Genomic DNA, 69,172 nt, shown 5'->3' with positions numbered 1-69,172 from the left:
ATGTGTCTGTGTGTGGTGTGGGGATCTGTGTGTGGTGTGTGTCTGTGTGTGGTGTGGGGGTCTGCGGTGTGATGGTGTGTGTGTGGTGTGGAGATCTGTGTGTGGTGTGGGAATCTGTGTGTGGTGTGTGTGTCTGAGTGTGGTGTGGGAGTCTGCGGTGTGATGGTGTGTGTGTGGTGTGGTGTCTGTGTGTGGTGTGGGGATCTGTGTGTGGTGTGGAGGTCTGCAGTGTGATGGTGTATGTGTGGTGTGGGTCTGTGTGTGGTGTGTGTCTGTATATGGTGTGGTGTCTGTGTGTGGTGTGGGGATCTGTGTTTGGTATGGGGGTCTGCGGTGTGATGATGTGTGTGTGGTGTGGGGATCTGTGTGTGGTATGTGTCTGTGTGTGGTGTGGGGGTCTGTGGTGTGATGGTGTGTGTGTGATGTGGGTCTGTGTGTGGTGTGGGTCAGTGTGTGGTGTGTGTCTCTGTATATGGTGTGGTGTCTGTGTGTGGTGTGTTTCTGTGTGTGGTATGGGGTCTGTGTGTGGTGTGTGTGTCTGTATATGGTGTGGTGTCTGTGTGTGGTGTGGGGATCTGTGTGTGGTATGGGGGTCTGCGGTGTGATGGTGTGTGTGTGGTGTGTGTCTGTGTGTAGTGTAGTGTCCGTGTGTGGTGTGTGTGTCTGTGTGTGGTGTGGGGGTCTGCGGTGTGATGGTGTGTGTGTGGTGTGGAGATCTGTGTGTGGTGTGGGAATCTGTGTGGTGTGTGTGTGTCTAAGTGTGGTGTGGGAGTCTGTGGTGTGAATGTGTGTGTGGTGTAGGTCTGTGTGTGGTGTGAGGATCTGTGTGTGGTGTGGAGGTCTGCAGTGTGATGATGTGTGATGGTGTGTGATGGTGTGTGTGTCTGTGTGTATGTGTGGGTCCGTGTGTGATGTATGTGTCTGTGTGTGGTGTGGGGGTCTGCCGTGTGATGGTGTGTGTGTTTGTGGTGTGGGGGTCTGCGGTGTGATGGCGTGTGTGTGGTGTGGGTCTGTATGTGGTGTGTGTGTCTGTGTGTGGTATGGGGGTCTGCGGTGTGATGGTGTGTGTGTCTGTGTGTGTGTGTAGGTCTGTGTGTGGTGTGTGTGTCTGTGTGTGGTGTGTGCGCAGTGTGATGGTGTGTGTGTGCTGTGGGTCCGTGTGTGGTGTGGGGGTCTGCGGTGTGATGGTGTGTGGGTCCGTGTGTGGTGTGTGTGTCTGTGTGGAGTGTGCCCATGTCTGAGGGCCTGACCGGCGCTGGGAGTGGCGCGGTGTCTGGTGCAGAGTCTGACTCCACAGGAGCCCGGGAGCCCCAGGAGCGGATGAAGGGCCTGGGTCCCCGTGCGGTTACCTCGCGGGGTGCGGCGCAGGGAGGGCGCCTCAGAGCCCACGGTGCTGGCGCTCTCAGCATCCACCCATCCCCTCCCTCCAGAAGCTGCCCAAAGCCCCGGGGGCCCGGGGAGCCCAGGCTCATTTCCTCTCTCTGCCCAGGCCCGCACGGCCCATGTGCCAACCAGAGAACGGTGGCTCTCGCAGCAGGATCCCCCCTCCCGTGGCCTGGACTCCCTGCCTGGGGTTCGAGTCCAGCTCCGTCCCCTGCGGGCACTGTGTGAGCCGCTTTTCCCTCTGAGGCTCAGCCGCAGCACCCAGGCGGGGTGACCAGGCGCTTGAGCTCCAGGAAAGGCGTGCACGGAGGGGTCACACAGCACGTGTCACACCATTGCTCTTGTCCTCACTCTCTCCTCCGGTCCAGGACCCTTTGGCTGGTTGGGGGCAGGCTGTTCCCACCTGACGGGTCCGGGTCCCAAGCAGGGAAGGAACTGGGGGCCAAACGGTGACCCCGGGCATGGCCAACGCAAGTGTGGGTAGTGGGCCTCCCGGATCCCCCACCCCCACCCCACCCACCAACCTCAGGGCTTACTGCCCACGCAGCTACCAGCCTGGGCCAGCACAACCAGTCTTCCATCCCAAGCCTGGCCCATCCCTCCTGGCACTGACAGTGCCCCAGGGAGGCAACCTGGAGTCAGGCCCACTTGAGCCCACTTGCAGGCGTTCCTTCTCTCTGCCTCTTCCACTCCCCAACTCCACGCGCTTCTCGGCTGCATCTCCCACCTTAGAGGGTGGCCCCCGCTCATCCTCCTTCTCCGCTCCTCTCCCTCATATTCTTTCCTCCTCACCCTCCGCTTCTGATCTTTCTCCCCACTGAGGGGGAGTCTCATTGCTGGAGTTCCTGGCCATCCTTAACCCCTCCCACTACTGCAAACCCAGATGGACCCAGGACAGAGGGCTGCGGGGCTCCACAGCCCTCAGAGCACCCATGCTGGACGTGGGTCCCCTTTTAGAAGCAGGAGCCCTTGTGGAGATACTCCAGGTGCCAAGAAAGGCAACCAGGTAAGAGTCACATGGTGAGTGACTGGCAGGTTCTGTTGTCCTGGCCAGACCCTCTGGGGGCAGAGTCTGGGGACAGCAGTGTCTGCCTGGGAGCCCAGGACTCCCCAGGGGATAGGGCTCTCAGCGTCCATGGGAGGATTTCAATGGAACAATGGGTTAAATACCCACCCAGGCTGGTGCAGGCTGGGTGAGGGGGACAGGGTGGCCAGGGCAGTGTCCCTCCCGGTTGAGTCAAAGGGGACTGGGCCCGGGTAGCTTGGGAGGGGCCTCTGCTCAGCCTCTACCTCATTCCTAGCTCAGGGCTGAGACACAAATCTGGGACACAGATAGGTCAGGGGGATGGCTGTAGGCAGGGGACATGCTGGATGGGAAAGCCAGGGTCCCTCCATCCCCTAGAGGTTTATGGGCAGGTGCCCCAGCCATGGGGACAATGTGGGCTACAAGTCATCCATAGCTGCCCTTCCTGTTCCAGGCCCCTTCTCAGCCAGGACCATGCTGAGCGTCAGAGGGTTAAAGGGTGGGGGTCTTGAGCCTCAGGTCCCCCACCTGGTGCACGGCAGTTTGCAGGGGGCAGGGTAGGGAGACGCCTTAGAGGCCTCAGATAGGAGACAGGAAGCCCAGAATCCCTTCTCTGATGGCTGGACCTCCAAGGCTTCTGGGCCCCAGAAAGGAGCCTCTGACTCCTTCATCCACAGCCCTTGGCTGCTTGCCTATTGCTCCAGGGCCCAGCCGTCTTCCCCTGCCCAGGGGGGCCCCCTCCCAGAGCCAGCCACCCGCCTGCCCTGAGCCCGCTGCTGACCACAGCCCTGAGTGTGGAGTGAAGGGAAGAGGCTGGGCCGTGGAGACTGAGGGCCTCCCACTCCCGCCCCTCACAGCCAGGGTTGGAGCCAGGGGTCACCCCCTCATCCACCCCAGAGACCAGGGCAAGGATTGGTGGAAAGGCTGAGAGGTTCAGGGGTCACAGTGCATCGCTGGGTCGGAGGTCAAAGATTTGCTGACAACAGCCTTGGAGGTATTGATCCAGTGGGGGAGGTGACAGAACTCTGTGCCCTGCCAAGAGCTGTGGGCACGGGCTGGTGGTCAGCAAGCTGGATGCAGCAGAGCCCACCCCAGAACAGGCTCCTGGGGACGAAGGGCAGGGGGCTACACAGCCCCTCTCATGGCGCCAAGTCCCTTGACAGGCAGGGGAGCAGGGGTCATATCACAAGGGATCTCGGTTATCATGCCTGAGCTGATGGTCCAACATGCCTGGGCCTGTCGCCAGGGGGACAGCAGGGACCTGGCGGCTATGTGATTCAGCACCCAGAGCTCTCACAGGTATGAGGCGACAGGCCTGGGCGATCTGGAAACTGAGGAGTCAAAAAACCCGACATCATCTTCAAGAGAACAGCAGGCCAAGGGCCGGGCTGGCTTCCTGGGGGAGGGTACACAGCTGCAGTGACCCTCAAAGGCTTCCCCCAGTCTTACCTGCTCACCCCAGAGCCAGCTTCTAGCGGATGCAGGCATCATTCCAGCTCCCTCGCACCCCAGAAAGATGTAGTGAATCCTTCTCCCCACTCCCATCCCCAACTTGTGCCCAGAGCCCACCCGGAGATGGCCAGACAGTCTGACTGCCCCTTACTCATCTCGCACACACCCACCCACCCAGCCTTGGCCCAGAAGGAGGGAGCCCCCATGACCGAGAGGGTGAAGGGACATCTCGCCCAAATGAACTCACCCCAAACAGACTGGACCCAAAGGTGTTTCCTTTTCTTTTGGATTATATGAATGTGTACATATCTTTGTATGGAGGGGATTTTATTTATTTACTTACTCACTTAGCTATTTATTTATTTTGGCCGCACCATGTGGGATGTGGGATCTTAGTTCCCCAACCAGGAATCAAATCCATGCCCCCTGCAGTGGGAGCACGGAGTCTTAACCACTGGACCACCAGGACATCCCCCCAAAGGTGTTTCTGCATCTATCCTTGAGGGTGCCTGGGGAGAGAAAGGAGGGGAGTATGCGTGCCTGCCTGTGTGTGTGCCTGTGTGTGTGCGCGTGTGTATCTGCATGTGCGTACATCCATGTGCTTGTAGCTATGTGTGCACGTGTTTTTCCTGTGTGTGTGTATGTGCACGGGGCATGTGTGTGAACATGCCGTTGTGTGCATGTGTGAAGTGTGTGATCATGTGCACTTGGGTGCATTGTGTGTGTGTGTGTGTGTGCGCGTGTACTCACATGTGTTTGGCCCAGGCCCCAGGCTGGGCTGGCCCCCTTCCAGGCACTGCCTGGAGAGACACTCCAGCTGTCCCTTGGAATGGCTTGATCAGAGCTTAGCCAGAAACCCTTACGAGTCCCTGTGGCCCTGGCTCTGGCAGCTGGCCCAGAGCTGAGGGCTTCTGATCAGCCCTGGCCAAGCTGGCAGCATGGCCAGAGGGCAGCTCTGTCCACTGGGAAGCCATGTGGTGGCCCCTGACTCAGAGCATGCCTAGGTTCGAGGTCACTGGCACGGAGACAGGAAGAGACACGTGGCCCCCTGGGGTCTGGAGCTCCTTGATGCAAATGGGGCCCCCTAGCAGTGGCCCCTGCTGGGAACATCAGGTATTGCAGACTGACTCTACAAGCCATCGTCAGGCAAAGGGCCCCCTTCGCTGCAACAGATCCCTCTCTGCAAGGAGCAGTGGGTTGATACACATGGTTTTCAAACTGTGCTCTAAGGAAGCCTGGGGTTCCTCAGGTCTCTCCAGGGGCTCCCAAAAGTCAATGCTCCCAGCTTCTCACCTTCCTTCTCAAAAGAGCATTGGTTTTAAGTATTGAGCTTTTGAAGCTATTTCTCCCAAAATACTTTAAATCTCCAGGCTGATTTTGACCTTTCAGTTCTGGGAGTCTATTTATGAGTGTGTCTCAGTCAGATCTGTGTTTAGAACAATTCATTGGGCTTTAACCCCATCATCTTCTGCCCGCTATACAATGTCACTTTAGATTGGGTTCTGACTTAAATATCTCTTGGAAAGCGGAAGAAGCAATAAAGAGAGGGGAGTTCATTTCAGAGCTGGGCAGTTTTGGGGGTCCCCTGGGGCCCAACCCTTTGGCAAGGGCCGAGTTCATGCCCTCCAACAAAAGGGTATGTACGTGAGGGGCTCCGAGGGACGGGCTGCCTCACCGCTCTGGCCTTGACACGGGGAGACCCTGATAACAGGGCATCTCCACCCAACAGCTACGGGCTCCTCCCACCACTCCAGAGGGGCAGAACAGTTACTGCTGGTCTCCCGCTGCCACATGGCTTCTGGCATCCTCCCGCATGTCCCCAGCTCCTGTACGTCGTAACACATGGGGCACACCACGTCGCCTGCATTCCACACCTTGCTGTGTTTGCCTGAAGCCATAAAATGTGATTTGCTAGATATAAAACATGGTTCACAGGGAGGTAAAGCAGGGCCAGAGGTGCGGTGGGTGGCGGCTAGCCACCCTAGCCCCAGCCTGGCCCACCACTTCTAGCTTAGACTGGCCCCAGAAGCTCCCCATGGGGGCCACTTCCCTATAATTTCCTAGGGGGTGTGGCCACAACAGACCAATCAGAGCACGACAAGGTCTGGGGACAACTGGGGCAGATACACCTTGTTCAGGTCTTTGGCTTTGTTCCAGGGGGATGTGCGCTAAGGCCCAGGATTGGTCCTGCCATGGCAAGACCAGGTTGGGATGGGTGGGGGACAGCCTTGACCCACTCATCCCTGTGCATTCACTCATTCATTCAGCAGTGGAGAGACTCCAGACAGGAACTTTCTTGCCCTTCCCTCTGCCCCACTCCCTCTGACTTTGCTCCCAGCCAAGAAGACACTATCCAGGAGCCTGGAGACAGACCAGCCCTGTCCTGCCCTGGGGAGCCCTCAACCAGCGGGGAAAGGCCCTCGAGGGTTTTAACTGCTTCTCAGCCTACAAAGATATGACGACTGGGTCCTGTTGGATCCACCACAAGCTGTGGCCTCCACTCCTCACCAGCCATTACCGGCCCCAGATAGAACAAGCCCTTCAGCCACATCCCAGCATGAAGGCTCCACTGCCTGGCCCCCGAGGGCCTCTCCATATTGCATGTCCTTGGGGAGAAGAAGGCAGCATAGCCCGAGGCCCCATGTAGTCTGTTCTCTCCCACCCTCCACCCTTTATCACTTCACCCATCCACACGGGCCTAGGTGTTCCACTGTAACAGGTCCAGCTTGTTCCTGCCTCAGGACCTTCGCACATACTGTTTCAGGTGCCCCGAATGCTCTTCCCTCTAGTGTTCACACGACTGATCCTCTTCATTAGCTGTTCACAGAAGCCCTCCCTGGACCCTCCTTGCCCATGACCCTCCCAGTTCTTCCATGAATGACTTCCCCCATGACAGGGTCCCCACCACAAATTCTCGGGTTCATTTACTGCTGCCTTTAGCATTCTGAGCCTGCAGGCTCCATGGGGTAGGGTCCAGTCGTCTATGGCTGAGTCCCCGGCGCCGGACACACAGTGGGTCCTGCTCACTCTTGCTGAGCAGTGCACAAGTGAGTGCCTGTCTAAGGGCTGGGAACTAGGCCCACAGGCAGCAGAGTAGGGCTGTGGGAATCTAAGTGCCAAGCTGGACAGGGGCGGGCAGGTGCAAGTGGGACTCTACCCTCCTCCTTCACCTGGCAGGTAGGCCTGCCTGCGGGCAAAGTGCTCGCCTGGAAGTGCCAGCAGGAAGGCGCTCCCTCCCCCGCAGCAAGGCATCTGGGCCAGGGAGGGGCCGGGTGGCCAGGAGTTACCTGCTGCCCCACCACTTGCTAGCTCTGTCCTCAGCCTGGATCTATATGGGCAGGAGGTGGGGACGGGCTGAATTCCATGGAGAATGTCTCCTCTTGGACAAGGCAATGTCACCCCCATGGGCTAAACACAGCTAGTGGGTGCTCAGATGTCTTAACAGATCGGAAAGCACCCCTTTATCAAGGAAAGGGGGGCAAGCTGGGGGGGCGGATGAGGGGACTTCTTCTGTCCCATGGGCTCCTGGTGACACCTAGTGGCCAGCGTTTCTGATGCACTGTTTCCCCCATTCCCTGAACTCTCTCCTGGGGGAGGTCCCTGGGAGCAGGGGCCCCCCCAGCCCTCGGCCTCACCCACTCACGTTCTCACGATCCCCGTCTCTGGGCCCACACCCACACGCTCACTGTCACACCCTCTCTCAAGGCTCTTCCCACCCACACGCAGTCACAGAGCCACCTGGGGGCCCCTAGGGTGTCCCTGGGCCCTGTAGGCAAAGAGTCTTCACCAGGGCCAGCTCCTACCCGCCAGCCTCCCCACCCCCACCCAGATGCACCATGACCAGCTAGTCGCCCCTGGGGAGGGTGGCCTCAAGGGTGAGGCTGCAGTGGCACGCTGGGCTCCCTGCCCACCTCCTCCCCCTGATAAAAACAAACCAGGCCAGGGGCCCCAGACCAAGGTCGAGAAGCAGCAGGAACCCAAGAGGTCACCATCCTGACCAGAAGCCCAGGAAGAACCAGCCCGTGAGCAAGGCCTGCACGAATGAGGGTGGTGACCCTTGAGGACACCGGGCAGGGGAAGGGGCCTGGGAGCCAGGCCAGGCCCCAGAGTGGGCACGTCCACACTGGCCAAGAACAACCTCAGCTGAGCTGGGGCCAGGCTGCCTGCGTCACTGAGAGGAGCCTGAGGAACTGGGAGAAAGGCCTGGGCGGCGGGGTGTCTGAGCCCTACCAACTGAGGCATGGGGCACGCAAGGCCAGTGGTACAGGGCGGGGCCTGATGGGGCCCCGGAACCCCGACTCCGTGGACTGGAGGGATCCATTTCAGGTATACTGCCAGCCCTCTCCTGCAACAGCCACCAGGAAAGGAGGGCAAAGGTCCCTTTCCCCATTTTTTTCCCCCAGTTGGGAGCACGAGGCCCAGTGGGAGCTGACCGAGACAGGAGTTGCTGGCGCCTCCCTTCCCAGACTACAGAGCACTGGGGCCTTCACCTCCTATAGGGCCTCGCTGATGGCTCAGATGGCAGAGAATCCGCCTGTAACACAGGAGATCTGGGTGTGTTCCCTGGGTCAGGAAGATCCCCTGGAGAAGGGAATGGCTACCCACTCCGGTATTCTGGCCTGGAGAATTCCATGGACAGAGGAGCCTGGTGGACCACAGTCCATAGGGTTGCAGAAAGTCAGGCACGACTGAGCCAGTAACACTTTCACCTCCCATATCCTCCCAGGATCTGGCATCCCTCAGCGCTGTGCACCCAGCTCAGCCAGCTTGGAGATGGCTTCATGCACCAGCGCACCCTCCCTGAGCCCCCTCTACCTGCATCACACAGAGGAGGTGTCCCAAAAGCCAGAGCACCCCTGGGATGGGATGCAGTCTCTGCCAAGGGCTGAGAGGTGGCCAGGTAGGGGTGCCCACAGCCCTTCTCTGCCCTGTCCACAGCCCTGGCCCACTTGCCAGGCATGAACCTTGCTCAGGGACAAGCAGACTTGGGGGCAGATGAGAAGTGAGGTGAAGGCCACCCCAGGAGGTGCCCCATGCCCCAGGGACACCTTAAGTGCTGGAAGTTCTGGTTCCTCAAGGGGTAGATGCCAGGAACTGAACTGGAGGCGGGACCCTTCCCTCTGCCTCCGCAGTGCTCGTCCTCAGCCCTAGCCCCACGTTGGGCCAGAGCAGACCTTCCCCAGTAGACACCTGTGGTTGGAGAGATTCCAGGGTCCTGTGAGAGAAGGGGCAGAAGCTCTGGTCAGGGAGACTCCATGTTCTTCCCCTACCCCACAGGCTGTAATCCACAACCCTCCCAGAGCTGCCCCTCAACAGGCACCTCCTCCAGTCTCTGGAGGGGCACTGGAGGCCTCAGCAGATGAAACGAGGCTTGAACTGACTCGCGGTCTCAGCCACGTCACCTTCTTAGGAGTCATACTCTGACAATGCTGGCCCTGGGGGCTGGGACGTGTGGAAGGAAACACTGGCCCAGGTGATGCTGGGGAGAGGCTCTGGTGGAGGGTTCCCTGGAGAAGACCCCTAGGCTGAGAAAGCTCCTCCAGACCAGGGGTGCTGATAGAATTTCAGGCTAAGGCAGAGGAAAGGGCCCTGAGAAGGACGAGACCCCGAGCTGCTGGGAGTGAGACGTAGGAGGGGCAGGTGGGCGAGGCTGGGGCAACAGGGGCCCTGGGGGCCATGGGTGAGAGGCCACCAGCTGGGTGAGAGGCCCTCGTAGTTCTTGTACTTCTCCCATGGGGTGTCTGAGAAATGGAGGGAAACTCTGGGTGTCGGGCAATGAGACTGCTACAGGCATTGTCGAGGAGCGGGGGTGGGGCTGGGGGCTGGGTGTGGGTGCCATCCTGCCCAGCGGCAAGTTGTCCTGTGCCCACACAGCGTCTGAATATCACACGGGACACTCTGGTGGGGGTAGGTTCTGCCCCTCAGGGAACGTTTGGCGCTATCTGGTCACACTTCTGATCATCACCTGGGGTGGGAGTGCTCCTGACCTCTAGTGGATGGAGGCCAGGGATGCTGCTAACATCCCACAATGCACCATAGCACATCAGTAGCACCAAGGCTGAGGAATTCCTGGCGAAGGTGAAGACTCTCTTGGTAAGGATGAGAAGTCTGGAAACTGCTTTTGTTTTACACGGTTTCCAAATATAGAACTTGCTAGGATGCAACAAGCATGACAGTCCTGGGAAAATGCTTCCTTGTTTCGTTTGGATGTTTATCAAGAGTTGTTTGTTCTGGTCCAGTGGTTAAGACTCTGACTTCCAATGCAGAGGGCTCAGGTTTGATCCCTGGTCAGGGAACTAAGATCCTACATGCCACCAGATATGGCCAAAAATTGAAAAATAAACCTTAAAAATTTTTAAATAAAACTGGGAGCTGCCGTGTAGCACAGGGAACTCTACTCAGTGTTCTGTACAGAAAGTGAAAGTGAAGTTGCTCAGTCAGGTCCCGACTCTTTGCAACCCCATGGACGGTAGCCTACCAGGCTCTGCCGTCCATGGGATTTTCCAGGCAAGAATACTGGAGTGGGCTGCCATTTCCTTCTCCAGGGGATCTTCCCACACCAGGGATCAAACCCGGGTCTCCTGCATTGAAGACAGACGCTTTACCGTCTGAGCCACCAGGGAAGCCCGTTCTGTATAGAGGGGGAAAGAATCTAAACGAGAGTGGATATATGTGTGCGTGTGGCTGATTTGCTTTGCTGCACACCTCAAACTAACACAACATTGTAAACCAACTATACGCCAATAAAAATTTTAAAATATATAAAATAAAAAAACAGAGTTGTTTGTCATTTTGGAAATTTGCCATCCCTAAGCTGTGGCTCCTGCAGCCATCTGAGCCTGGAAGGATGCTCTGAGCTCAGTCTGGTCTACAGCTACCACAGCCTCCATGATTCTACACAACTGGTAACTGAGTCCTCTGTAGGTCATACGCAAGCATCTTTTAAATCAAACACACATTGTGAAGTTACAATTTACATCCCTTTTATTTCTCTCTAGTTTTAAAGTTAGGGCATTATGTTGATTTTTATTTAATTTGACTGTAGGTTACATTACCTATGAATTATACTCTGGGGTGGCAAGAAGACATGATAACATTCTTTATAGAAAGGCGAATGAATCAACAGGCTGTGCTGAATGCCAGGACAGACCCCAGGGAGCAGCTCAGGACCAGGAGGCCCATGCCTCCCAGGGGTCACAGTTTCCACATCTGACTATCCCAGCTCCCCACTTATCAGCTATTTCCACTCCACTCCATGCCACAGCTTTTCCACCTTAAAAATGGGGAGACAACACAGCACCAGACCCACTCCCATCTCCCCACCAGCAGACCACGCCCTGAACCTAGCCTGTGCCTGGCCCCCTCCCCTCTTGGCACGACTCACCCTTAGCCAGGCTGACCCGGACCCCATGGGCAGCCTGGAGTCGGCTGAGGCCCTGGGAATCCTCACTTCACACATCTTCCTCCCTGTGAGGTGGGCCCGAGGGAACGTGGCATCCTCCTCTTGGGAAAAAGTTCCAACAGATGCTGGTCCTGAGGTCCTCCGGGATGGTGCTGAGTGGGCCCGAGGCCCCAGCCCCACTGGTGACTCATGTCAGGAACAGACTGGGTGGGGTCAGATTCAGGCCCTCCCCTAATGCAGATCTCAGTCCAGCCCACCCAGAGTGGATGGTGCTTTGTGCCCAAAGGGGTGGTCCCAGGAGGGTGACCCAGGGGCCAGGGGTGGGGAGATCTCTCTGACATTGAGACAGCTGCTCTCCAGACCCTTCTCTGTGGGCACCCAGGGTCCAGAAGGCCCATCTGCACAGGGCCCTGGAAAAGCAGATGGACCTGCGTTTCCAGAGTGGATTACCCCTCACAACCCAGGGGAGACAGACCCCTACCCTCTGGCACAGGGAGGAGGGGGATCCAGGAGGGGGCACCCAGAGAGCTGTCCTGTCCAGGGTCCCAAGTTTAGACTTCCTGTGAGGTCCCCCAGTGACATTCCACCAAGGCCCCTAAGCTGCCTGCACGACTGAGGACAGTCCCTGCCCATTAATAATAAAATCCTGCAGTGTCCCAGGGGCTGGTGAGTCTCAAATTCAGAAGTATCTGGTGATGCCAAAGTCTTGTTTTCACATGAAAAGCGTTAGTTTGTAACAAGTACACGCCTAGAGTGCCCCAATATTTAATAGTAACTGATTTTGACCTATCTCTGTGTTTTGAGGCACCAGGTCTCTGAGGGACCCGCCTAAGCGCCCAGGCCCACAGTGCCCGCTCCCCTCCAGTGGCGCCCACTCCTCCGCCCGCACCTTTCTCAGGCTCACTGCCTCCCTGCGTACTGGGCAGGTGGGGAAGCTGGGCCCATGGGGCCCACAGAGCCCCTGCCCACCAGGCTGTGGTCGGCTTGTCAGGGCAGCTCACTCCGCTGTGAGAAAGGCCAGGGCCCATCAGATAAGGCCCTGGGCCCTCCCCACACCACCGCCACTGCAGAGGCTCTATCGCCTCCTGTCCTTCCCCAGCCCTGCCCCGAGGCAGGTGTGCTGCGCGGAATGAATTTTACTACCAGATCTCTCGGGTTTCACTATGAGTTTCCTGACCCAGGCCAGCACCCACGGCCCCGGGGGCCTCCCCTCCATGTCTAGGGCCAGGACAGGCAGCAGAAGAAGGAAGTAGGCACAGCCCTTGGGAAGGACTTCCCTGGCTCCCAGCTGACTCCAAGAGAGGCTAGGTCCTTTCCCAAGAAGCCTGGCCAGCCTGTCCCAACCCCTTAGGACAGGATTCACCAGGGCCTGATTTCCTTGTGTCTGAGAGGGAGGCAGGCTACAGAGTCCACCCCAAGGTCAGAAGGCTGCCCTCTGGTGGCATCTTTTGGAATGGCAGGTGTCCTTGAGAGACGGCCAGGGCAAAGGTGTCCTGGTCCGGGAAGTTCACCTGGCAAGATTTGGGACTGGGACAACCAGGAGGGACAGGAGAGTCCAATTCCGGAGCAGAGGCCCAAGCCACAACTTCTCATATTTTCTACTGGTCCCTGTTACCCACAGCCCTCGCCACCTCCAACAGGGGGCTACACAGGGCTGTGCCTATGGGAGTCTCAGGGGAGAACACGGCTGACACAGGACAACGTGAGGGTCCCAGACTCCCCAGCAGGTCACCCTACCCCTCTTTTTCCCTCTTCCAACCAGTGGGCCCAGGAACCCCAGGCGCTGGGCAAGCTGCCCCTGAGAATAGCTGTGGCACTGGGGGATCATGCCCCATTCCCACTCCCTCCCCTTCACAGATGGTCAGTGACTCATCTAGCTTAGAAGTCAAGAGCAGGACTGGGGCTGGAAGCTGTATCTCTGAGTTCGCAGTCAGATGCTTGGGAACCTGCATTGAGGATCTACTGTGTGCTGGGAATAAGGCCAGACTGCCTATGAGGAGCATCTGGTCGAGCAGGGAGGGAAGTAGTAAGGACGGGGGCAAGGTGGGCACAGGAGAGGCACGTGGTCCCATCTGGGGGCCAGGAGGTCTTCCTGGAGAAGGTGGTGAGCAGGCTGACTCACGAGCAACACAGGAGCAGGAAGGTGTGCGTGAGGGGGTGCAGGCCAAGCAGACAGCATGGGCGAGGCAAGATGGGGACTGACATCTGAGCATGCAGAGCCTGGCACAGTGGCTTTAAAGGTGAGCGCACATCCCAGATTGCTCAGACATCCAGTTAATGCCCTCTCATCCTGCTTTAATTATTAATAGCACCCCCTTGCATTTTCAAAGGGCCCCAGTTTGGACTGTTAGTCAAATGGCCTCCCTGGATTTCCCTGGTGGTCCAGTGGTTAAGAATCCGCCTGCCAGGGGCGGGGGAATGGGCTCGATCCCAGGTCCAGGAAGATCCCACGTGCCTTGGAGCAACAAAGCCTGAGTGCCACAGCTACTGAGCCCGCCTGCTGCAACTGCCGAAGCCTGCTTGCCTAGAGCCTGTGCTCCTCACCAAGAGAAGCCACTGCGATGAGAAGACTGTGCGTCACAGTTGGAGAGCAGTTCCTGCTTGCTGCAACTAGAGAAAGCACAGCAATGAAGACCCAGTGAAGACAAGAATAAATTAATTTAAAAAAAAAAAAGAAAGAGAAACCTGTTCTTTAAAGAAAAAAAAAATTTAAAAAATAAATAAATGGCCTCCCTGCTGAAACTGAGCAGGGAGACTTTGGGATGGGGGAGAGAGATTTGATTTGCATTTTGAAGCAATCTTGGGGTGACGAAGAAGCGGCCGTCAGCCTGGAGGAAAGAGTGGGTGGTGGAGAGCACTGGCGAGGCTGGTGTGGAGGATGGAGGAGTCAGAGGTCCGGGAGTGGAGACCGAGATAGGGATCGCAGAGTGGGCGAGGGCTTGGTGTCCTGACACACCCTTCATGTGATCATTCTAGAACCGAATGTGCAGGCTGAGCCCTCAGCTTTGGGCACAGGGGTCCCTGCCATGGACCCTCACACCACGGACAGCCAGAATGTCACCAGCCCAGAATACAAAGTTGTTTTTAATTTCAGTCTCACAGAGTATTTTAAAGTTTGGTAACTAGCTGAACAAAGGGGAACTGCGAGAGAGGAACAAGAGTAATACAAGGGCCCCCCTCCCAAGGCCAGAAGATGCTGGGCTAAGGAGTGTAAGTGTGTGTGTGTGTACATGTGCACGGGGGGCAGTCATAACCCCTGCCCTGGGAAACTGGAAGAGACAATGCTTTCACTTAAAGTTGGCTGCCTCAGGTCACCAAAGACAGTGTCCTGATTTCCCTCTAACTGTGCTTTCTTCATTGTCTATTCCACAGTGACCTTAGGAGCTGGGATTTAAACTAAATATTTAGGCATATGTATGTGGAGCCTTTGTGTGGACTCCTGCCCCTGGTCCAACCAGTGTTAGGGCTAGACATAGGCAGTGGCTGTCCAGGGAGGGTACAGAGACTGGAGACAGAAAACAAGGAGAGGCAGAGACAGCCCCATGAGACAGAAGCAGAGCGGTCCCCTAGAACCACCCACAAGGAGATGCTGGAGACTTAGGGAGTGGTTTGGGATCAGGATGGCAGAAACCAAGGAGAAACGGGCTGCCTGAGCAGCCACCTAGGCTGGAATGTAAGTAGCAGGAGAAGGGGGGTTAAGGCCAGAACAGGTATGGAGATACTGAGCAGGTTCAACACCTTTGAGGAGCTGGTGGAAAAAGAACTGGCCCAAGGACACCCCAGCTCAGATCCTGTCCCATCCAGGGACGCTGCAAAGGACATGCTTAATGTCCTATTCTTATTGAAGTGAGCACAACCTACATATAAAACATTGCACACATCCTAAGTGTTTTGCTTGATGAATTTTCACAAACAACATATTCATACAACCAGCACCCAGATCAAGAAATAGAACACAAACCACCCCAGATTCCCTCCCTCACCCCTCGCCAGTCACCACCTCCAAGGCACCTCTGTCTTAACTTAGAGCGTCATACATTAGTTTTGCCGAGAATGTTATACCATATTCAGCTTCTTTTGTTCAATATTATGTCTATAAGATCTATCCAGGTTGGGGCATGGTAGTAATTTGTTCATTTCCTTTGCAGTACAGGACTCTAGGATTTGAATGTACTTTGACATATTTATCCATGCCACTAATAATGGTTTCCTGTTTGGGGCTACTGCGAAGAGGGCTGCTATGTATAGCGTTATAGGGACTTTCCTGGCAGTCCAGTGGTTAACACCCCACTTCCACTGCAGGGGGCACGGGTTCTATCCCTGATCAGAGAAGATCCTGCATGCCCCACAGCATGGCCAAAAAATAAACAATAAAATAGTTAGTTCTTTTAAAAATAATAACAATGTTATAAACATCTGGCAGTGCAGTTGTATCTTTGTTTCTGAAAGGTCCCCGGGAGTGTATCTTTGCCTGGGCGCTCTAGAAACAAAGCCTGAGGCAAAAGCTTAGGTGGCACTTCTTACCCAGAGTGTGAAACCACAGGGAATCAAGAGTGAGGCTAGAGACTCCCCTGGTGGGCCAGTGCTTAAGAATCCGCCTTGCAATGCAGGGGGTGTGGGTTGTAAGATACCACATGCCTCTGGCCAAAACATAAAACAGAAGTAATACTGTAACAAATTCAATAAAGACTTAAAAAGGAGGGACTTCCATGCCGGTCCAGTGGTTAAGAACCCACCTTACAATGCAGAGGATGTGGGTTTGATCCCTGGTTGGGGAACTAAGATCCCAGATGCCGCGCAGCAACTAAGCCTGCCCTCCGCAACTACAGAATCCATGCACTGCAATGAAAGATCCCACATGATGCAAGGAAAATCCTGCGTGCTGCAACTAAGACACAGCCGAATAAATAGTTAAAAAAAAAAAACAAAAACTGAGGGGAAGGGAAGTGAGGCAGGGAAGGCAAGAGAGCCAATATGAGGGTGAGTTTCTGAACTGGCCACAGCTTGCCAAAAGCATCTGATTGCTGGGCCGGTGGGACCCTCCTGCAAGAGGCTTTATAATGAACAGGACTCATGACAGTCCATCCAGGATGAGGAATGGCGGAGAATTTGTCCACTGGTTACCACCTGCCTAACTTTTGATAAAAATCAGGCCCAAGTATGTTAACTCCTCTGCATTTTGGGTTACAAATGTGTGGGTACCGGTTTCAACCCTCATGGTCTCAGACCTCAAGGGATAGCAGAGAAGACCTGGGTGGGGGTAAGGGTGATGGGAGGTGTCAGTAGGTTGTACTTGAAAAGGAAAAGAAAGTAGCCAGGCCCTCAAAGCAAGGCGAGGCTGGAGGATCTGAGGTGGAAGCTGGCAGGTGTCTGATAAAGAATGGAGATGCTGGGCCATAGGGATTTAGTGCCTTTGTGCATGGGCAGTCAGTCGTGTCTGACATTTTGTGACCCCAGGGATTGCAGCCCACCAGACTCCTCTGTCCATGGAACTTTCCAAGCAAGAATACTAGCATGGATTACCATTTCCTTCTCCAGGGGATCTTCCCAACCCAGGGATGGAACAAACCTGCGTCTCTTGAGTCTCCTGCATTGGCAGGCAGATTCTTTACCAGCTGAGCCACCGGGGAAGCCCATAGCAGTTTAGAAATACTGCCAAAAAGGCTTCCAAGCTGGTGTACCAAGGCACACTCCCTCCACATCCTTGGTGACACTCGTGTTTACTTTTAAGCAGTGTGGTGGACGTGCATTGGTAGCTCGTTCTGGTTTAATTTGCACTTCCCTGATGACTAATGAGGTTGAACACCTGTTCAAGAGTTTACCAGCTATTTGGACATCCTCCCTTGTGAAGCACCTACTTAAAGTCTTTTTCCTACTAATCTGTAGTTTTTTTAAGATACAAGTCCCTTATCAGATATACGTACTGAACTAACTTCTCTCAAAGGTGGCTTACTTTTCCCTCTCTTAGTCACGACTTTTGATTAACAGAACTTTTAATTTTTAACGGAGTCAAATATATCACTTCTTTAGTGATCTTGCTTTTTGTGTCCTGGGTAAGGCAACGAACCTATTCTTTCCCCTAAGTCTTCTTGTAGCAGCCTGGTTGTTTTACCTTTCACGAGTTCATTTAGCTTTCATGGGCACATCCATGGACTCGGTTCTAAGGTATAGAGCAAGGCAGAGATGAAGGGGTTTTTTGTTTGTTTGTTTTCCAATACGGATACATCATTGATTCAGCACCATTTACTGAAAAGTCTGTCCCACTTCTCTCCCAGGCTCTGTGATGTCAACTTTGTGGTAACAAAATAAGAGTCCAGAAATGAATGAATCTATTTCTCATTTTCTATTCTGTTCCTAGTTGATTGTTTATCCTTGTACCTGTCTTCCTAACTGCAGTGTACATCCTCCAGCTTTGTTCTTCTTCATCTATGTTTTAAAATCAGCCACTTTGCTAAATTACCTGATTAACCTTGAGTTATAAACATAAATGTTTTATATAATAGAAATGTTTTTGGATTTTCTATCCAACAGTGTTACATGTAAATGACAGTTGTATGTTTTCCTTTCCTATCTTCACACCTTTTTTTTTATTCTTTTCAGATTGGCTTCTTTCACTTAATAACACGCATTTAGGTTTTCTCCATGTCTTTTCATGGGTTGATAGTGCATTTCTTTTTAGTGCTAAGTATGGAGAAGGCAATGGCACCCCACTCCAGTACTCTTGCCTGGAGAGTCCCATGGATGGAGGAGCCTGGTGGGCTGCAGTCCATGGGGTCGCTAAGAGTCGGACACGACTGAGCGACTTTGCTTTCACTTTTCACTTTCATGCTTTGGAGAAGAAAATGGCAACCCACTCCAGTGTTCTTGCCTGGAGAATCTCAGGGACGGGGGAGCCTGGTGGCTGCCGTCTATGGGGTCACACAGAGTCGGACACAACTGAAGTGACGTAGCATAGCATTATTCTCTTCGGAAAAGGCAATGGCACCCCACTCCAGTACTCTTGCCTGGAAAATTCCATGGATGGAGGAGCCTGGTAGGCTGAAGTCCATGCTAAAGGTCGGACACGACTGAGTGACTTCACTTTCACTTTTCACTTTCATGCATTAGAGAAGGAAATGGCAACCCACTCCAGTGTTCTTGCCTGGAGAATCCCAGGGACGGGGGAGCCTGGTGGGCTGCCGCCTATGGGGTCGCACAGAGTCGGACACGACTGAAGCGACTCAGCAGCAGCAGCAGCATTATTCTCTTAAGGGATTCCCTGGTGGTTCAGACAGTAAAGAATCCACCTACAGTGCAGGAGACCTGGGTTTGATCCCTGGGTTGGGAAGATTCCTTGGAGAAGGGCATGGAAACCCACTCCAGTATTCTTGCCTGGAGAATCCTATTGACATAGGAGCCTGGTGGGCTACAGTCCATGGCGTCACAAAGAGTCAGACATGACTGAGTGACTAAGCACAGCACACATTATTCTATCATCCTAAACTGTAGATGTACCATTCACCTACTGAAGGACATCTAGATTACTTCCAAGTTTTGACAATTCTGAATAAAGCTGCTATAAACATCCATCTGAAGATTTCTGTGTGGACTTGAGTTTTCAACTCCTTTGGGTAAATACCAAGGAGCACGATTGCTGGGTTGTATGATAAGAGTATGTTAGTTTTAAAAAAAAACTGCCAAAATATCTTCCAAAGTGGCTGTACCATTTTGCATTCCCACCAGCAACCAGTAAGAATTACTGTAGCTATACATCCTCAACAGCATTTGGTGTTGTCAGTATTTCAGATTTTAGTCATTAAAAGGTTGTGTCTTATCACTTCTTTTTCTTGCCTTATTCCACTGGGAGGACCAGCCCAGTACTGTATAGAAAAGAGTGCTAACTAACATTCCTTCTCATCTCCAGTCTCAGTGGGAAAGCAATCATTTCGCCATTGAGCACGAAGTTACTGAATGGGTTTTGTTTGTTGTTTTCTGTATCTTGGAGGGTTTGAGGGTTTGGTAAGATACCTTTATCAAATTGAGAAAGCTCCTTACTATTTCTAATTTGCTAAGAGTTTTTTGGTTTGTTTAAATCGTGAAAGTGTTTTCTGAATCTTTTGAGAACATCCTATGATGTTCCTATTTTTTCCTCCTGTTAATGTGGGGCCTTATATACCTCTTGTCATTTAGATGGTAAACCAATCTTGCCAACTTTTTTTTTCCCATCAGGGTTTGCAAGGTCTGGTGTATTCCACTAAAATGACCTCCTGAACTGTGGGCCTGGAAAACAAAATACAAATTCCATTCTGCGCAGTGCCCTAGGGTCACCCCCCTCCACCTCCTGAAACACATTTCAGGGACCACGAGAGGCTCACCTTGGAAAACCACAGGCCCCTGGCCCGTGACGTTCATGCCAACCCTGGAGGGACCCTCTCCCAACAGACCTTATCGTTGCAAGGGCAGCTGGGTGCAGAGAGTCGAACAGGTCAGACCCCAGTCCACATCACCCGCGACAATTAAAGAGTCCCCAGAGCTCGCGCCGCTTGCCCTCACCCCACCGCCCGCGCGAGGCTCCTTTAAGAAAGTCCGCGCTGAACGCGTCTCTGGGGCGGGAGGCGGAGGGCGCCAAGAATGCGGGACTCCGACGGGAGCGCGAGGGCTGAAGCCCCGCCGGGCGGCCTCCCCCACCGCGTCCTGCCAGGGTCGTCCCACGCCTACTCCTAGGTCCCCACCCCCAGCTTCGAAGGTCCCCCTCGCCTGCAACCTCGGAGCACCGCCACGCTGGCAGCTCGACGCTCCGCGCGCAGCCCAGCACGGGGCCCAGACCCCGCCCCACCCCCGTCCGCCCGTCGGAGGCCGCGGGCGGGGGGAACACGGGTCGCCCGGCGCGGCTCATCCACATTCAGGGGACAGCGCGTCGCGGCGGCCGCCAGGAAGGGACAAAGGCTGTTCCGCCGCCGGCCGCACCGTGCCAGACTCTCCCCTCCCGCCGCCCTGGTGGCCCCCGACGCGGCCCTCCTCGTGTCTGCTCCGCCGGGCCGGGCTACGCAGTCCTGACGGCTTCCGGGAGGAGGAGGCGGCGGCAACCTACCTTGGGCCCTGCACACCCGACCCCCGCCTGTGACCCCAGAAGCCAGGGCCCCCTTCTCCGCGTCTCCGGGGCAGTTGAGGTGGCCTCGTCTCCTGGTGCGGGCTGGACTGCGCGGGGCCTTCGCCAGAGACCCGAGTTCTGGTGCACCGAGCCCGAATTCTCACCTGTGGCCAGGCGTCTGCGGGTAGAACCTGCCAGGCTCAGCGCAGAGCCGGGCTGGGCGGAGAGCGAGGGAAGGTGGGGTTTTGAGCCGAAGCCCTTCCAGGGCCCCCACGAGGCACTGGGTCCCCTCTGGATGGCCGTTGAGGGCTCCAAAGTCTTCACCCCGACCCCATCTCCCCAGACTTTTGATGGCGTGGCCTTAGGGTCTCCTGACCCCTTCGAGGGGATCCCGGACACAACCTATACCCCTCGGAGAACTGTAGCTCCTACACCCTCCACCCAGCGTCTGTCTGGAGGCCAAGGCGGCCAAGGCGGCATGGGAAAGGGTTTGCGCCTCGCAAGCCACTCGGTCAGCTCCCTTAACTATCCCGGGAGCTCAGCGTCCACCCGGAGAAGGGGCCCAACCTCCATCCCTCTCCTGGCACTCGCGCTCTACGGACCCGAGCTAGGATTTAAGGGGTCCGGCAGCGCTGGCGCACAGTGGATCTCAGCACATAGACGGCTATGATATTGACCAGCTTTCTTCAGTCTCCTTGAGGGCAGGGACAGTCCTGCCTTTGAGCCCTGCCCCCCTACCCCCACCCCAGGAATGGTTGTAACTCAGGCAGCGGGAGGACCCACTTCTTAAGCCTTCTTGGGTCTGGGAAGTTCTTCCTAAGTCTGCCCCAAGTCCTTTCCTTCTTTCCAGGCCTGGGTTGGGAGGGGGAGAGCCACGGGGAGGGGGGGGAGAGTTCCCTTTAAGGAAGGTGGGGGAGGGGGCTGCCGGCCGGTCTTCCTTCCGCCCCTCCCTGGCCCCCGCCGCCGGGGCTCAGGGCCCGGGCCCCGCGCCCGCGCATGCGCCCGCCTGTGGGCGCTGTCCCGGCTGAGAGGGCGGCGCGCACCGACAGCCGGACTGACAGGCGGCCGGTCGGACCGACGGGACAGTGCGGGGAGCGGGGACGCGGCGGGACAGCGACATGGCCGGCCACACGCAGCAGCCGAGCGGGCGCGGGAACCCGGGCCCTGCGCCCTCGCCCTCCCCCGGCCGGGGTCCCGGCCCCGGCGCCTCGGAGCGGGTGGCGCTCAAGAAGGAGATCGGGCTGGTGAGCGCCTGTACCATCATCATCGGTGAGCGGGACCGGAGCGGGCGGGTGCCTGGGGCGGTGAGGCCTGAGGCGGACAGCGGCTTGGAACAAGGAGCACCCCTCTCCGGGTGCGCCTAGCGGTCCGCGACGGTGGACCATGGATGAAGGATGCACGCCCGCGGCACATGCGGCGTCTCCCTTCACACAGCAGCCGCAGAGTTCCCAAGTGCCCCGGACTTCTGCGCTCGAACGAGGTGCAGGTCCCATCCACCGCTGGAATCCTCCTGCTGTCCTTATTTCTTTAAACTTCTGCAGGGCAGTTTCCCTCAGTCTTATCATCTCTAACATGTGGTCCTGCCTTGAGTGCAGGAGCCTTGCCAAGTGAGCAGACACTGTAAGCTGGCCTACTGCTAAGGCCTCCCAGTTCTGGATCTTGTGGCTCAAGCAGAGTTCCTACGGTGTGCAGGGTCCAGGTGCCATAGCGTGTGAATGATTTATTCTTCCAAAGCAGGAGGGACTGTGGGTAGCCTGGACAGGTAGAACCATCCCAGAGTGGAAATGGGTTCCGAGAATGTAATTAGTGCCAAGATTGCCAGCTGGACCCTGGCGCAGGGGGGCGGAGCAGCAGTGATGGGGCGGCTGAGTTGGGGTGGGCAGACCCCGCCTGCAGAAAGGCTTCCTGGGGTGGGACCCCACTCGCATCCTCTCTGGCCCAGCTTCCCCACCTGAGAATGAGTGCACACATCCTGCCCACATATGGGGATTTCTGGGTAGGCAGAGGGCTCAGGGCCCAGTGAAAACAGTGGTGGGATTTCCCTGCTGTCCCAAGTCATGAAACTGACACCTCAGGAACTGGCCAACCCAGACCTGTGCCTGTGTCCACAGAAGGTGCCCCAGACAGCCCTGTGGGAGGAGTCTGTTCCACCTCCAGTGTCCCAGGAGACAAGGGCTGGAAGGATGAATGGAGTGGACTTTGACTGCTCTTTCTTTATCACCTTCTCATGCTTCCCATCCCCAGTCAGTGGGAGCTGCTTGTTCATCCTCGGATCCCTGGAGATGGAAAAAGTTGGGGGCTCAGGAGGACAGTCTGGGGTCTTCACTTCCTCCTCCGCTGGCCCACCACCACCCCCCACACTGGAGCTCCTGGGCCAAGGCTGGGGTCTAGCTCTTGGTCAACCCCCACACTCACACTGAGGGTTGCCCCAGGACACAACCCCTGTACAGGTACCCCTCTGTCTCACCCCCTTGCACCTGGAAAGGCATCTTCTAGGAGCTGATCCTGATCTGGTCTGGAGCCCTTCTTGACCTCGAGTGCCCCTGCCCGTCTGCTGGGAGGACAGTCTCCTTCCAGGGATTCAGTCAGAGTACTGGCTAGAGCTTTGCCCTGACCCACACCCTCTCCAGGAGCTGTGCCCCCAGAAAGAGGAAGCCCACACATCGTGGGTGGACCAGGGAGTTCAGAGGCTGACCAGCTACAGTGCCCAGAAGGGGCAGAGAGAGACGTGATTTTTCCTGGGCTGCCTCAGCTAAACCCAGCATCCTCGAGCATAGACCTACTCTGCCTTATCCCCATATCCCATCCCCGCTCCCCTAAGTCCAGCAGAGGCTGCTGGCTCATCTCGCCTCCTGAGAGGGCCCTGGTGGTGATGGTGGGAGCAGATGAGGCTAACTCAGCAGGAGTTTTTCTGTGCAGCACAACTCTGCCCTCCCAGCTTCCCCACCTCTCATGCCATTTTTGCTGTTCCAGGGCCACTGTTCCCTTGGCGTGAGGCCTTGAAGACTGAGCTGGGCTTTAGGAGTGACTTAGCCAAGGGTGGCAGACTCAAAAACAGAGCCCAAATGATCTGACTGCAGCCCAGGACACTCAGGGGTGGTCCTATAACCCTACTTGGGGAGTTTTGAAGGGTTTCAGCAGGCGGGAGGCTAGCCTGAGCAGAAAACAGACAAGGGGAGAATGTTCCAGAAGGTGACAGATGAGGCAGGTATGGCCTGAATCACTGCACCACCATCTCCCACCTGACACCCTGAAGGTCCCCCTCTTCACTGTTCCAGGGGCCGCATCTCCCACATCTTATCCCACTTTCCTGCACTGGGGAGCCTGGCCAGAGTAAAAAATATCTTCAAAGTGTCCTATTTTAGCCTAAAAAGTCTTGAGAACTTTATAGCCTTCTTCATAATTTTTCTTGTTTGTTAGCAGCTACTCTTCTTATCTCCAAAACTTCCAAATACTCTCCCAGAAGATCCTGTAATTCTCTCCCCTTGCAGCCCCTACCTCAGGCTAAGTAGGGCTTTGGGCTTGAAAAAGACTCCACCTAAAACGTACTTAGGACCACTGAAGCAAGCACAGCTGGAGGGGAATGAGCCAGCCTGGAGGAAAAAGAGTCCTCTGGGGCCGGAGCTGTGCAAGACATCACTACATCTGTCTATTCAGAAAAATACGCCTGGCTACATTATGAAAACACAGTCTCCCTTTATCTCATGTGATTGCCCACCTTGCAAGATGGGAATTTTCATACCACTTTATAGATATAGAAACTGCTGTTGAAAGTTAAATGATGCTGCTGCAAGGGGTGGACTTGATATTTGGAACCAGAATTGGGCTCCTCTCCCAATCCAGCGTGCTTCTTCACACTGCTCTGGTGCAGGGCAAAATCAGAGCCAGATTCAGAGCTCATGATAGGGGAAGGTTGAGGATTAAGCTGGGAGCTCATCCAACCAAGATTTACTGAACTCCTCACTCTACTATAAATAGACAAACAGGTGGACAGAGAAATCTTCTGTGACTCCTCACCCCCACCCAAGGCTATATGTACAGGATCCCTTGTCCTGACTCAGGGACCACAAACAGATACCTCTCCAGTTCATGCCCAAGGAGGGACTGTGCCCAGGTTCAGCAGACTGAGAATCACCTGTGTCTGCTGACCAGGCTGTCCTGGCCTCCACTGTCTCCCTTTGACCCAAATATCCAGCCTATGTTTGTGGATCAGGCTCAAGTGTGTTCTGGGGCTCTGGGGTCTCCTTTGTGAACCCCATCTCCTTAGGAGCCAGTACCTATGCACCCAGCTGTGGCCAGGTCCCTCCATTGTCTCCAGGGCTGGAGATTCTGGGCTGCTCAGGATACCCCTCTTCAGAACCCTCACCCACCAGCCTGTCTTTGCTTCACCATAGCCCCAATTTACAGATGAGGGAAGTAGGGACCTGAGGCTGCCACCAGGCCTGGGTCAAATGCTGTTGGTGTGCTCTCGATCACCCTTGGGGGCTGAGGCAGCTCCAGCCACAAGGGTGGGGCTGGCCAGCACTGGTCATCTTCATGCATCTATTCAACAGTTAGGTACCAAACAGTGCAGGGCTCTGTTCTGGGTGCTGGAGACACAACAGGGAATAAGACAGACAAATCCCTGTCCTCCTGGAGCTGACGTTCCAGCATGGGAAGTCGAAGAGCAAATAAGATAAACCAGCTGAATGTTTAGATGACCGGGTCATGATTAAGCGCTAAGGTGAGATGATAGAGAGAGGTTTGTAGATGGGTGATGAGTCAGGCATGGGATGGGGTCCAGTCTGTGTGGGTCTTGCAGCCACAGTAAGGACCTTGCCTCTTTTTCTTTGTCAGATGGGAGCCCGAGGAGGGCTTTGAGCAGAAGAGGGATGGCGTGGGGTGGAGTAGGATGGAATGGAACAGGATGGCATGGCATGACATGGCCTGGGGCTTACTGTGGGGGAGAGGCTGCGGGCAACAGGGGCTGAAGCTGGAAGCCCAGTCAGGAGTCACCCGGGTAAGAAATAATGGTGGCAGACAGCGGGGTGATGCTAATGGAGGTGCTGAGAGGAGGTTCAGTCCTGGGCATGTCTGGAAGATTGAGCCAAAGGACTTGTGATGAACTGGATGAAAGATGTGGCCAAGTAGAGTCTAGGTGATAGCGAACTGGAGCCTGAGCAGCTGGGGGCCTGGTTTGCCATTCATTGATCTGGGAAGACTGTGAGGTGAGTAGGTCCAGGGAAGAGAGTTCTGTCCTTCTGCTCATCACTCTCTCAAAAGGAAAGTGGGTCAGTCTGGTGGTACACACTGGCCGATTGGCACTTTCAGGCATGTCTTGGAAATGTCCCCACTCACCTCCCTGGAGTTCTGCCACGACTTCAGCGGGCACTTGTGTCCCCCAGAGGGGTGCCTGACATGTGCTCACCACCAGGACACTGGGAGGCAGAGGCTTCACCCAGAGCAATAGCAAGGCCCCCAAAGCAGGGCTCTGGCTGCTGACCCCACGGTGTTGAGGTCCCAAGGGGCTCAGGTCTCCATAGGTCAGCTTGGGTGGCTGGGTGTCTCCAAAGTAGACAGCAATAGGGACGACCCATAAACACTTCCCAGGACCTCTGAGGTAGCAGACAGGATGCGTACAGACCCACATCACTCCCTCATCTCCCCATCTTACAGATAAGAAGGTTCAGAGAGTGAAGCACCTTGTCCACAGCCCCCCACCATGAGGGATCCAGGGTTTGAATTCAGATTTAGGGGTTCTCAACTAGTCATTGGCCCTGCCCACGGTCTCAGGACACTTGGGACTTACCAGCAGGAATTTTGAGTTCTTCCCTGGAAATCTCATGGGTCACATCCTAATGGGGAGGTGCTGGGACTCATTGCCCAGTGCAAGGGAAGGAGGCCTGGCCCATGGCCAGTCCCTGACAGGGCCCAGGAGCCCAGGAGCTGTTCTCTGTCAGGCCAGCAGGCCAGTGTGGCAGGAGGAGGCCACGTCATAGCCATGCTCACTGAAAAGGCAGGCATGTGTAAGAGGACCTAGGCCCTAGGGGTCCCCTGTCCTTTTAGGGGGCTCAAACTCCTCATCTCAGCAGGTCAGGGCATAGTCCCTGCCCTCTGGGAATGCAAGGTCCACCCAGGATGGCAAATAAAGGTAATCACTTCCTAGCCATCCTCCAGGTACCATGGGAGAGGAGGAGGGGCCCTATTATAGAGATCATGGTGGGAGATCAGGGAGGGCTTCCTGGAGGTGGCATTGCTTCTTGGAGGCCAGTGAGCTGGGAAGAGACCTGCCACGGGAGAGGACAGAGGGCCCTGAGCAGACCGTGTTTCCTCTGGCAGCTGGCAGGACATATCCATCCTGCCCAGCAGTACCTCTGCCAAAGTCAGGGTTGCCCCAGCCCTCTGCTGCCCCCCGCGTCCCATGGCCCTTCCTGGCAGAAGGGGAACCTGAGGCTTAAAGGGGGCAGCACAGGCCTGAGTCACACAGCTGACTCCTGTTCAGGGATGGGGGTGGTGGTGACAGGACCGCCCCGACCCCTCCCTGAATCAGACTCTGCACATTACCCCCACACACACCCAGGGCAGCCAGCCCCTTCCACCGGCACGACCTTCGTGGTCTACCCTGGCGACCTCCATAGTCGGCCACTGCCTCCCAGAAATAGGTCAGCACGCACTGCAGCAGCCAGGGGAACAATGGCCCTTTCTTCGTTCCTCCACGGAGCTGGGTAAGCCCCATCAGGCCAAACATCTTAATGTGATAAAAACCACCCAGCTCGGGCTGAGGGAAGAGGGCCGAGAGGATACTGGAGGGGGGCCCCCTGGTTGGGGGGACTCATCCTCACCACCCTCCTGGGAGCTCTGGCCCCGCCGAGGACCCGCGAGGACCACAGAGCAGCCGTCCCATTGGGTGGACAGGAATATGGAGGCCTCGGAACACACATTCCTCCAGCCTACTGAGACACCTGACCGGGTGCTCAGCAGTATCTCCCAGCCCATCCCACCTTCCATGGTCCCTGCCCTTCCTCTGCTTCCTCCAGAGCAGGATCCCCCAAAGGATGGACTTGTCCACTGTGCTTGGTCACTTAGTCACGTCCAACTCTTTGCGACCCCATGGACTGTACCCTACCAAGCTCCTCCGTCCATGGGGATTCTCCAGGCAAGAATACTAGAGTGGGTTGCCATGCCCTCCTCCAGGGGATCTTCCCAACCCAGGGATTGAACCCAGGTCTTCAGCACTGCAGGCAGATTCTTTACCATCGGAGCCACCAGGGAAGCTCAGGAATACTGGGATGGGTAGCCCATCCCTTCTCCAGGGTCTCTTTCCGACCCAGGAATTGAACCAGGGTCTCCTGCACTTCAGGTGGATTCTTGACCAGCTGAGCTACCAGGGAACCCCAGACTTGTCCACTGTTGTTCACTAAATCTGGCAGAGCTGATTCTGCCGGGCCTGAACATGGGCGCTGAGAAGGGAGGCCTGGACCCTCCACCACCAGGAGCGATAGGCAGGCATCCCTTATGGCTCTGTGGTCCCTTCTCCACACCCCTAAACATCCACTGCTGTAGGCGGCCACCTCAGCAACATCCCTCCTTGTCCTCTGCCCCTCACCTAGCCTTTTTGCTCCTTGCATAGCCCCATCCCACCCACATGGTACCAAGAGCAGCCAGTGGACCTTGATGGGGTTTTCTGCCATCTTCCAGCTCAGACCCAGGGCAGAGGCTGGAGGATGTCCAGGCCTGGAGGAAGAGGCCCCCAAAGACCTCAGAGACACCTGCTGGCACACGTGTCCCTTTGAGCCATGTGGGGAGAAGTCCTGCACTGTAGCCTGAGGCCACGTGTCTAAAACAATAGCAGTCTCCACCCCCGGCCCATCCCCCAGTTCCCAGCATCCAAGTCTCCAACCAGTGGGCAAAGACTAGTGATGTGTCCCTTTCAGATCCCAGCCTTGGGAGACGAGGTGCCACGTGTGGCTTCCCCGAGGGCTACCCTGGTGAGGCCCTGTCAGGCTGAATTGTACAGGGTGGTGGTGGGGGCCCCACAGTAGGGTGGGGGGGGCCGCGTGGCTCAGGGCTCTGGATGCACCCAGCTCCTTCCAAGGCCACCCAACCCCCGCTGGCTTCCAACCTCCCTGGCTTTTGGCAAATCCTGCTCCACCAGGTCCTGAGAACAGAGGCTGTACTACTGGACAGAGTGAACTCAAAGACCCTTTAGAAACCCAAGAGCCCACCGAGGCCCCGGGCCCCACAGTGGATGAAGCAGGTGGCCCGTCTCCCCCTAGAAGCAAGCTGAGGACACAGCCTACCTGGGGGGAGGCTGGGAGACAGAAATTCTTTCCTCCTTATCTGGATGTGTTTAGGGCTCCTGGGATGTGACTGGAAAGCCAAGCAGGGCATCGTGGCCATCCAGACTGGAAATCTGTGTCGACTGGGTGGGGGTGGGGTAGGACTGTGAACAGGGAGTCCATGCAGATGGGCGGCCCCAGCTGTGTCCTCATCCAGACCTGCCTGTGGGCCCTGCAGGTGGAGCCGGCAGACTCTGCCCTCTTGGTCCTGTGCTCCCCACCTGGGCCCTAGCAGATGGGGCCATTTGTGGAGGGGTTGAGGCCCAGGTCCCAGCAGTGCGACTTTTTTATTCATGTGGCCTGTGGGTGTGTATGCGCTTGTGTGCTCAGTCGTGTTCGACTCTTTGCAACCCCTTGGACTATAGCCCACCAGGCTCCTCTGTCCATGGGATTTCTCAGGCAAGAATACTGGAGTGGGTTGCCATTTCTGGCTCCAGGGGATTTTCCTGACCCAGGCATTGAACCTGTGTCTCCTGCATTGGTGTGCGGGTTCTTTAGCAGCTGAGCCACCAGGGAAGCCCATGCCCTGTGGGTTCTGGGGTTATCTCCTCTTGGGCAGGCCCTACTGTACATCGCCAGTGATATGACTGGATTCATTAGCACAGAGGATGAGGCCCAGGTCACCCAGTGCATTATCCTCTTTGCCCTAACTGCCAGGGAGCTCAGGGTTAAGTGGGCACTCAGCATTTTGCTCATTCTGGAAGCCTGCTCTGCAGCCTGCAGCTTGGCTCTCTGAGGGTCTCCCATTGTTCTGCTCCCAGACCCCACGAGTCAACAGAGAGTCCCACTCTGACCAGTGCCCATCCTTCCAAGACTCAAGAGTCAGTCCAGGGGCAGGCCAGGCTTTCTGTGACCCATGACCTGCCAGATTCCACTGGCACCCAAACCTAGAAAGCCAGCCAACCCCTCTGTTCCTGCCCAGAGTCTCCTGCTGGGAGGGCCGAGTGGAGACAGCTGCACCCACTTCACAGATGAGAACATTGGTCCCTCACATCGGGGCACGGGTGCCATTTTGGACCTCAGGCCATTCATTCACTCATCCCGTAGTTTGCGCAACAGATGTGTATTGACCACCTACTATGTGCTGGAGGCCCTAGGTGAGGTTTCCAACAGTACACACAGAATCACCCGAAGATGCAAAGAACATCTGGATGCAGCTGTGAATGAGCTGAGGCTTCCCATACAGTACTTCACTGAATCCTCACTATAGCCCTGTTGTGCAGGCAGGACTCGAGAGGTGACCTGAGCTAGGAGAGATTCCTGGCTTTCTGAGCCCCCGCCAGGATTTCCCACTGTGGTCCTGGGATTTGAGCAGTAACTCCTGTTTGCAACAGTGGCTGTTCCCAAGGGAGAGGCATCTGTGCCCAGACCCCAGGCTGAGCCAACCGAGTCCTGCCAGCCTGCCACCGTCCACCTCATCCCTGAAAATGTACCAGGTCCTCTCCCTCACCCCACTGCCCTTTGCCCAGAAGCTGAACCATTTTAAGAACACCAGGAAACCAGATCTCTTCTGAGTCTGTGTCTGCAGTCTGTGTCCTAGGTCAGGGAGGAGCCCAGCAGGCAAAGGGCTCTCTGACAGGGAAACAGGAGATGGAAGATAAAGAGAGTATGGAGCAGGGTCTGGGGCTGTGAAGTGGGAGGAGGAGCCTTGCCAGCTGGTCAAGGAGGGCTTCCTGGGGGAGGTGCCGTCCCCAAGACACTGTGAGTTTGGATCTCGGCCAATAGAAAGTGGCAACAGTGTCATGGTCAAGGTCTTGCTTTAAGTGACAGGCTCTGCCAGCAGGCTGGGAGGAAGGAGGTGGCTGGAGGCTGACAAGCCTGGAGGCCTTGGCCAGGGTTGAGGGGCTGCACTTGGGCCCTGTGGGGAGGCACTGGAGTGGCTGCCACTGCTTGGGCTTGGCCCACCTCATGGGAGTGAGAGGCAGAGGAATTTGGAACAGGACTCATCTCTGGCAGGGAGCCTGTCTGGACAGACAAAGGTGTCACTGTGCATGTCAGGGGCTGGGGAGGGGAAATGAGGTGGCCAGAGTGGGGCTTGCAGGGTCTGAGGGGCCCGTGGCGTCCACATGCCTCCAGGCCCACCTCCAGGGAGCAGCCCAAGCTCCCCTCCTCCCTGCAGCATCTAGAGCTGCACACAGAGGCTGGCCTGCTGGGGGCACCCAGACCTGATGCCTCCCTACCTTTCCCCACTGCAGGAAACATCATTGGCTCGGGCATCTTCATCTCCCCCAAAGGGGTCCTAGAGCACTCTGGCTCTGTGGGTCTGGCCCTCTTCGTCTGGGTCCTGGGTGGAGGCATCACTGCCCTGGGCTCACTCTGCTACGCGGAGCTGGGAGTGGCCATCCCCAAGTCTGGTGGGGACTACGCCTATGTCACTGAGATCTTTGGGGGCCTGGCTGGGTAAGTGTGGGGCTCTAGCAGCTGGGGGTGGGGACAGCCTCTCCAGAACCGATGGCCTGCTGGGCCCAGACCCCAGTATCCTCTTCTGCTTCTCATATCCTGGGGAGGTCATGGGAGTGGGTGGAGGGAAGGAGAGAGTGTTGGATGGCCTTCTAAGGCCAGGGTGTGTGGGACCAATGCCCATGGCACTCCAGCCAGAGACTAGCTGGCCCCTGACCTCTCTGTGCTACCTTTTAAATAAGCCTCACCTCCCTCCCAGGTGTTTACAGGTGAGAAAGTCCTTACTATGGAAACTTCTAGATGTTGTCAGCATCCAGGCAAGCAATGAAGGGCATGACATTCCTATTAACGCTCTGCAAGAGCTTTCCTTTAAATAACTTCTAGTGTTCCTTTAATCACCGTGAATGTTAGCTAAGCACCTGCTGCTTGCTGAGGGCCGGGATGCAGTGATAAAAGGGTCCGGCCCAGTCGTCAGGTTGCTTACAGTACAGAAGGGAAACCCCTCTGATGTGATCAGGACCAGGAGGAGCCTTGCTCTGAAAGTGTAAGAGGTAGCTGCCCAGTAGCCAAGAAAATAGCTGCCTACCACCCGGAGAAGGCTGCCAGAGAAAACACTTTTGCGCTGAGGCTTGAAGGGGCAGGTGGGGGTTTTTTGGCTGACCAGTGAGGAAGGATAGGGTGCACGTACAGAGGGTGGTGGCCTGGGCTTGGCGGGGACTGGGCAGCCTGTGGGTGGAAGGGAACCCAAGCTCCATCTAGCTGAGCCACGCTGAGGGCCTGAACAAAGGTCCAGGAAGATTCCAGAACCATTAAGGAGTCCAAATTGTGGGGACGTGGTGGCCGGTGTGGCATGAGGGAGGGCTTTAGCAAGACTCCACTGATGGGGGTTCCTGATCAGGAGGGGTAGATTTCAGGCTGGGGTTTGTCACTTGGGTGAGGTCTTTGGCACACCCAGGAGATGCTCAGTCAGGCCTTGGGTGGGGTATCTGGAGCACAGAGAAGTCTAGGCTGAAGAATTTAAAGGGTGGTTCTGAGCAATGCGGTCAGGGGCCTTTAAGAGGATGGAGTGTGGCAGAGCGTGCACACTCCTCTGGGTGTGTCTGGGGGTGTTCTTCTCTGGGGAGGGGATCCTCAAAGGGGCCTGGGACCCATGAAAGCAGAAGAATCATGCTGTGTGGCTGGAATACTTGAGAAGATGGGAGAGGAGGGCCCAACCCCCACCCCAGGGACACATAACACTGAGTGGGTGTGTGGGTGGGGAGAGGGGAGCACCCAGTATGAGAGGGGGGCCAGGGTGCTAGGATGTCCCAGAAGTGAAAGGAGTGGGGCAGGGGGGAATGTGTACAGCGAGGAGCATGGAAGCAGGGCTACAGAGCAAAGGCCAGGACCGAGAGGAAGCCACTGAGCTTGGTGCCCCAGAGGCCACTGGTACCCTTGGATAAGGCAGTGCCCACCTTCAAGGTGGGGTGGACAGGCGGCCAGCACCACCCCCACGGACAGGTGGTGCCCTGGGTGCAGCCAGAGCCCCCAGGAACAGGTCAGACCTCACTCCCACGTGGACACCCTGCAGAGGGAGTTTCGGGCAGAGGGGACCTGAATCCTTCCCACCCTACCAGGGTGCTTTGCAAGGTCTGGTCCCTCGGGGCTCACAGCTCAGAGTCAGCCATCTGTAGCCACAGGGCTCTGTTGGGGACTACTTCTGGAGCCAGGACTGGAGGTCCCAGGAGAGCCCAGCCCAGCTCAGGAACAGCCTGGGGCCGAGGACCTTTTCTTTAGAAAAGGGGTGGGTTCCCTAGTCTCTCTCCACACCTGCCCAGAGACAGCCCATAGCAGTGTGTGCTGAACAGCTATCTCTGTTGAAACAATTTATCAGTAGAGCAGAGACCTCGACAAGGTGGGCCCTGCCTCCCTGGACTGAAGCCAGCCTCTGGGCGCCCACAGCAGCCTGGGTACCAGGGCTCAGGGTGCAGCCCCGCTCCCCACACCTGGGCCCACTTGGCCCGGAGGGTCCCAGGAGGCCCGCCCCACTCGGGCCCTGGCTCATTCCAGCTTCCTGCTGCTCTGGAGCGCCGTGCTCATCATGTACCCCACGAGCCTGGCCGTCATCTCCATGACCTTCTCCAACTACGTGCTGCAGCCCGTGTTCCCCAACTGCATCCCGCCGGCCGCCGCCTCCCGCGTGCTCTCCATGGCTTGCCTGAGTGAGTGCCCAGTTGTGGGGGTGGGCAGGGCCTCTGTCCCCAGGACCCACCCTGCAGAGGAGGACTTGGGGGTCTTTTTTTTTTTTTCCAATGTGGACCATTTTTAAAGTCTTTGTTGAATTTGTTGCAATATTGTTTCTGTTTTATGCTTTGGCTTTTGGGCCTGGAGGCTTGTGGGATCCTAGCTCCCTACCCAGGGATCGAACCCACACCCCCTGCATTGGAAGGCAGAGTCTTAACCACTGGACCACCGGGGAAGTCCCCTGTGGGAGGACTTTGGGAGCGGGTATCCCTCCAGCTGCCAGACCCCCGTGAAGCTGGCCTCAGGGGGTGGGCTTCTGGCACTCTGGCTGCTGCATGAGACACCCCGTCCTGCAGCCGGGGCTGGACTTGGCCATGGCCCACCATGAGGGGCTTGGCCTCGGGTGCCTGCTCACCCACCTGCCCTCCTGTCCTTCTCCCGCAGTGCTCTTGACGTGGGTGAACAGCTCGAGCGTGCGCTGGGCCACGCGCATACAGGATGTGTTCACCGGCGGGAAGCTGCTGGCCCTCTCACTCATCATTGGCGTGGGCTTTGTCCAGATCTTCCAAGGTAGGGCCGGGCATGGGGCTGGGTGCAGGGCCGGGGAGACGATGCTGACCCTTGGCCTCCGGACCCCCCAGGACACTTTGAGGAGCTGAGGCCCAGCAACGCCTTCGACTTCTGGATGACGCCGTCCGTGGGCCACCTGGCCCTGGCCTTCCTCCAGGGCTCCTTCGCCTTCAGCGGCTGGAACTTCCTCAACTATGTCACAGAGGAGCTGGTGGACCCTCGAAAGTAAGTGGGGCATTGGCCCAGCCCTGGGAAGGGGTGGGAGAGGCGGCCTCCCCGCCCAGGCCTGCGGTCACCTATGGCCTGGCTGCGCTGCTGATCCCCACGAGCGGCTCTGGAAAGGCAGCCAGGAGGCCTGTGTTCCAGCCTGACCCTGCTCTGTATGGTTGTGGATGAGTCACGGCCCCTCTCTGGGTCTCGGAAACACTGAGTCTCATTGTCTCCCTGTAAACGGATCCAGCTATGTGGTTGGCCAAAAAATTACACATGTGCACACAACATGGTCCCTAGAAAAGAAGCCAATGGCTCTGTCTGAGGCTCAGCTGGGACCCTGACGGTGAACAGTTACAGCTGGGGCTGGGGGTGAGGGGTGCCGATGGGAGTCCCTGGGGACCCTGGCCTGTGTGGACTGAGCTCTAAGGACACTCTGAGGATCTTCAAAGCTGATTTGGCTGTATGCAACATTCTTTTCACGTGCAGACATTAGATCCACCCCCTCCCCCAGGATATTAGTGACTCCTCCTCCTACCAGGCTGTGCCAAGGCTGGGCTGCGGAGTAGTGGGGAGACAGACTGACGGATTGCAGGGCTGTCCTCTCCCCTGCCCTGGAGATGGGTTCAAAGCCCCATTACCTCCCTGAGGCCCCACCCCAGCCCCCCAAGGACCAATGCTGACACGCTCCACCACTGTCCCCAGGAACCTACCTCGTGCCATCTTCATCTCCATCCCCCTGGTGACCTTCGTGTACACCTTCACCAACGTCGCCTACTTCACCGCCATGTCCCCCCAGGAGCTGCTGGCCTCCAATGCCGTGGCCGTGGTGAGTGGGGGCCCCCGCCTGGTCCCTGGCTCCTGTCCGGCCCCCGCCCCACCTCACGCTCTGCTTCTCTTCTGTGCCCACCCAGACCTTCGGGGAGAAGCTGCTGGGCTATTTTTCTTGGGTCATGCCCGTCTCCGTGGCACTTTCCACTTTCGGAGGGATCAATGGCTACCTGTTCACCTCCTCCAGGTGACCGGGCTGGAGGGAGAGTGGTCAGGGTGAGGCCAGGCCGCCGCCCTGGTGCACGGGAGCAGTGCTGGGGGAAGGGAAATCCCGCCTGGTTGAGCCCACCTGAAGGTGGGACGAGGAACTCTCGGGGAACAGAGATCTGATCCCACTTCTGAGGAACAGGAAGCAGGAGGGAGGCAGGCTGGATGAGGGGAAAAACTGCCCAGTGGGGCTGCTGGAGCAGGCGGTCAGAGGTGACAGCTCAAGAGAGCTATCAGGTCCAGAGCTGAGGTCGGGATCTGGCTGGCAGGGAGGCCCTGGGCCAGGCTCATGGCCCCCACCCATCTGCCCCCATCCCCCAGACTGTGCTTCTCTGGAGCCCGAGAGGGGCACCTGCCCAGCCTGCTAGCCATGATCCACGTCAGACGCTGTACCCCTATTCCTGCCCTCCTCGTCTGTGTAAGTTGGGGGACCAGGCTGGCAGGGCAGGGAGCCAGGGCCACGCAGCAGCCTGGGTGGTGGCAGGGGGTGAGGCCTGGCCCTGTGGGAGGGGAGGGCCGGGCTCACCGACGTCCTGGCCTGAGCTGGCCGGCCCAGGGCCCCTCCTGGGCTGACAGGAGGCAGGTGGGAGCCAGACCTCAGCCCGGTCCTCTCCCAGTGTGGGGCCACGGCGGTCATCATGCTCGTGGGAGACACGTACACGCTCATCAACTACGTGTCCTTCATCAACTACCTCTGCTACGGCGTCACCATCCTGGGCCTGCTCGTGCTGCGCTGGAGGCGGCCAGCGCTCCACAGGCCCATCAAGGTGAGGCCGGGGAAGGACTGGCTGGCTCACATGCCGGAAGTGGTCAGGGCCACCCCCGGGGGCAGCGATGGCAGCAATGGGGAGGCCAGGCTTTGCCATGTGCCCAGCCCTGCCTGGGGCCCTGTGTGCACTGGCGTCTTCAGTCCTTAAGCAGCCCTATGAGGTTGGTGCTGTGCATACTCCCACTTCATGGACAGGAAAATAAGGTTAAGACACGGTTACAGAGGATTCCACGAGCCCACACAAAACAGAAGCCCCGAAAGTGAGCTAAAAGGAAAGTCCTCCCATTTGCATATCAATCCTTGAGCTGGAGAAGTAAGTGCTCAATGCCTGAAATGTGGAACACTGAAAATCATTCACCTCCAGCCAAGTGCGAGCGGCCAGTCCACATACAGTCGCGGTGGGGAGCTCAGAGCCGCTGAAGTTGACAGACCCTCAACAGTTGGGCCAACTGGGCTCCTCAGGTCTCAGCTCCCAGGAAATGGCCCGAGACCCCCAGGGTTGGGGGGTGGGCAGGAGAGCTGGGGGGGTGGTGTCCTGCACTGCTGCTTGCTGTCCCCCAGGTGAACCTCCTCGTCCCCATGGCGTACTTGGTCTTCTGGGCATTCCTGCTGGTCTTCAGCTTCATCTCGGAGCCCATGGTGTGTGGAGTAGGCGTTATCATCATCCTGACAGGGGTGCCCATCTTCTTCCTGGGAGCGTTCTGGAGAAGCAAACCAAAGTGTGTGCACAGACTCACAGGTGAGCTGGGCAGCTCCCCGAGGGGGCGGGGCCTGGAGATAGGACCCTCTCTGGGCTTTGCCCTAAAGCGGGGATCTCCCGGCAGCTGAGGTGGCCACACGGGGCCCAGCCACCACCAGACGTCTGCCCATGGTGTGGCTCAAGTGTCCGGGTCCCGTGCACAGAGAGCAGCTCCCTGAGGACCCCTGTCCTACGGGGTCAGACTCCAGCGTCCATGTGTTGGTCTGTCTGTCTGTCCTCAGAGTCAGTGACACGCTGGGGCCAGGAGCTGTGTTTCGTGGTCTACCCCCAGGGCTCCCCAGAGGAGGAGGAAAATGGCCCCTGCCAGCCCTCCCCACTGCCTGCCACGGACAAGCCCTTGAAGACACAATGAGACATTTGTGGAGCCTGAAGCAGCTGTTTCTGTTTACATGTTGTTTATTGAGGAGGTGTTTTTGCAAAAAAAAAAAAAAAAAATTTTTTTCCTGGGGAAAAATAAAAAGAGCTCTGACTCTTAGAAGGGCTTGGTAAGGAAGCCCTGAAGATGTGGACTGGGTCCCCTGTCAGCACTGCCCTGCTAGCTTTTCCTGGAAAGATCTGTGCATAAAACAGGGCTGGTGGTGCACCTGTCTCAGGAACTTGTTGGGTCCCCCTGGGTGGGGGGGGGGCATGTGTGGAGCTGGCTGGAGCAGGTGGCTTGGTTGGCTCGGGAGGAGGCTCCTGACTTTTGGGGGGTTCTGATGCTTGAGCCAGACACTCCTTCTCTGGGGTTGGCACCTTGGTGTCCGGGGCCAACCCTGCCCTACAGAGGTGGAGGACTGAGAATTGGCTGGGTGTGACCCTTTCTCCCATACCCTGCTGGCGGCTCAGCCACCCAGGAGAGCCTGGGGTTCCCACCAGAACTGCCTTTCTTCCCATAAATCCCCACGGAGTGAGTGTCAGGACTCAGTGGCCTGGCTTGGTTTACAGTTGGGGAAACTGGGGCTTTGAGATGGGATGGCGTGGGTTTGGCTGCTGTCGGTGCCTCAGCCTCTGCCCTCTGAGAAAGCATTGGGCACCATCTTCTGGGGGCCTTGGGGCCTGTAAGAGATCCCGTGAGCTTTCTCTACCCCTTGCCTACCTTCTCAGCCTGGCATCAAGCTGACTGGGCCCACACTGACCCCACAGGCATGAGGTTAGGGGCAGAAGCCTCCTGGCCCAGCTTCTCCGGGCCCTGTGCCACCAGAGCGCTCACCGTGGACTAGGTCTGACGTACCCATGGCCACGTCCAGTCCAGGGACAGCTCTGGCGCCCCACAGGGTGAATGGAGGGAAAAGCCACAGGAAACATTCCGGAGAGCCCTGCCCTGGCCCTCCTTTCTTCTCTGCAAAAGGATTCCCAGAATGGAGGCAGGGGAGGCAGATGGGGACTCCCCCCAGGTATCTTGTGTACCCTGGGGCCCTGGAGAGGGGCTTACCACTCCACCCTCTTCCCGTGTTCAACCCCCGGCAAGTCCCTCTGCCCACCATGCCCACCAGAGGGGCCAGGGTGCTGACACAGGAAGCTGGCAGGGCTCCCGGGTGGGCCTCTCCATAAGAAAGAAGGACACGGAGGCGGGGTAGAAATGACTGTGTATTCCCTGGTTACAAAGCGGGGCTGTGGCGGTCATCAGCGTGTCCGGCGGGTCAGCAGACCAGCAGGGCCTCGTCGTCACTGGCCTCCAACGTTGGGGAGCAGGGTGGCGGGGGGCTCCTGCAGACACCCAGTGGCTCTGATGGGTGAGGGCCGAGGGTGCTACCGGCAGTGAGGGCCGGGGGGTGAGGGTCCTGGCCCGAGCAGGACTCCTGAGGCACGTCCACAGGGGCTGGGCTGTCCACCAGAGGGTCCCTGCCAGCCTTTCTGTCCTTGTCAGCCGGCCTGGACTCCAAGGGGTCCCGCAGGCCGGAGGGGGGCGGCACAGGAGGTCCCACCTCCGAGGCGTGGCTGGGGGCGCCGGGGGACCCCTCCCCTGCTGCCCCCGGGCTGCTTGTGTCCGTTAGGGGTGCCGGGGGGTCCCGGGCAGCCCCCGGTGCCGGCTGGAGGAGCCCGTCACCCAGCACCGTCTGGGAGGTGCGCGCGGCTGTCAGCAGCGGGATCTGCCCGCGCGGTGCCCGCGGCCGGTGAAACAGCCGGTTCCAGAGGCGGCCTAGGCGGCGGCGGGAGGGCCCGCGGCGGGAGGCGTGTCTGCGCATCTGTCGCCGCATGGCCGTGCGCAGGTTCTGTAGCACCGAGGCCTGGAGGGTGGGGCGGCGGCTGAGGGGGCAGAGGTCAGCACGACCCCACCCCCGCCGAGGGGCCCCCTTGTCCCCTCCCCTGGCCTGTCACCCTGCCGAGGCCTCATCTCCCACCTCCCTCAACCCCAGGACCATCCCGGCTGCACGCTGTCGCACCCGGCCCCTGGGTACCTCCCTGTACCCCGCGTTCTCTGAGGTCTGGCTGGGCTGGTCGCGGGGGCGGGGCGGGGGTCCGGTCTCACGCTCTCAGGCTCACCTGGGATGCACTGTAGACAGGAAAGTCCTCGACGGGTGGAATGAGGCCCTGTGCGATGAGCTGCCCGTAGGACGGGGGTGCCTCCCGCCGCACAAACTCAGCCTCCAGGCGTGTCATCTGGGTCTCAAAGGCCCTGAGGGCAACGGCAGAAGGGCAGCATGGCAGGCCGGCCTGGCGGGGGTTGGGGTTGCACTTCCCGCTTCCCAGGATGTGGGCCCTCCTCCCTCCATCCGGGCATCCCGAGGGGCCCAGACCGGAGAAGCCCCGGGTGGGTGGCCCACAGCTGCAGGAAGCGTGAGCCAAGGCCCTCTCTCCAGGAACACGGAGGAAGTGACGCTCCGGCCCCAGCGCCCACCTGTACTCCTGCGTGCGCAGGGAGTAGAGCTTGAAGGCACAGCCCAGGGCGATGACGAGCAGCAGCCCGCAGACCAGGCTGCCGATGAGCGCAGCGGTGATGACCTTGCGGGGCACGGCCGCCAGGCAGCCGTGCTCATCGCTGCCGTCCTGGCAGTCCTCCTGACCGTCACAGCGCCACGTCTCGAAGATGCACAGGTTGGTGCCGCAGTGGAAGGTGCCCGGCTGGCAGGAGAAGCAGTTCTTCTCGTCCGCACCGTCGGGGCAGCTCTTCTGGTTGTTGCAGCGGTCGGCGGGCGTATAGCACAGGCCGCTGCCCCCCTCGCAGGGGTATTGGTCCGGGGGACAGGCGGGGCAGCCCTGCTCGTCTCGGCCGCTGGCACAGTGCCACCAGCCGTCACAGCGCTGCGGCTCCGAGAAGCAGCCTTGCTCGCCTGGGTCCTCCGCGTCGCCCTCGCGGCTGCTCCCGCACGGCTGCTCCCACGGGAGGCAGTAGCCCTTCACCTGGTAGGTGGCATTGAAGCCGTGGCCGGCGCTGCGGGCGCGGGCGTGGTAGGCCACGGTGAGGCGGCCTTGGGCGGCCTCGAGGCTCACGGGCCGGTGGTTGCTGCGGTAGGAGAGCGTCTGCAGCAGGCGGTCCCCGCGCTCGCCCAGGCCCTCGTACACCTGCACGTAGTCGTCATAGCCCAGCCGCAGCTCCAGCTGCAGCAGCACGCGGCGCGGGTCCTGCGTGTCCACCAGCCACGTGCAGTGAAGGTCCGAGGGCCCGCGGGCCGCGCCGAACAGGTCTGGGGAGGCGAAGGAGCCGTAGAAGCTGCCCAGCCGCCGGCCACAGGCCAGGTCGGGGCAGCCGGCCTCGTCGGAGCCGTCGCCGCAGTCCTGAGTGCCGTCGCAGCGCCGCTCGGCGGGCAGGCAGCGCGTGGAGCGCGCCCCGCTGCAGGGGAAGGTGCCCCCGGGGCACAGGCTGCCTGGCGGCTCCGAGGCGGGCGCCGAGCAGTTGCCCTCATCCGAGCCATCCCCACACTCGTCCACGGTGTTGCACTGCCAAGGGCCCGGCAGGCACTTGCCGTTGTCACAGCGGAACTCGTCAGCCTGGCAGGATGCCTGGCCCAGCTTCCCTGCAGGGTGAAGTGCGTGGTGGAGACAGTCAGGGGTGCGCAGAACCACCCTCCTCGTGGGGCCTGGGGCCAGCAGCCCGCAGGAGGTCCCCCCCATCCCAGCAAGGCCTCTGCAGGGTCCAGGGAGAGGCAGGACCCAAGGAGAAGGGCGCTGGACTCTCTCTCTCCCTGACCACCTGAGGGGCAGAGACACCTCAAATGTCGGGGAATCTCAGGTCCTGACCTGAGCTGGGGTCTATAAAGTGGGGTCAGTGATCTCGAGGGGTTCCAAGGCACCCCGAGGCAGCAAGATGACCAGTTCCCGTCCCAACGCTGGGCTCCAACTGTTGGGCTACTGGGGGAGACCCTGAGGGTAGGGGGCAGATGGAGGGTGCCACCCTCACCCCCGGGGAGCCCATAGGTGCACCCTGCCATTGGTGTTACCTCGGATGTAGGAGAGACGGAAGCCCTGGGCCTGGCCAGAACTGGAGGTGTCGGAGTGGAAGAAGATCCAGACGTGGTCCCGGGCAGAGATGAAGGCGGGCGGGATGGCAGATCCACAGAGCCGGAAGGCCTCCTGGCGGGGCGGGGCTGCAGGGCCCAGCATGAGCCAGTCCAGGGAGCACTGGTGGGACTCCTCCACGTCAAAGTTTCGGAAGCTGCAGGGGGTAGGGAGGACCTCAGACGTGAGTGGGTGGCCAGAGACCAGCAGGTCATGCTTAAACTCACAGCAAGGACGGCCAGCCCCAGCATCCTCTCCTCCACTCCCAGCTACTCAGCAGGCCCCCAGGGGTCCGAGAGTGGCTCCATGAAGAATCAGGACAACGTGGACAACTAGGAACATGTCAGCCCCCTTGCAGTTCTGTGAAGGCCTCCTCTTGTGCCTCTCCACCCTCCATCAGAACACACACGGTGCCCCAACCCAAGGCCACGTGGAGGCAGAGGCAGGAGTCCCAGGGTAGGCAATTCCCTCCACGTACACTCTCCCCTGAAGGACAAGGTCCAAGGGTCCAGATCCCCCTACGCTGGCTTTGCTTCAACAACCCCGGCAAGAATCCCAGGCCAGGGCACTGAGGGGGGCCTGTGTGCACAGGGCAGGCCTGGGCCGGGGGACAGCTCATCCCCTGGGGAGAAGCAGTGGCCCGGGCTGTGGATGAGCAGGGCTGAGGAGTACTCTAGAAGTGGCCAAAAAGGCTGGCGTCTTTGAAGAGATTCCCAGTGGCCACAGGGAAACAGGCACAGACCCTGATGTGTTCCCATCACACCCCTGGCCTTGGAGACGTGGAGTGACTGGGTCTTCCAGGCTTTGCATTTACAGGAGTGATACCCCAGCCAAACTCAAGCCTCGGTTCCACCATCTAATCTCCTCACCCCACTTCCTTCTGCACATCCCCGCAGCTTGAGCACCCTGCTCCTCCCTCTCCTGCTGAGATGGCCCCGAGGGCCCGGGGGAAAACCCGCTCTGGGCTTAGTGCCAGCCTGGCCTCAAGCCACCCCTGCAGGACAGACAGGACACCTCTGCCACCTCACAGATGACTGGGCCATGCCCTCCAGTCCCAGGGCTCCCCTCCCTGGCAGGCCTGAGGTGATAGACAGGCTCACAAGCCCATGAAAGAGGCCCAGGTCTGGGTAGCCAGCCCCAGAGACCCACACCCACATGTTCACATGCATTTGACCCATATATGTGCACACATAGACTCACACATGTATTTGCACACCTGCACATCTCACACACATGCCCTCCACACCTACACACACATGTGCTCACAAACGCACATACACGTGTCATTCATACCTGCTCAGGTTGGGCGCACACACATACACAAGCACATGTGTGTTCACACACACGTACACACACATCTGGTCACTGTACTTGTCACAGATACTCACATGCACACCATCACACATGCAGCGCGTGCAGGCCCACATCGAGTCGCTCTGACACCCCCGCGCACACGTACCTGATGGTGATCATGTCCCCGCGGTCGCCCTGTATGTACCAGCTGCAGTTGGTGCCCGGCGGGTAGTTGAGGGGCCAGGCTGGGCTGTAGATGACGCCGCGGCGCGCAGTGTGCCGCTCCAGCTGCCCGCTGCAGGCGGCTGTCAGGAGAGGAGGCTGAGAGGCGCTGGCTTCACCTTTGGGTGGGAGGGGGCAGTGAGGGAGGGCGACACTGAGCCCCTCACCCCGTGACCTGAGCACAGGCCTTCCCCAGGTAGGCTCAAGGCCAGCTAAGGTGACCATGGCCAAGGGCATGGGCGTGCCGTGAGACTTCAGGGAAGTGGTATGTATGGAGTGGGGAGAGGAGGACCCCCATGGACTCAGGACAGTCTACCCTGAGCCCCAGAGCCCAGCTCTTCTCCCCTACCCTCCACGGGGCTGGGAGCCAGCCCACCAACTCTCCTTGGCACCTCACAGGTAAGGCCTCTCGGCCTCGGGTCTCAGCTCAGTGGAGAATCCTGCAGCCCTAGGCCTGGTGGCCCAGCATAAGCAGGCCCACTATGGTTCCCTGCCTGCCACCCCACCACCCCAGGGCTGGCCTAATACAGGCCTCACCCAACACATTCTTTTTGAGGACCTACTATGTGGCAAGCACAGTACCAGGCATGTTCATAAGACGGGTAAAAGTCTGGCTCTGTGGGGCTCACAGACTGGGGGAGGAGCAGACAGACAATGCAGATTCCCTGGGCAAAGTGAAGTTTATAAAACGGGCCTGAAGGGAGGGGCCGATATCCTGAGGAGGCTGGAAACACAGGCTGGGTCTGATGGCATCTTGTGTGGCATTTAGATTTTATCCTGAGTGTGAGTGGGAGGCATACCAGGAGGGGATGTCATAACCAGATGAGGAAACCAAGGTTCAGAGAGGGTCGGTGAGTTGCCCATGGCCACAGCGGGTAAGTGGCAGAGTCAGGGCCCACCCTGGTCCTCTAGTGGGCTGGGCCTCTCATTGATAAAGTGCCAACTTATTGGTAAAGTGTCAACCGTCCACTGTGTCAGTGAGCACAAGGCATCACCCTGGCCAGCACGGGTGATGAGTGCCTCTATGCCCAGCCCCACAGGCCTCATTGTACCCACTTCATTAGTTACACATGCCCTCTGCACCCAGCCAAACTCACCTAGCCTAAAGGTGGCAAACCCTGCCCTGGTGTGCCCTGGCCTTTGCAGGACCAAGCAAGGTCCTATACTTGGTTGCCCCTGCCCCTCATAGCCCCTCACCATACTTCTTCATCTGATCTTCACAACAGCCTGTGGCACAGGCAGGCCCATTATACAGACGGAAAAACTGAGGCCCGGGGAGACAAATAGTACTTTTCCTGAGCCCAGTGACACTACCTACCTCTTCATTCTCCCTGACCCCTGACTGTTGCCCTGCAAGCAGGATCTCTCTGCTGGCTCTCAACAAGACTCTTTGGAACCCCAAAAGACTCAGCTGCAGAAAGAAGAGTGAAAGCCCTCCAGCAGCTTCCCATGCTCCACCCGTGGAGGTCCGGGTGATCCAAGGCTGTGACCCACAGGGGGTTAACCCCCAGCAGTGGCTCACAGGAGCATCAAGGGCTGGAAGAGAAAAACCCACACCGACCCTAAAGCAAGGCTGACCACATCGGGTCGCCGTCAGAGCCTTGACAGCCCCAGGTTGGTGAGGTACCAGCCAGGGCTCCCCACTTGGCATTCACCAGGGCCTGGAGGTCATCCTCCCTGAGCCTCAGTGTTCTCACAACCCAGGAAGGTAAGGACTAAACAACCGGAGTGGTGATCAGGGGCCTGAGCAACGTGTTTCCTTGGATGGGTGAGGCTTTGTGGGCTTCACAGAGATGCTGACCTGGGGACACCCTGGCAGGTGTGAGGTCAGGGCTCCTCCTCCTCCAGGATGCTGGGTGGGGGAAGAGTCCCTAGGCAGGGTTGGGAGCACATCCTCCCCCAACATTGAGTCTCTAAAGCAAACGTTACACCCGGAGTCAGATGCTCCATCAGCCAGTGTGGGAGTCACCCCTGTCCCCTCAGCCCCCAGGACAGGCCTGAGGCAAAGCAATACCCACTGTAGCCTAGAGGTTTTCCCCACAGGATGGAGCCCTCGTGGAGGCTGGGTTTATCCCCCATATAGCCAGAGAAAGCCAGGCCTGCAGGGACCCATGTCTGACCCTCTTTCATGACATGGGTAAGCCTGTCTCTCCAGACCACCAGCCTAGTCAGGAGCAGAAAACCAGACACTGCTTCTCAACAATCCCCTGGCAACATGTTCCCCCAGACATGCCTCACCCCAAGTGCCCCTCGGATGCCCCAGACATTTCCCCATTGGGGGCAGCAATGTCGCTGAGTCACTGTTAATTCTTCTGCAAGGGGGGAGTGGGCAGAGAGACCACGGGTTACTGCAGCCGTCGGCCTGGCCCATGCAGAGTGACCATGGATGGGGAGGGAGGCCGGGGTCCCTGCAGGAGCCCAAACTGGACACTGCCTGGCCATGGGCCTGGAGGGCATCACCAGCTCAGACGACCAGCCCTAGGCTTCTCTGGGACAGCAATCTCACTCCCATCCCACCACCACCCCAGCACCCAGGCACAGGCAGGAGAAAGAGCTTCGTGAATCCAGTCCAGTTCTGGAGTCCACACTGCCAGTCGCACCCTAGGCCCAGCTTGCCCATCAGTGAAATGGAGTCAGAGGGTGCTGCTCATCTCAGGGTGGCTGGAAGATGTGGGGGAGTAGCAGTCTGGAGGCAGACGTGCATGTGGGGTGAGGAGAGGGGACACCTATGGGAGGTGAGGGCAGAGATGGCGTGTGTGATGAGGGGTGGGCAGTGAGGGGAGCTGGGAGATACTGACGCAGGATGGAGGCTCTTGGGGGTCTTTAGGGGCCGTCAGAGAAGTCTGTCTGAGCTTAACTGCAAGTGACCTGTGTTCACTTGGACAGAAGTTTTGCTCAGGTCAAGGTGGCCTGCTCAAGGGAGCAAGGGGTGACTGAGTACTTTCAGACCAGCGTCCTTTCTTGGTCTAAAGAAATGTCAAATACTCCCGAGAGGGCATGAGCAAGCCTGAAGACACACAGCTTGCAGACCTGGTTTCCAGGGGCTGCCGGCACTCTGGACCACCTGCCAGTGTGCTGGAGGACTGGGAGCCGGGAGCCCAGCAGAGTGCCTGGGCGGAGCTGCCAGATGAGCGGAGAACACCCTGGAGACCCTGCCCATGCTCAGCCCCTGGGTCACAGCGGCCAAAGTCTGGGCTGCAGGGGTGAGTTATCCAACCCAGTTAGTGCCTGACAAGCTGGGGCAGGATGGCAGCTGAGAGGCAAAAGCCTGTGAGGTCCCCGGGTGGCTCAGCTGGACCCTGCGGAGGGACTGAGCCCAGTGAGGGTGGGAAAGCAGCAGGTGAGACAGTGATGACCCAGGCTCCTCACAGCAGGAATCGCACGGAAACCCTAGAAGTGCAGAGGGACGGAGCTTCGGGTGGGAGGAGACACTGGCAGCCAGAAGCTGGTCTCCACTTCTCTCAGCAATGCTAGAGGGTGAGAGACCAGCTCTAGGACAGCCTCAGTTCGGCATAGCCCCTGTGGCCACACAGGCTCTGTGTGCAGCTTCAGGACACCAGGGCCAGGGGCGGGGGTGGAGGGGTGCAGGCACAGACAGCTTGAACCCCGATGGCAGTCAAACAGGAGGCTGAACCTGGATGGATTTCTCTCCGGGCTCTACAGATGGACTTTGTCCCCAGCGCATCTCTTTTCGAACCCGGGACAGACATGTTTGGAGCCACATGCCTGCCCACACACCAGCAGGGGGACTGGCCTGGGACTCACATGTGTAAGACCTGCCACCCCTTTGTCCCCTTCCCCCTGCACCCACTCTCTACCATGGCCATGGACACCTGACCCAGGTGAGGCCAGTCTGTCTGGTCCTGGAGATTGGGGTGGGGAGACTGGGTTGTTAGCTGCAGGGGCCGTGACGTCAGGTGGGACTGAGGCTGGCTCAGCTCTGAGCAAGGCTGGGCCCTGAGCCAGCGCGGTCAGCAGCGGAGGCCAGGCTGCAGGAGCAGGAAGGAGCTGGTTGAAGGGAGAATGGAAAAGGAGGCTGAGAGTATGCATCTAAGAGATAAGCCTGGGAGAGCAGCTTGTATGAATTCTGAGCCTCCCCATCGCAGGGACAGCCCAGGAGACAGCCCACCCCACCCCACCCTTCCGCCTCCCTGAGCTGCCTCAGTGGGCTTCTGTGGCCAGCCAGGCCCTGAGCTGCTGCTGCTGCTGCTGCTAAGTTGCTTCAGTCGTGTCCGACTCTGTGCGACCCCATAGACAGCAGCCCACCAGGTTCCCCTGTCCCTGGGATTCTCCAGGCAAGAACACTGGAGTGGGTTGCCATTTCCTTCTCTAATGCATGAAAGTGAAAAGTGAAAGTGAAGTCACTCAGTCGTGTCCGACTCTTAGCGACCCCATGGACTGCAGCCCACCAGGCTCCTCCGTCCATGGGATTTTCCAGGCAAGAGTACTGGAGTGGGGTGCCATTGCCTTCTGCAGGCCCTGAGCAGAACTTTTAATAAAAATCCCAGGTACCTCCTGCCCCACGACGCAGCTCAGGACACAGCAAACAAGCCCGCAGCCCCCAGACTCCAGCTCCCGAGGCCCTTCTCAGATGTCTCCCCTGGCACCAAGGGACCCAACCCCTGGCAGCCCCCTCAGCAAAGGGCAAATGCCCCTGATGGCCTCAGCCCTGAAGGCTCCCGCTCCTGGCGGCCTTTGCTATACTCGGCACCAGGCCCACACATGAAGACAGCCAGCGGATGGACAGACAGGCAGGAGGCAGCCACGGAGTTCAACTGTGTTTTCTTAGATCCCGTGTGTCTATTTGGCACCTGCTTATCACAGGGCCAAACTATCAGCCAAAGTGTTTACTTTGCTGCAAACCGGTGTCCCTGAAACTGGTCTTTCCCTGGCAGACAGGCTGATGCGAGAAAGAACCCCTACAGACTTCTTACCTAATTCACACGCCAAGACAATATTTCATCCCAGGGTCAGGTACCAGGCACAGAGAGACCACCCCCCCTAGCCCAGAGCTCTTGGGGATTAGCCAAACTAGCCAGCCCTTAGATGTTTACTCTGCCCTGTCTTGCCCTTCTCACCGAAACTTCGATCAAGGCTCTGGCCAAAGCCTTCCATTCACTTCTGTCTGCCTGACTAGACCTGGTATTGTCCAAGTGACCCTAAAAGTGGCATGGCATGTCCCCTCCTCGCAAGACACGCAAGTAACAAATTCCTCCATCAATGGCTTTGGCCTCTCTGTGTTGTTGCTCAGTGATACCTTCATAAACTAAATCCCAGGTGGAATTTTAAAGCAGGCAGGCATCTTATGGTGCCCTACGGTTCTCTGGGACCCCCACTGCCTACAGGAATCATAGTCTGCCAAGTGTGCAGGCCATGACAGTTTCCTAGCTGTATGAGGCTACCACGTGCAAAAGCTGTACTGAACACCTTACCTCACTGGCCCATTTAACCAGGCTTCATGGTTAAAGGCACCCATTTTACAGAAGAGGAAACTGAGGCTCAGAGAGGTATAAGCTTGCCCAATGCCAAAAAACTCCTTTGTGATGCATAGATGCCCAGGAATTGAGGTGGAAAAAGGCCAGGTGACCTCAGGGGTGGAGCCAGGCTCCTGAAGGTTGGTACTCAGAGGTCATTAAACCAGGAGAGCAGGGAGGAGGGAAGGGGAGAAGCATGTTACTCACCTAAGGCAGGAACGGCGCTGCTGAACCGCCCAGTGAGAACAATGTTCACTGTGGGAGACACAAAGCGGGTTCAGTGGTGTGGGGGAGGGGAGGAGAAGGGGGGTGGCTCTCGGGGCTTAAGCCCTTGGGGTGCAAAACAAGAGAGCCCAAACTCCAGGCTGCTTAAGGGTACGGCCTAGAGCACTGTTACAGGCCTGCTAGGATGGGCAGAACGAGAACCCCAGGGGATCTCAGGACTCACCCAAACACCCATAGTAGGAGAGAGCAGGGTGCAAGCCTGGCTGCACCAGGCCACTCCCGCCATTCCCCACGCTTGGGAATTCTAACTCACGTGGGAGGGGGCTTGCTTGTATCTTCTCAGGCTTGGGAACCAGGGCCTTGACCATCCTTCAGGGAAAGACCTTGCTCAACCCGGGCACGGGCCCTGCTTATGAAGGGAGCTCCTACCACTGTATGGCTTCCTCCCTCTGAGGGGCCTTGCCAGCCAGCCAGGGAGGGAGGGAAGCAGTTCTGATCATCCCCATTCTACAGGCACTCACAGCTACCAGGGTTCAAGGTCCTTCTCACTGCACCATGCTGACCTTGCGAAGAGAGGCAAAGAATTTGCCTGCCACCTACCCCTTCAAGTATCCACCACCATGGGATCTGCCCTTTGCTTTCACTGAATGCTTTCCTGCAGCGATTATGGGAGCAGAAAATGTAGGCACACTCAACTTCCTGAGGTTCAGGGTGCCCCCTTCCCCAACATCAACGATGCCAAGGGAAGCAGAGAACATCTCTACAGGGGTCAGCCCTGTAGCCCAGGGGTCTGGTGAAGAAGAGAGCCAGCTGCCCCCTGGCAGGACACCCAGGCTCTGCTGGGCGGGAGAGGGCCTTGGGGGAGGCCAAAGGGTCTGCGCCTTGCCTTGCACCCCGGGGGAAGCCAGGCACTCAGGAGCACGGGACCACACTGACAGATTGGGGAGTGGGCACTCTAGGGGCCATGAAGCTTACTGAGATCTGCTCACGCAGCTAAGGCAGGGGCCTGACCCCAGCTCCTAGATTCTTGGGGGCAGAGGAGAGTGCACCCTAAAATGAACAGGCTTCTTTTTTTTACTTTGTCATTTCAGTGGCTTCAACAAACCTTCTGGGATTACAGAGCCTTCACTGATGACACCATAGGGTGTCCCCTAATGACCCCGGGCTTAGATAATGGCCTCCCTCCTTCATCATGGTAAATAAAGGAGCCATGTGGCTAGAGGATTTAACCCCTTGCTTCCCCTCTCCCGCACACAAGGCCCTGGAAAGGTGGACAGAAAAGCTCTGGCAGGGCTGGATGGGTCCCTCGGCCCTCCCCAGACACATCACCCTGGGCTGCTGAGGCCTGCCCTGCTGGGTCCGAGAAGACACAAAGGGGAGACAGGAGTCATTCTAGCAACTGCCTCCTGCCGCGCATCCTGATCCCGGCTCCGGCTGGCTCCCGCCCCCAACCCACTCCAGGCAGGAAATAGTTCCTTATTCAGGGGACTACCGGCCCCAGCCCCGCTGGCTTCGCCTTTGTCCGCAGCTCCGGAGGTCCGGATCCCCCATCGCCGCCAGGCTAAGCGCGGGGAAGTCAGGCAGAAAGCCACTGCCCGCCAATTCCAGGCGCCCGCACAGCGGGCCGCCCCGCGCGCCGCTCACCCGGGCTCCCGGACGCTATTCTGAACCCTGCTAGAGAGGCCTAAGACCCCAGCAGGCCGGGGTGTCGGGGAGCCGCAGTCTCCTCGGCCTCTGGCGGGAGCTCTCGCAGTGCCCGCCCCGGGAGCCCCAGCCGCAACCAGGAGAGGGGCGCCCCGGGTCCGACCAGGGCGCGGCGCGGAACTACGAGGCAGGGGACCGATCCCGCTGCGGCCGCGCGGCCCACTCACCCAGGCAGACGACAGCGAGCTGCGCCCGGGCGCCCGGCGCCCCCTCCGGCCCCGCGGCCGCCCGCTTCTCCATGCCGGGGCCGGCCGGCCGCCCGCGGGCGCCGCCTCCTGCCCCGCGCCTGCGGCTCCGGCTCGGGCTCCCGCGGCTGCTGCGGCTCGGATGCGGGCGGCGGCTCCGGCGGCGTCTTTGTGAGGCGGCGGTGCAGGCCCGCAGCGCGCGCGGGGCCACATTGGCCGCGGCGTCACGGGCCCCGCGGGGGCTCAGCGGCGGCCGCCAGGGAGGACCCCCGCCCGCCGCTGCCCCCGCGCCCTGGACCCCGCGGCGCGGCCGGCCTGTGCCCGGGGGCCCCCGGCGCGCCCATGCCCCGCGGCGCGCAGCCCGCCCGGCCCTGGCGCCCCCCGGCCGCCCCGCGCTGCGCCGAGCCCGCCCGGCCGGTGCCGCCGGTGGAGCGTCCGCGGGTCTGTGGGTCCCGCCGCCCGGCCCCTGGCCCGCCCGAGCCCGGAGGCCGCGCCGCGCCAGCCACGTGACACGCCCGCCGAGCCGCAGTGGCGCTGGCAGGGCGGGTGCGGGCGGCTGGGGCGGGCGGGGGGCGCGCGCCCCGCCTTGGGTGCTGGACAGCTCCACGCAGGCGGCCCCTGGCCAGTGCGCGCCCTCCCGGCCGAGCCTGGCGCTCCCGGCAGCCCTCCTCCCCGCCCAAGAATCTGTCCCTCCCGGAGCCGGCTGAGATGGGAGGGGAGGGGGGCGGTGATGGATAGGGGGTGGCAGAGAAAGGGGCTAGAGGAGCTGCTAAGGGGACCTGAGGGCAGGACCGCGCCTGGTGGCGCAAGACTAAGGCCTGTCTTCTGTGTGAGGACCTGCCCCCCTCATTGGCCACGACCAAGCAGACCCACCGCATCCCTGAGATGAATCGCTCTGCGCAGAGAGAGGCCTGTGAGGGGACACTGCTGACCAGGTGACCATTCTTAAGAGGCCTCTGGAAACCCACCCCTCCCGCGGGCCCCAGAGCCCACGCAGTCATCCCGACAGGCACTGGGAAATGGAGAAAAGGCCTGTTTTCCAGCCTCTTCCATCCGGGAGTGTTGTCAACCAAGGGCCTGGACCCAGTAGAAGCCGAAACCCTGGGGAACAGTTTGAGGAAATCACCTAAAGGGCCACCCCTCCTTTCTTGAGAACCTTGTGAAATGGGATGTCCCCAGAGCGTCCCTCCCTGTCCTGGCTGCTGGGTATAACCTTCCCTGCCTTCGTCCCCAAGCCAAGGCTCAGGATTGGTCTCCCCTTGATGTTCCCTGTTTTGCAAAGAAGGTAGAGAGAAACCAGTGTTATGTTAGTGAACATTGTAGACATTGTAATTCAACTAACTCATTTTCACAGTGCAGGCCAGCTGGATTTTAATTTTTAAAAATCTGGGGGAAAAACAACTTTTAGGTTTTCTGTCTTCCCTTGTTCTCTCTTCTAATTCTTCTGGTGATTTTTCCACAGTGGACTTCTTGGGATATGTATTAAAGGATTTAAGAATCAAATAACAGGATAAATGACTCATTTATAGTAAAGAGCACTAGCCTGCAGTAATTCGGTTTCAAAATTTCATCAGGCTGCTGACCACCCTGTAATGGGTGTTTATGCTTAGCAAAAATGTTCAGCAGAAGTAGGGATAGGCAGAGTCTGCAGTTTTGTTTCCATCTGAAGATGCTTTCTGCCTCAGTATATGTTTTTCAAGCTATGTAAGGAATCCAGGGTTGACACCAGTGCCCTGGGGAGTCCTACTGGAGCTTGTGGGGAATGGAAAAATATGAGCCCCTATGTACACTTCTCAAATACAAAATATGTTTAACCAAGTGGGAAAACATGGTTAGATAAAAAGCTCCAATTTGCCCAATCTGTTCAGACTCACTGTCAACCCTCATAAACCCACAGGCCAGAGCACAGACAGCCTGGGACCCTTTGGTCAATTGGGAACAAGTCTTCCCACTGCCCAGTAGAGCAGGGTCAGAAAACAACAACCACCTAACTTTATGTAAACTTTCGATAATTTGTTCAGCACGAATTTTTCTTGCATTTATATACGTTTTAAAAAATATAACTTATCTGGAACTTCCCTGTTGGTCTAGTGGTTAAGAATTTACCTACCAATGCAGGGGATACGGATTCAATCCCTGGTCTGGGAAGACTCCACACGCCACAGAGCAACTAAGCCCATGTGCCACAACTACCGAAGCCTGAGCACCTAGATCCATGCTCTGCAACAAGAGTATGTGTGTTAGTTGCTCAGTCGTGTCTCACTCTTTCAACTCCACAAACTGTGGCCTGCCAGGCTCCTGTGTCCATGGGATTCTCCAGGCCAGAATACTGAAGTGGGTTGTCATTTCCTTCTCCCAGGGATCTTTCCAACTCAGGGATCAAACCTGAGTCTCCAGGGTCTCCTGCATTGGCAGGCAGATTCTTTACTGCTGAACCACCTGGGAGAAGACACCACAGTGAGAAGCCCACGCACAAAAACTAGAGAGTAGCCCCCCATTCACTGCAACTAGAGAAAACCCACGTGCAGCAACAAAGACCGAGCACAGTAAAAAAATAAAATAAAAAATAATAATTAATGAAATTTAGAAATATATGAAGGGAATGGCAACCCACTTCAGTATTCTTGCCTGGAGAATCCCATGGGCAGAGGTGCCTGGTGGGCTATAGTCCATGGGGTCGCAAAGAGTCAGACATGACTGAGTGACTAACACAGAAATATATGTGACTTATCTTGATTACTGGGGCTTCCCAAGTAGCATTAGTGGTAAAGAACCCACCTGCCAACGCAGGATATGTAAGGGACTAAGTTTTGATCCCTGGGTTGGAAGGGAGGAGGAAATGGCAACCCACTCCAGTATTCTTGCCTGGAGAATCCCCTGGACAGAGGAGCCTGGTAAGCTACAATACATGGTGTTGCCAAGAGCTGGACATGACTGAAGCGACTTAGCGCATGCACACACATCTTGATTACTGAGTCTTCTGGCACAAACTTAGTCCCTGCCTACGCTGCTGCTCCTAAGATGCTTCAGTTGTGTCCGACTCTTCGTGACGCCATGGACTGCAGCCTACCAGGCTCCTCTATCCATGGGACTCTTCAGGCAAGAACACTGGAGTGGGGTGCCATTTCCTTCTCCAATGCAGGAAAGTGGAAAGTGAAAGGGGAGCCACTCAGTCGTGTCTGACTCTTCATGACCCCATGGACTGCAGCCCACCAGGCTCCTCTGTCCGTGAGATTTTCCAGGCAAGAGGACTGGAGTGGGCTGCCATCGCCTTCTCTGGACCCTGCCTATATGGAGACCTTGACTGTCTGACATCCCTTTCCAGTTTAGTCTCCTGGTGGTCTAGCGCCCTCTAGAGGCTGCTGCCCCAGGCAGGGCCTCCCTAGGGGGCTCCAGTGGAGCCCTGGCCCAGTCTTCTCCTGTAACCCTTCTAACCACTTCTGGAGCAGTTCCTGGCAGCCTAATCTCTGCTGCAGGCCTTGACAGTCTGGTTGCAGTCACCAGGTCCCCCACAACTTTTTAACAAACATCCCACCTTGGCTTGATTGTCTCCAGGAGGCCTGTGTCCCTCACAACCAAATCTTCCAACTAGTGGAGAATTTAGTACTGGAAAGGGGTGATACAGGTAACAAACCCCAAGACCCTGCAGACCGGCTGGAGCCGATGAGGAAACAGTGGGGCGGAGGGACCCAGGCAGGGGATCAAGGTCTTCCTGGCAGGAAGCTGACCTTCCTAGTTAGGAGGAAGGGAAGCTGCTGTTCCTTCCACATGTCTCCTGAGCTTCAGCATGTGGGCCACTGACAGCAATCTGCTCCAGGAGTGAGGTGAGGAGGGCAAGCAGAGAGAAGGAAGGGGCTTGGAGGCGTCCCACATAAATCCCCTTCTGGAACAACCTCCTCACCAAAATGCAGGCACAACTCAAGCCCGCTCTTACCCAATGGTTGCTGGACCCTATGTAGAGGACGCCAAGTTGGCTGGTAATGGTCTTTCTCAATCTCACACAGTGAGCATCGTTTTGAGGAGCAAAGGCCAAATGTGGCTTTGGCAGGTCAAACTGAAACAAGGGCTTATGATCACTGGGTCCAGGTCTACTGCAAGTGCCTTCCAGGGTGGGGGGCAAGCTCTCCATTTTCCAGACACTTCCAAATCTGCCGTCTGCACCTTCGCTATTGTGTCCCTCTCGGTTCATGGTGGCATCATTTGCTGAATTAATAATTTCTACTCCAATCCCCTAGAGCCATCCATCACTAAGTCCTGATAGCTCAACCCCACAATGTGGGTATCTCAAATCAAATCTACCCACTTCTCTTCATTACCACAGCCAGCTCCCTGGTCCCAGCCACCACCTCCTCTCTCTTGGGCCTCCTACATGGTCCCCTGCCTCCCAGTTAACAGCTCACATTTTTAACATGCAAAATGAATCATGCTTCCTACAGAAAATGCACCAGGGCAGACTTTGAAGTTTTTAACCTGAGCTTTGTGATCCTGTGGGACTAACCCTGCCTACCAACCTCTCCAAGCCCCCCTCTCCACCCAACTCGTTCTGGCCCCAGAATGTTTCCACCTTAGCCAGAGCTAAGATCTACGTTTCCTTCTTGGCCAGAAAAGCAGTCAAGAAGCAGAGGAGGAGAGTGTTTGGAGAGATGTTCTTAGCCCTGTGAGCGGCCCCTCCAGCGTGTGGAGGTAACTGTTGCTACATGTCCAGGGCCACCTTGGAGAGAAGCGCTCCAAGCCCCTGAGGATGGCCACTCACTGGAGCCAGTGGTGGGAGGGCTGTTCTGTCTGCATTTAAGTCTCTCTTTGGGCAGAAACAACCCTTGAATGCTTTGTAAGATCCCTCTGGGACCCAGCAGAGAAGCCTCACAAGACTGTGCTTTCTCTATTTTGCTATTTCTTCGCTATTTTGCTCTCATATACATCAAAGTCCGTGTTTCTCAAATGATATTTTAAAATCTCAGCCTTTTAGGTAGAAACTAACAGGAAAACGTGCAACTATGGGACTTCTGAATGGCAGCTAATGTTGTACAGCTTGAATATAAGCTGGTAGAAGGACAGGAAAGAAGCAAGAAGAGAAAGAATAGCCTCAGAGAAAGAGAGTTAAGGTTTATTTGCCTTAGAAGTACTAGAAATATCAAAACCACAATGAGACACCACTTTATATCCATTAAGATGGCTATTATAAAAAAAAAAAAGAAAGAAAGAAAGAAAATATCAAGTGTTGGCAGGCATGCGGAGAAGTTAGAACACTTGTGCATTTCTGATGGGAATGTAAAATGGTACAGCTGCTGTGGGAAACAGTTTGGCAGTTTCTCAAAAGGTTAAATATAGAACCACCATATGATCCAGCTATTCCACTTCTGAGTATGCACCCAAAAGAATTGAAAGCAGGAACTCCAGGAAATGTTTGTACACTCATGTTCGTGGAAGCATTATTCACAATAACCGACAAGCAGAAGCAACTCAGGGGAAGTGAAAGTGTTAGTCCCTCAGTCTAACGACTGAGGTGGCTACCACGACTCTTGGGGACCCCCCGACTGTAGCCCGCCAGGCTCCTCTGTCCATGGAATTCTCCAGGCAAGAATACTGGAGTGGGCAGCTTTTCCCTTCTCCTGGGGATCTTCCCAACCCAGGGATCAAACCCAGGTCTCCTGCATTGCAGGCTGGTTCTTTACCATCTGAGCCACCAGGGAAGCCCAGAAACAACAGAAGTGCCCATTAATAAATGAATGGATAAGTAAAGTGTAATATAGAGTTATAGGCATAGACATAATGCTATTCAGTGAACAAGGAAGGATGTTCTGATCCATGCTTCAACATGGATGAACCTTGCGAACATTCTGCTAAGTGAAACCAGCCATTCACAAAAGGACAAATAGTGTGTAATTCCACTTACATGAGGGACATAGAGCCATCAAATTCACAGAGACAGGAAGTAGAAAGGTCGTTGCTAGGGACTCGGGGAGGAGGAACCAACGGGGATTCATTGATGAACAAGAGTTTCCCTTTGGGAAAATGAAAGTTCTGGAGATGGAGAGTGGTGATGGTTATACAACAACATGACTGTACTTAATGCCACTGAACTGTGCACTTAAAAGTGCTTAAAACGGTAAATTTTGTGTAATAGGCATTTGACCACAAATAAAAAATACTGAAAATAGGGACTTGCCCAGTGTTCCAGTGGCTAAGACGCCATGCTCCCAATGCTGGGGACCTGGGTTCAATTCCTGGTCAGAGAACTAGATCTCACATGCCACTAGTAAGAGTTTGCATGCTACAACTTAAAAAAAAAAAAAACAACCCTGCATGCCACAATGAAGACCGAGGGTCCTTCGTACCACAGCTAAGAACTGGCATAGCCAGATAAATAAATAGGTACTTTTTAAAATACTAAAACTGGCAAAATTCCAAGTTGTGACAACATTTCCACCTGGACTCCATGGGGTGAGGTGGCCAGCCTAAATGGCTGCTCTGGATTTAATGTGTTTCCCAGCATCCCTACCCTCCCAGAACCTCACAAAGCGCAGAGCAGAGCCCTGCTCCACCCTGTGCAGCCCAGGGACCCCGCCTGCCGCATCTGCAGGCACACTGGCAATGGGCTCAGTGCAGCAAAGTGCATCTACCTAGACACTCTCCAGGCCGCCGCTGGTTCTTCCAACTTTAATAGACCTGCAGCAGTAAAATAATTTTACCTTCAGTATTGAACAGTAATTTTCAAATTATAGGCCTGGAACAGTGATAGTATGCTATAAAAGCCCCATTCCAAAAAAAAAAAAAAAGGCTTTTTACTGCAATAAAAATGTTAGTGCCAGGTCATCCCCTTGGTTTACATAACCCTCTCCACAGTAATTTTGAATAAGGAGTACAGTTTCAATTTTCAATCAAAAAGCTCCCCCTCCGCCTTGCTGAACCACTCAGAAGTACCCTGAAACAGTAATCATTTTGTATATTGATTTGGGGGGGGAATCAATCCAATTCAGTCCACCTCACTAAATTATTAATGGAGCAAAGTACATCAGAACCCCGAGGTGACTAAACAGGTACTGTTTGTTCTTTAACTTCATTGCTGCCGCGGGAATGAAGGTGATAGTTTGAAAGCCTGAGTCCAGAGGGAGCTGTATAGCTCTGGGAAACCCAAGGGCAGAGGAAGAGACGAGGAAAGCCGTGGGGACAAGCCCTCACGAGCCCAAGTGTCTCCTTCACCGTTCAAATCAAGAGAGTGGAGACTCAGCTCCCCCCCAGCATGTGTGCGAGATGAAGGCAGCCTGTTGAAGGGTCCCAGGTGGCTCCTAGGGAGGCCACTTTTCCCTATTGAGTTCAAAGGACTCCTGGGGGACAATGGGGAGCCTACTGCTGTGCTGCTCACTCACCCAGGCTAGAAGACCCCTCCTCTACCGTGGTGGATTGTGAGCCTTTATTATGGACTTAGTAGTTGTATTTAAGTCAGCTCATTCTAAAATGAGAAATATACTTAAGTGTCTCTGCTTCAGAAAGAAATCTTACATCATTACCCTGAACATAAATCCAGATCTCTAGCCATAACTTAGGAACTATGATCTATGATCCAAACAAAACATTGCACTTTTTTTTTTTTTTCTTTTGCCTACATCCCTGTTTTCACCACCGAGAACAGTTAGGAAGTAATCTAGAGAACTGAAGGTGCCCTAGCTTCAGGACTTCCCTCGTGGTCCAGCGGTAAAGACTTCACCTTCCAGAGCAGGAGGTGTGAGTTAGATCCCTGGTTGGGGAGCTGAGATCCCACATACCTTGTGCAAAAAAAAAAAAAAACTAAAACACAAAACAGAAGCTATCTTGTAACAAATTCAATAAAGACTTTAAAAATGATCCACATTAAAAAAAAAAAAACTTTTAAAAAAGACATACTACCTTCAAAGCAAAGATTTTCTGTTCAATCAAACGAGAAACACTGGAGAAGAACTGAAGAGAGAGGAGTATCCTAGCATTGTGGTTCGATAGTATTTATGGCCTTTGGACAGCAAGGAGATCAAACCAGTCAGTCATAAAGGAAATCAACCCTGAATATTCCTTGGAAGGGCTGATGTGGAAGCTGAGGCTACAATACTTTGGCCACCTGATGTGAAGAGCTCACTCATTGGAAAAGACCCTGATGCTGGGAAAGATTGAGGGCAAGAGGAGAAGGGGGTCATAGAGGATGAGATGGCTGGATGGCATCACTGACTCAATGGACTTGAGTTTGAGCAAACTCTAGGAGACAGTGAAGGACAGGGAAGCCTGGCATGCCACAGTCCTTGGGGTCGCAAAGCATGGGACATGACTGAGCAACTGAACAACAGGTATTTATGGCAGGATGCAACGGCTCTGATTAGGATCATCCCAGTTACTCTAGAAGTCACCCCATGCATCCCACATCCCACAAGCAGGAAGATGGACATGATTAAGCACAGAAGTTTTGGAGTCAACCTGCGGAGAATTCAACCTGTCTCCCCATGGACTCCCCACGTGAGCAGGTGTAACTGCTATGAATCTTGGTTTCCTCCTCTATGAATACGACCACAACAATACCTACTTTTCTAGATCATGGTAAGAGCTCAAAGCATTAATACCTCTCAGGCACTCACAACAGTGCCCAGCACAGAGTAAGCACTCAGTAAATATTAATATTAGCCATTATCCAGCTGCAACTCCCTTCAGAAAAACTCCTGTTCAGTTTTCAGAACCCAGGCCAACGATCCTCTGTCCATCTTCCCAGAGGAAGATAAAACTCCCTCCCACCTCACTGCTTTTTCTGTATCTTAAACAGGATTCTCAGAGAAGGTAATGGCACCCCACTCCAGTACTCTTGCCTGGAAAATCCCATGGACGGGGGAGCCTGGTGGGCTGCCATCCATGGGGTCGCACAGAGTCGGACATGACTGAAGCGACTTAGCAGCAGCAGTAGCAGCAAACAGGGTTCTGGGACTGAGCACATCCTCCTCTTGTAATTTACAAGCTTATTTTCATGGCTATTTGTGTCCTCAGGCTGTCAGTTCCTTCCTAGAGATGTTAACTACCCTTTATATCCTAATCATCCAGGGCAATTCTGCCCACACCTACCTAGTAGGTGATTAGCAGGTGTTGACTGACTTGGGTTGAAGCAAGTGACAGCCTGGCTCGGGCTGACTGCAGAAATACTGTCTTTCATCATGTCTCCAATCTTTCATTCCATAAATCCATCCCACCCCCCAGAGGAAAGGAGCCCACCCAGCATCCCTTGGAATTAGCCATCACTTCAAGAGAATCCTGCCCCATCCCATTCTCCATCACTAACCCAGCCTGAGTCTGGTATACATATTTACTCTTCATTTTTATACTTTCACTACATGGTATATACCCATGACCAATGTATCATATTGGGGTTTTTTCTGAGTTCTTTTTTTAACTGGAATATAATTGCTTTACAATGTTGTGTTAGCTTCTGCTGTACAACAGTGTGAATCAGTCACGTGTATGCATATATCCGCTCCCTGCTGAGCTTCCCTCGCACCCCCACATCCCACATCCCACACTCTAGGTCATCACAGAGCACAGAGCTGAGCTCCCTCCACTATACAGCAACTCCCCACTAGCTAGTTTACACAATAGTGTATATATGTGCTGCTTCTCTCTCGATTCGTCCCACCCTCTTCATTTTGTATTTTACATAAGTGGTTATTCTCTGAGACAACTTGCTTTTCACCCAGTGTTATATCTACAAGATCTATCCACACTGTTATGCTCAGACCCAGTTTATTCACCTGGGAGCCATGAAAATGCATGGGTCCCCTGCCGCACTTCCTGCACGCTGCTCCCAGCCAGGGGCTGAGCGTGGCTGGGGTGCTAATGCCAGTCCACTGCTGCAAGATGAGGTGGGATGTGGGCTCCCCTAATGGGCAACTGTGACTCAGCCTGGCCAGACTGAGCCTCTTGCCACCCACCCACTCCTCCTTCCCAGGGTAAAGTCTGCATCTGACCTTACCTGCATCTGGCTGTTCCCGCCCCCCATTTCTCCAGCTCCCTCCCCTTTTATTGTTCAGGCATTTCCCCCAGTAATTACCTTGCAGATCTAATATCATCTCCATGGTTGCTTCTCAAAGGACCCAAACAAGCACAATTCCTTTTAACTTATTATTATTCTGTTTATACATACGTGTGCATTTCATGGGCTTCCCCGGTGACTCAATGGTAAAGAATCCACCTGCAATGCAAGAGACTAGGTTTGATCCCTAGGTTGGGAAGATGCCCTGGAGGAGGGTATGGCAACCCACTCTAGTATTCTTGCCTGGAGAATTCCATGGACAGAGGAGCCTGGTGGGCTACAGTCCATGGGGTCACAAAGAGTTGGTCATGACCGAAGCATGTGCATTTCATACCAAGGGACATTCAGGCTGTTAAAACAGTGTTTGGCTATTGCTAAGAATGCTGACACCTGTAATGGTTTCTAAATGGTGGGGGTTGAACAATGAGAGTTTCCTCCTTAGCTTGGCAACAGGGTATCTGTGTCCACAGTGGTCCCCAATGATCCCAGACTCCTGACAGTCATGCTCCTCTGAGTGTCCCGTCCCTGCTCCCTTTGAAGGTGGCCTGGACCTAGTGATTCTCTTCCATGAATAGCAGAAGCGATGGATGCCACTTCCAAGATTATGGCCTTCACGCATCTTGGACTGCTCTCTCCCACCCTCCTCCTCTGAGGGAAGCTGTGAGCAGACCTGCTGACACCTTGATCTTGGACTTCCAGCCTCTAGTGCTGTGAGAGAACAAATATCTGCTGTTGAGTTTCCCAGTCCATGGTATTTTGTTACGGCAGGTCTAGGTGACAAATACAAGAACCAATGGAGAGGTGACCCTAAACATGCAGGTGAGTGAATACAACACCCTCAGGTGAAGATACGTACCTCAGAGAAAATAAGATGTGGGATCAGGATGCAGGACTCTTCAATGGCCTACCAGAGGGATGCACCAAGATGGCCTTCAAGCTGAGACATGAATACAAGGAGGCAGTGAGGCAAAGGTTTGGAGACAGATTGTAGTAGACAGAGGGAATAGCTTGTGAAAAGTTTTCAAGCTCTGGAAGTTTGCTACCAAGTGGGCAGCTGCCAGGGTTAGATGGTTCTCCCTTCCTGGTCCCAGCCACAGTCTCCTTTTGAGGATGCTCTGCCCCCAGCCGTTGCTAAAAGTGCAGAAGTCTATTAGGGACACTCTCTGTCCCACTCTTGCAAGCACTGACATGCACACAACCAAGATCAGCCAATCACCACACTCTCAGGCCCTGGTTACAGAGCAGGGAGGGTGGGGGGAAGTGGGGGAAGAAGGGTTGGTGTTACCAAACCAAACTGGGTCCACTCACCTGTGCCCAGTAAAGCCAATCTAATGACACCAGGCTGTGGTGAAGAAAAGCGCAGCATTTTTGCAAGGCATTCAACATGGGGCCAAACAAAGAGAATGGGCAGCTCATGCTCAAAAGACCCTGAACTCCCCAAAGTCTCCTGGGGAAGCGTTTCAAAGACAACACTAGGGTTGAGGATCGCAAGGTAACTAACTGATCAGCTGGTGGCCATTCTTCTGCTTGTTTGCTGCTGAGATAAGCAGGTTCATCAACCTTCTGGTTCCAACCAGTGTGGAGTCTACATGCTTGTGGTCAGCATGCAGTCAACTTCTACCTGGTAGGGGGTTTTAGTATCTGTAGAACAACTGAGTTTATGGCTCAGGATATTACCTACAGCCCTTGAGGAGGGAACTGAAGGTGCTTGACTTTGTTCTCTGGCTAAACTATTAATAGTTTGTCTTGCTACCTGTTTTCCTTTGTTTCTGTATTTTTTTCATTTCCCTGATTCAATTTGCTCTTTGGAACTCAGAATGGGTCTAGGAGGCTAAAGCTTTTCTACAAATGAGAGGCAGGAGACACAGAGGGTTCTGTCCCTGGAGGGGCCCTACAGAACCCTGCTTCATTGCATCGGGGAAGAGGGGTCTGGTGGCTGGCTCCTGGGACTGCTCTGCCAGTGAGTGCCAAGCTGGCGTCCAACTTTGCTGCTGTGGGTTCCATGACCTCGCTCCATCCCCGAATGTCCTCCTCTCTCTCCTCAACAAACTTCCCTGGCAGCTAGAACAGTCAGTGGTGCCCACCGTGGGTAAGAGCAATCTGCAGGCACTGAGACTGACATTCTACAAGGCCGTGCAGCAGGACCCATGACAGAGTGTTCCCCGTTGGCTAGAGGAAGTTTGGGAAGTCTGTCGGGTGGGAGGGGTAAGCAGAGGTGAGGGGTGGAAGGGAAAAGAGGCAAAAATTATACATTTGCTTCTAAGGGAAAATTTGACAGAAACACCCCCAAAGAGATCATGGGTGCAGGCTTCGAGTCAACGTAATAGCATTTTAATTCTTTAATGGAAATAGAGGTAGTTGATGAATCCATAGCTCACTGGCTGCCCACAAAATAGAAAAGTAATGTATGCATGTTATAAGGAAAACAAAGACCAACCATACAGGGTTATTTTGGCAAAAATCCTTCCAGCCTCTTTTAAAATAAATCCTCTTGTGGTAAAATATACATAACATGAAATTTACCATTTTTAAAGTTTTTTTATTGCAGTATAGTTGATTTACAATGTTGTTAATTACTGCTATACAGCAATGTGATTTAGTCACACATACATATACATTCTTTTTTAAATATTCTTTTCCATTATGGTTTATCATAGGATATCAAGTATAGTTCTCTGTGCTATACAGCAGGACTTGCTGTTTGTCAGTGAGCCATTCTAACCATTTTTAGAAGCTTTTATTTTATTGATTTATTTGACTGTGTGGGTCTTAGTTGTGGCACATGGGATCCTTAGTTGCGACATGTGGAATCTAGTTCCCTGACCAGGGACTGAACCCCAGGACCCTTGCATTGGAAGCACAGAGTCTTAGCCACTAGACCACCAGGAAAGTCCCCCATTTTAACTATTTTTAAGCGCACAATTCAGTGGCACTAAACTGTCACCATCATCCCGCTCCAGAATTTTTTCCCAAACTGCATCCATGTACCCAGTAAATAGTAACTCCCCATCCTCCCACCCCCACTGCCCCGGCGACCCCCATTCTACTTCCTTATCTATGAATGTGACTATTGCAGGTACCCCGTCTGATTGGAGTCATACAGTATTTATTCTTTGGTGACTCCCCAGACTACTTTTTTAAAACACACACACAAATGTTTTACAGAAATGAAATCACAATGAGCACAGATTTGTCGCTTTTTTCACTTGCAGTAACAGACCTCCTGTCCGCACATTTGCATGTGAATGTCTGCACCCTCATTCTTACCACCTGCCCCAGCTCCGTGGAGAGCCGTGGAGAGCTGTATGGCACGCGTCTCACCCGTCCCCGCTGTGGGCGTGAGGCTGTTTCTGGTCTCTCTCCTAAGCAATCTTCAGTCAATGGCCTCAGTTTCCAGCCTCACAAAGGGCTTCAGTTAGGGCTTCAAGACTGTGCTTGGAGGTATAGTTTCTGAGCCAAAGGAAGCAGTGTAAACCCCGGTGAAGGTTGCCAGATTGCACCTGGAAGGTGGGATATAAAAAGTGCTCATTTTCTCAGCAACGCAGAATTGTCATTAGCCTTTATATAATAGTTTCTTATGTGGCTGGAGGGGAAAAAAAAACCTCACTGCTTCAATTTGCATTTGCTCAATTGAACATCTTTTCATATGCTTTTTTCTCCCCATCTTTTATTTGCTTTTCTTCTTTGCCTATTTCTCCTTTTTGCAACTTTTTTGCAAATTTTTTTCTCCCAAGGGAAAAAGTATTTAGCAAGAGTGAGAGGTGTATGCACTACCTTTAGGAACAAGAGCAAATAAAATCATGCCTCCATAAGCCTCTCAGAAGGGCACATTTGTCAACAGAATGAACACGCTTTGAAATTCCTGCTTTAGCAGGTTTCTAGGATATTTTATTCCTTCAATATGCGAATCATTAGCTTCACAGCAGTTGAAATAATCAGTGCCAAGAAGTTTAGAGGTCTCCTTCCAGCTCCTAAATCTCAGATAACAAAGAAAATGAGCAGGTTACATAGCACTGGAAATACAATTTTACACTCTCTCAGGTAGCTGAAGCCAGGTTGAACAACATCATCCCTGGTCCCCAGGGACTGGAAGTCACCGGAATGCATGGGGCTGAGTTTTGTCCACTCAACTCCCCATGTTGTCAACAACGGAAGTCGTGCAAAAAATAAGGGAGTGATGTTTTCATCCAGAGAATGAGCATCAGAAATGTCCATCCCCAAAGTTCATTCAACTGTTTATGTAAATAACATTCTATACCACCTAGAACACCAAGAGATGATGTTCTTTTCATTTTTTCTTTTTAAAAAATGTCTATAAATTAAGAGGAGAAAATAATCTCAGTTTCCTTAATCTTGTTTGCAAGATCCAAAGTCTAACCAGTTTTGATCTAAGGTTCGGTCACAGGTCGCCATGGAGTGGTCAAATTTGGGAGGTGGCAAGGGAGGCCAAGGACCTAGAACCCTATGAACTCAGGGTGCTCAGTTACGTTTAGCTGTAACAGTAATGACAAGGACAACCACAATAATAATATCTGCTCTCAGGAGGGTTATGACAACTTCAAGGCCAACTAGGGAGGCAAAAGTTCTTTTCTGCTCCTGGGGAGGCAAAAATCCCAAATCATCATCCCCATTATCATCATCACTATTGGATAGGTGTGTGTGCTAAGTCATTCAGTCATGTCTGACTCTTTGTGACCCTAAGGGCTGTAGCCCACCAGGCTACTCTCTTGGATTTATCTCAGCCCCAAATTCAGATGATTGAAATTCTTGGCTGTTTTCCTTCCAACATCTTTGTCCTGGCGGTCCTTTGAATCCCCTCTCCATGCAAGATCCCTGCATGAAAGTCAGAGAGGATTTCCTTCACTTTATGAAAGATGAAAATGAGAATCAGCATGGTGTGGCTCAGCCACAGTGACCCCCAATTTAGACTAGGGAGGAGGAGGCCAGTTGAGGGAAAGTGACCAGTGATACTTATGGCTGCAAGTAACAGAAACCCAACTCAAGTCTTCCTAAGGGACTATGGCCTGAGGTATGTTCAAGAACTCAAATGTATTTGCTCTTTTCCCTAAAGGTAGTACACATACATCTCTGTCTCTAAATACTTTTATCCCTTGAAAAGAAATACAAAAGGTAGAAACAGGCAGATTGTGTGGTTTGGGTCTCTCATCCTAGCCCTTCTCCCTGTACCTGATCTGTTCTCTTCTTCAGCATCTTCTGTTTCTTGCAACTACATAGCAGAAAGCATGGCACCCCACCACCACCGCCATCACACACAGAACCAGGGTCTGCATGTTACAGGCCAGCCAATCAAGTTCCAAACTCTATGGAAGGTCTCTGATTAGCTGAGCCTGGCCAGGTGCTCTCCTGTATAGGCCATCCTGGGACGAGTGTCCAGCTGTGGTCAAGGGATAGTGTCGTCTGATCTTAAATCCCTGGGAATTGGCATCAAACCATGCCACCTGGCACAGCCAAAAAATTTTTTTTTAATTTAATACAGCAATATATTAAAAAGATACTAAACGGAGTTTATCCCAAGAATACAAGGCTCATTCAACACTGGAAAATAAGTGTGTGTAATTTGTCAAAAATCCATAGATCTGCATACCACAAAGAGTAAATTTTACAATATAAAATTTTTTTAGAAATCATCCAGAATGTCAAGGGAATCCAAAGTGAAATGCATACTCTGAAATTTGAAAATGAAAAGCAGACAAGTAAATCTGCTTACAAATGGATGGTTTAGCCACAATGAAACTGGTGAGGAAGAAAAGAACTCAGGCAGTGTACTGACGAGATATGGTAAAACTAAGGAAAAAAGAACTGTACATAAATTGTACTCTGGTTGGAAGATTTGTTTCTCAAACAGATGTGTGTGTGTGCTCGGTCGCTGAGTCGAGTCCAACTCTTTGTGACCCCACGGGACTCCATGTAGTCCGCCAGGCTCCTCTGTCCGTGGGGATTCTTCAGGCAAGAATATGGGAGCGGGTTGCCATTGCCTTCCCCAGGGGATCTTCCTGACCCAAGGATCGAACCCTCGTCTCCTACATGGGCAGGCGGATTCTTTACCACTGTAACACCTGTGAAGCCCTCTCAAACAGATGCAGGCTTTGAATTCTGAAACCATTTCACACGTCTAGTAGAACAAAGAAGTAAATGTATTGGAGCTAATGAGAGAAATAGATTTTTCACTGAGTGAGAATGAAATTACCAGAAAAGCAAGGGGAAATGCTAGAATGAACAATGAGGTGGGTCAGAAACTGCACTATGGTTTGGTTTGGTTCCTTCAAACACTTCTCTTGTGGTCTACCGGTGAAGAATCCGCTTGCCAGTGCAGGGAACATGGGCTCGGTCTCTGGGCCTGGAGAATCCCACATGGCAAGGAGCAACTAAGCCCATGTGCCACGACTACTGAGCCTGTGCTCCAGGGCCCACGAGCTGCAATACCGAAACCTGTGAGTTCTAGAGCCTGTGCTCTGCGACAAAGGGGAGACAGCGAAGTGGGCAGCATCACAACTAAAGAGCAGCTCCTGCTTGCTGCAGCTAGAGCGAGCCTGCTTCCAGCAAGGGCAGCCAAAAGTAAATTAAAAAATAAAACAGAAGGTCTCTCGAGTCATTCAGGAGATGATTCTGATGTGTTGCCAGGACCACAAGGGGACACTGTGGGATTCACCCACTGAGCCCTCCCTCCTTTCCTCTGGGTGGACAGCATCTCACCCAGGACAGGCCTGAGGCCCAACTCTGGCTCACAAAGATGAGCCTGAGATTTCGAAGCTGGGGAAACTCTCTGCCCTGAGCTCGTGTGGCAGCGGGATGTCCGTCTGAGGCCACTGGCAGCAAGCTCCCCTCCCACCTGGAAGGGAGGCAACCCCAATGGAAGCAGAGACAAGTGACAGAGAATACACAGACCCTGAGGCACTGTGGGAAGACTGGGCCACCCCGCCAGAAGCCAGTGCCACCCTGGGACTTCCCAGAGTCTGGACCCAACCAAGTTCTCTTTTTTCTTCAGTGGGAGAAGTTCTAAGGAGCACACGGGACAAGGTGCTGGGCTCCCAACCAAGAGGCCACCTCCCTTCCCACCAGGGCTTCAGTCCTGTGAGCGGCCACACAGGCTGCCCTCAAGCCCTCTGTCTTGTGTGCCTTGACACCCTCTCCTTCGTTTGGCCCTGCCTCCAAAGACACTGATGACAATACCAGGAAGCAAAATCCTGCCAGCAGCAACACGTCCTTGGTCTACACCCACTTCATCTGTCGGAACCCACTGGCCCCTTTGTCAAAGACTGCTCCCCACATTTGCATCTTCTGTTTCATCAGGTCGTTTGTTTCATTTTTCGATGGTGGATGGAGTTTGAAAGAATTTACTATTTTTAACAAAATCATAGACTATAAGATGCAATGATAAATGTGGCTGGTTGTGAATATAAAATCCAGCATCCTCTCAAAGTTATTGGGAGACATTGATGTATTTATGTAGCTAATGCTTCCCTGGTGGCTCAGTGGTAAAGAATCCACCTGCCAATGCAGGAGACCCAGGTTCAATCCCTGGGTTGGGAAGATCCCCTGGAGAGGAAATGGCAGCTCACTCCAGTGTTCTTGCCTGGCAAATCTCATGGAGAGAGGAGCCTGGAAGGCTGCAGTCCACAGGGTCAAAAAGAATCGAACACGGCACAGTGACTGAACAACAACAAATGTAGTTAATAGATCACCACGTGCTAATTACAAATTTGCTCAATTTTTTTTGGCCTTGCCCCACAGCATGTGTGATCCTTTTTCCCTGACGAGGAATCCAACCCATGCCCCTCTGTATTGACAGCATGGAGTCTTAACCACTGGACTGCCTGGGAAGTCCCAAATTTGTTCATTTTAGAATGTAAAGAATAACACAGGTATCATAATTGCAAGTATCTTCATTTGTTTACCTCCAATCTCATTTTGAAGTGCTATGATCTAGAATAAGTTCTTATCTCTGTGATATTTTACCACCAGGGATTCCCTGGTGGCTCAGACGGTAAAGAATCTGCCTGCAATTCGGGAGACCTGAGTTGGATCCCTGAGTCTGAAAGATCCCCTGGAGAAGGAAATGGCAACCCACTCCAGTATTCTTGCCTGGAAAATCCCGTGGACAGAGGAGCCTGGCGGGCTACAGTCCATAGGGTAGCAAAGAGTCAGACACGACTGAGCAACTACGCTTTCATGATATTTTACAAATTTGGAAAACATGGTCTAGAAATACTTGTTTGATGAAATGTGTTTATATAATTATATTCTGTACTCTAAGTTATGGTGATTCAAGCAAAATTCTTTTACTCTCATGCATTAAAAAGAGCTTTGGGAGTCACTGAAAGAGGGAAATCAGGGGTGCCCATTCCACCAGGAAACTGATCAGTCTGGCTTTCTCCAGGGCTTGACTCTCATAGGTGTGGACTTACTGAAAGTCACTGGCTTGACAGCCATCCCAGGAATCCGCCCCACCCCCAGGTCACCTTTAGCTGTATGCCCTTGGGGCTGACCTGCAGAAGCTCCACTGAGGCATTCATCAGAAGACTTGCTCCCTGGATCATCAGCTGGCCTCCTGAACTCTCTTTAAAGCAAAGTTCCCAAGTTCCTCTATGCACTTCAGACCCAGGTACACACAGGTATACCAGACACTGCATAGAGCAGAGTAAGCACAGCTAGTGGCTGACTTGGTACCACATTATTGTTTAACATACCAACAATGGGACTTCCCTGGTGGTCCAGTGGCTGAGAATCTGCCTGCCAATGCAGGAGGACATGGGTTCGATTCCTGGTCCAGGAAGATCCCACAGGCTGAGGAGCAACTGGGCCGGTGTGCCACACCTACTGAAGCCGAAGCGCTCTAGGGCCCAGTCGCCACAACCACTGAAGACCGAGAGCCCTAGAGCCTGTGCCCTGCAGCAAAGAGAAGCCACCACTCTGAGAAGCCCTCACGACGCAACTTGCAACTCAAGAGTAGCCAGCCCCTGCTCGCTGAAACTAGAGA

The 69,172-nt window shown here is 55.4% G+C and overlaps 2 protein-coding genes across 4 annotated transcripts; one reads left to right on the top strand and one right to left on the bottom strand.

The window, feature by feature from the left end:
* Positions 1 to 21,336: 21,336 nt before the first annotated feature.
* SLC7A10 (solute carrier family 7 member 10) lies at positions 21,337 to 37,128 on the top strand. Its single transcript, XM_086349621.1, has 11 exons — positions 21,337 to 21,600; positions 30,845 to 31,049; positions 33,099 to 33,250; positions 33,717 to 33,842; positions 33,914 to 34,067; positions 34,758 to 34,881; positions 34,967 to 35,070; positions 35,412 to 35,508; positions 35,708 to 35,857; positions 36,421 to 36,598; positions 36,841 to 37,128. Exons 1-11 carry the CDS (start codon positions 21,450 to 21,452, stop codon positions 36,969 to 36,971), a joined length of 1,572 nt encoding a protein of 523 aa, XP_086205747.1. The 5' UTR covers positions 21,337 to 21,449; the 3' UTR covers positions 36,972 to 37,128.
* Positions 37,129 to 38,175: 1,047 nt separating this feature from the next.
* LRP3 (LDL receptor related protein 3) lies at positions 38,176 to 50,743 on the bottom strand. Of its 3 annotated transcripts, none has more exons than XM_086349620.1 (7): positions 50,124 to 50,743; positions 48,235 to 48,282; positions 42,498 to 42,672; positions 40,981 to 41,195; positions 39,441 to 40,557; positions 39,086 to 39,218; positions 38,176 to 38,848 (listed from the first exon to the last, which is right to left on the bottom strand). In XM_086349620.1, the coding sequence occupies exons 1-7, from the start codon at positions 50,194 to 50,196 to the stop codon at positions 38,645 to 38,647; spliced, it is 1,965 nt and encodes a 654-aa protein (XP_086205746.1). In that variant the 5' UTR covers positions 50,197 to 50,743; the 3' UTR covers positions 38,176 to 38,644. The 3 variants fall into 3 exon arrangements, with proteins under 3 accessions (XP_086205746.1, XP_086205745.1, XP_086205744.1); XM_086349619.1 differs by having other exon boundaries at positions 38,176 to 38,829; positions 42,498 to 42,636; positions 50,124 to 50,741; XM_086349618.1 differs by having other exon boundaries at positions 38,176 to 38,829; positions 50,124 to 50,738.
* Between the last annotated feature and the right edge of the window lie 18,429 nt (positions 50,744 to 69,172).

This window comes from Bos grunniens, chromosome 18 (assembly GCF_055505025.1).
Source record: "Bos grunniens cultivar Pamir isolate PY7600 chromosome 18, Bosgru_T2T1.0, whole genome shotgun sequence".
NCBI classification, from domain to species: Eukaryota; Metazoa; Chordata; class Mammalia; order Artiodactyla; family Bovidae; genus Bos; species Bos grunniens.
This window is presented reverse-complemented; position numbering and strand designations above follow the sequence as displayed.

Coding starts and splice junctions, on each gene's coding strand:
- SLC7A10 (XM_086349621.1), top strand. CDS start 21,450: ATGGCCGGCCACACGCAGCAGCCGAGCGGGCGCGGGAACCCGGGCCCT. Junction 35,509..35,707: donor TTCCTGCCCTCCTCGTCTGT/GTAAGTTGGGGG, acceptor GTCCTCTCCCAG/TGTGGGGCCACGGCGGTCAT. Junction 35,858..36,420: donor CGCTCCACAGGCCCATCAAG/GTGAGGCCGGGG, acceptor GCTGTCCCCCAG/GTGAACCTCCTCGTCCCCAT.
- LRP3 (XM_086349618.1), bottom strand. CDS start 50,196: ATGGAGAAGCGGGCGGCCGCGGGGCCGGAGGGGGCGCCGGGCGCCCGG. Junction 48,283..50,123: donor GCTCGCTGTCGTCTGCCTGG/GTGAGTGGGCCG, acceptor TGTCTCCCACAG/TGAACATTGTTCTCACTGGG. Junction 39,219..39,440: donor CTGCGCACGCAGGAGTACAG/GTGGGCGCTGGG, acceptor CGTTGCCCTCAG/GGCCTTTGAGACCCAGATGA.